This window comes from Macrotis lagotis, chromosome 3 (assembly GCF_037893015.1).
Source record: "Macrotis lagotis isolate mMagLag1 chromosome 3, bilby.v1.9.chrom.fasta, whole genome shotgun sequence".
In the NCBI taxonomy this organism is placed as follows: domain Eukaryota; kingdom Metazoa; phylum Chordata; class Mammalia; order Peramelemorphia; family Peramelidae; genus Macrotis; species Macrotis lagotis.
Genome location: NC_133660.1, coordinates 231,904,910 through 231,976,998, shown reverse-complemented (window position 1 = coordinate 231,976,998; position 72,089 = coordinate 231,904,910). Strand labels below are relative to the sequence as shown.

The following is a 72,089-nucleotide window of genomic DNA, read 5'->3' as shown; positions in this document are numbered from 1 at the left end:
ATTTTTAGGGAAAGAGAAGAGATATGATGAAAGCATGATACCTGAAAGGAATAGCAATGCCAAGGGAACTGTTTTAAGGCAGTCTACAAATTTTTTTCTTTTGTTTTGGAATCAGAGACACCTGGACTATAGACATATAAATTAGTCAGATACTTTCTCACCAGAGTAGTATCTCAGTATTTCATATTCTTTCTTTTTGGCCTTAAGAGAGAAGAAATATGAGTTTATTGTTGGGAGAAATATGATTATTCCAGGAAAAACAAATATATAAGATAATTTCTTTTATATAAACTTACTATTCAACAAGTGTAAATATTATCAAGATAGTCTGACCTTTAAAAGCAATATTATATATATATATTTATATATATTTAATTATATGTATGCCTTAAAAGTATTTATGCAAGCTTTCCTTTGTTAGAGATATACATAGCCAAGGAACACAAATACGCAGAATAGCTATATCTGAGGATGCATGTCTCCTGCTATTTTTCTAGTCTCTTTCATTTGGATTTGAAAAAAGAAAGGTAGAACTGAGGAAAATTTCTGAATAAGAAAAATTTTGTTAGAAGGGACATGCTCTCTATAAATAAATTGATGAATGGGTTGTCTACATGTAAAGAATCCTGATTGATAGGAATGTTCTAAATTTCTAGATTTGGGGATCCCGGAACAAAGAACAGAACAGAGAAAATGATGTCAGGGGGTTAAGGGTAATATGACTGACTATAGAACTGAGGTACAGGGTACAACATTATTGGTTGAAAGTTGGTAATAGGGATTAGCAATGAGTCTCTTCTTCATGAGAATAATAATTGATCATTATTTTGGTTATAGGTACAAGATGGTCCCCCAGAATTTTAGACAGGAAACCAAACATCTTTTAAAGGTACCTTGTTTGCAGACAAACATTGCTTTTCCACACATTCCCAAAGGGTAGATAATTCTTTGAGACAAAAATATATCATTGATTATCAAGGGCACACCCGGTTTTCTAAAATTAACCCATGATAGGCCAGCTGTATTCTGAAATAGTTTCTGAGAAAAAAAAAACATGACTTAAGCAATTAAAAGACAAAATGAATTAATTGTAAATAAGATAGATAAGAGAAACAAGATAAATCTTAATCTTCACAAGTACCAATTCTGCCAAGAAGTGGTAGGTAATATTTCCTTATCAGTCTTTTGAAGACATGATTTATCATTGTTTGCTCCAAGTTCTTAGACCTTTCAAAGTTGTTTCCCCTCTCATGATTACTGTGACAGTCACATAAACTGTCCTAATTCTACTGAGTTCACTCTGCTTCAGGTCATGGAAGTACTTCCAATATTACTTCAATGTAGTCATATTCATTCACTACTTATAGTCAATAATTTGAAATTCCTTTTCTATACCGTAATTTGCTCAACCACTTTGCAATTGAAAGATGCAATAGATAATCAGATTATGGTTAAAACAAGTTGATTAAGCACTTTCCATTATTTTCTCTAGGAAAGAACAGAAATTCCCATGTGAAATTTCATATACACCTTCAGGATAGCAATATTTAACCTAATGTCAGCTCTTTATAGTGTTGTCTATTTTTAGGAGTAAAATAAAATGAGATAATTGAGCATCTACATTCCTCATTCATTGTCTTTTGTGGAAACCAAGACTATCCTCATAATCAATTCACATAAGGTCGATAACATCATCGGATGTAGAAAATGGTCCTGTGACAGTTGAGGGATCACAAAGCAGACTATTTCTTTGGAAGGGATTTAGAATGAGCAGGGCAACATTTACACATTAGGATATAGTCTCTTCTTATATTTATCAAAGATTCTTTAAGTGGTAATTAGGCTATCCTCTTCATTCTTACAGAATTTTTCACACTGTAAAAAGAAGAAAATTGGTAAATCATAAAATATTGCTGTTTCAAGGAGAAAAATTTAGAAGAAAGAAATTTATTAATCTCTGCTTTGATTATGGGCAACTGGCCATGATGCATAGGAACCAATTATGGGAGTGATTTCATAGGATGTGCATGCAAGAAGTGGTCGCTGAATGTTTTGTGAATACAACAATAGCCATATCCTGGTTTTAGTTCTGTATTCTATTTTTAATCTCCTTTTTTTCTGTTTAATGTGCACTCTTCCCAAGACAGATGTCTGGCAATAACTGCACTTCTGTGACTGAATTCATTCTTTTGGGGTTAACAGATGATCTAACCATTCGTTTCATCCTCTTGGTGATATTTTTGGGTGTCTATACTATCAACTTGAGTGGTAATATTAGCATAATCACATTGATCAGAAATAGCTCTCAACTTCACACTCCAATATACCTTTTCCTCAGTCATTTGGCTTTTGTAGACACTGCATATTCCTCATCTGTCACACCTGTTATGCTCAAGAACTTTCTTGTGGAGAAAACTAAAATCCCTTTTGAAGTCTGTGTAGTCCAAATGATCTGTGGAACAATCTTTGGGACAGCTGAGTGCTTCCTGTTGGCTGTGATGGCCTATGATCTGTATATGGCTATCTGTAACCCTTTACTCTACTCTACCAACATGTCTCCTAGGGTTTGCACTCTGCTACTCATCTCATCCTACCTGGGTAGTTGTATACATGCTTGGATCTTCACTGGTTGCTTATTAAATCGGTCCTTCTGTGGATCAAATGAAATCAATCATTTTTTTCTGTGACTATGCACCACTTTTGAAGCTTTCCTCTTCCCAAGATGATCTGGGTGAAATTCTTCCTGCTTCCACTAGTGCATTAGTGATCATGATTACAGTGTCAATTATCATAATCTCTTATGTCTACATCCTCTTTTCTGTGCTGAAGATAAAATCCACTGAGGGGAGATCCAACTTGCACCTCCCACCTCACAGCAGTCACTCTCTTCTATGGTACCCTTACATTCATATATGTAATACCCAAGTCCAGCTACTCCATAGATGTGAATAAAGTCATGTCTGTTTTCTACATTGTAATGATTCTCATGTTGATTCCTTTGATCTACAGTCTAAGGAACAATGAAGTAAAGGGGGCCCTGAGAAAACTAATCAATAAAAACACCTTTTTTTCATGAATTTAACTTAACTAGGCACAAGATTTGGGTCATGCATAAACAGAATTAAAACTCTCTTTTTCCAAAAGGATCTAATATTATCCTGATACAATGACTTTGATTAAATAATAACAACAAATTGGTTTTTAAAGTATAATTTTAGTTTGAAAGGTTAAATTTGTGAATTTAAAGGTTGATTGCAAATGTCTGAGAATCCATCTAATGTTTTTCAAAGATGGACCTCTCACCTTTGCAAAGGAGTAGCTAGATACCCCTGCTGTTCTTTGGGTGTTTTGGGGAATCTTTTTTTTTTTTTTTTGCAAGGCAATGGGGTTAAGTGGCTTGCCCAGGGTCATATGGCTAGGTAATTCTTAAGTGTCTGAGACTGGATTTGAACTCAGGTACTCCTGACTCCAGGGCTGGTGCTCTATCCATTGCACCATCTAGCCGCCCCTGCTGTGGGGAATCTTGCAACACTAACTTTCTACTGATTCATGGCGCTTGTTTGTTATGTCATGTTTCTTGTGTGTGATGTGTTCTTATTTCTATCATCACTCTGTAACAGATCATTTAACTCTTTTCTCAATTGCCATATTAAACATTTATTGATTTTCCTGGACAGTCATATTTCATTATGTTCATGTGTAGCATTTTGTTCCTCAGTCACTAGCCATTCTGTAATAAATGAAAACTCAGAGAAATATAGTTTCTGGGTATTTAGTAATCAATTTATTTATTACGGTTGATGAATAATTAATAAAATGAGATCATTGGCACTCTTGGAAACCAAAGGTGACCCAGGAGAACATTGAATCTCAAAAATTTGGAAAAGGGTATATAGCTGAAGATAGAAATCATTTCAGGTTGGTTAATGGTCAATAAGAGCACAGATATTTTTTTTTTTTAGTTTTTGCAAGGCAATGGGGTTAAGTGGCTTGCCCAAGGTCCCACAACTCGGTAATTTATTAAATGTCTGAGGCCATATTTGAACTCAGGTATTCCTGACTCCAGGGCTGGTGCTCTATCTACTGCACCATCTAGCTGCCCCAAGTATGGACATATTAATGAAGAGTTGGACAAAAGCCTTCATTTCCTTCTTTTGAGAACATGATCTGATCATGGACTCAGTCACCTCCTACAATCTAGATAGAAGAATTCATCTCTACCTAAATCACTTTGACTGATTTTCTCCTTCATAAGCTGGGCTACACTAAGTTCTATTGGAAGGAAGGAAGAGCTTTCATTTCCTATGGGAAAGATCTCAACTTATCTGGATTCTGTTTGTAAGGTCTTCTACTTGGCGGGGTTACATCCACGGGCTAAAAGCATTTGCTATAATTTGAGCAATTTCATCTATCAGTAATGTCCTTCAGAGCCTGGCTGAATTGCCTACCATACTTGGCTTCTGAATGAGAAAATGGAAAGGGGAAAACTTCAATCTTAAGTAAAAATTGTTTATTAATATAAGAAAATGCAATTTCTCTTACTCTTTATGTTTCTGGTTCTTTGCTACTACAAAAGTGGTTCTATAAATGTTTTACTTTAAGAAGGAACTTTCTCTTTTTCAATGACTAACTTTGTGGCATAATTGTAAAAATGTAGTCTTTTTTCCTACATGATAGCTCTTTTTGAGGGGTGAAGAGAAATGTTAGAAGAAATTTAGATCACGGAAAAATAAAGGATGTTAATAAAGAGTCATTCAAAAGACAAAAATCTTCAAACACATGGCTACTTTCTACTGTTTTGTCTTCCATTTTATTCCTATCAATGCAATGTTCAAACTAGTTACACTGGACTTCTGGACTTTCCGCACACATCACAGTCCATCTTCTATATCTTTACACTGGCCGTTTCATGGACCTGAAATGCCTTGTTCCCTCACCTCTGCCACTTTGTTTCTTGTGCTTTCCTCAAGATAATTCAAATTCCAAATTTTTTTTTTTAGGTTTTTGCGAGGCAATGGGGTTAAGTGGCTTGCCCAAGGTCACACAGCTAGGTAATTAATAAGTGTCTGAGGCCGGATTTGAACTCATGTACTCCTGACTCCAGGGCTGGTGCTCTATCCACTGTGCCACCTAGCCGCCCCTCAAATTCCAAATTTTAAAGAACCCTTTTCTGGTCTCTCAAGTCTCCTCTCTAAGATGTTCTTCCATTTACTCTGCTTTTAATTTGTATGGGACTCATTTTTTACAGGATGCCTCTCCCAATAGAATGTGAGCTACTGTAATACAGGAACTGTTTATTGTTTTCCTTTGTATTCCAAGTTAGAGCATAGAACCTGATGTGCAGTAACTGCTTGGTGTATAGTTGACCAACCACCATCTTGATTTTCCACCTCTAGATACTATGGTTTTTAATATTTTCCTAAAACAAGTTGGCCAGGCCTGAATTTGTTATTCCACATCTGGTCTTATCAAGGTGGAATTCAGTTAAGTTAATAACTTCTTATTTGCTATTGCTATGCTTCTATTAATTTTTCTGACTGACATCATACACTATTAAAAACAAGTACCTTTCTCATTGGTTTGCAATTTTGTCCCCAAGTACTAGTTAATTCTATATTTCTCATTCTGGTCTATTGTTTTGCCTTCCTCCCTGCCAAAATAACATCATTTGTGAAATAATCACTTGTTAATAGTAATATGATCCTAATGATTCCATAGAATAATATAAAATCTGAAAGTGCTGGTCTCTTTTTTTTTACCTCATGATTTCCCTTTCTATTTTGCAGTAAATATAGGCAATTTGGGTATTTACCCCAATGCATAAAGACAGAGACATACACACATACAGTTTCACATGTATTAATGAGTTAGGACCCACAGAATGACACTGACTTTATCAGTCCTCAAGGATATATGGGTAATTTCAAGGAATTATAATGTTTCTCTTATATATTGGCTTGATCACTTCTCCTTCCTCTGGTATTCTCCCCAATATCAATCTATGGTTCTAAATATCTTTCCAATATCATCACTTGAAATAGTTTTTAGTTATGCAATGTAATTTAAATAATTATTATCAGTTAGCTTTACAAAGGGATATTTGATGAAATGATATAGCAAAAGTAGTTATAAACTCATTCTTATGGATCATTAGTATACTCTCCTGTATATCAATTCAGACCCTGGGAGAGTAGGCTCAAACTTACAGCAGTTGCTACAGAGAATTGGCTCTACCAAATCCTTTTGCAAATGGAGACTAGCTAATGGATAATTTCTCCTTTGTTGATAGGGGAATAGCATCTTGTCTGTAAAACTGATATGTTCTGATATGGGTTCTTTTAGTGCTCTGCTGGTCATCTTGAATTACCTGCAGAATTCAGTAGAGACTCCAGTATTCAAACCTCTTAGTATTTTGCTCTTCTGAGTTTTTGAGACTCACATGGTCTTATTCTTAAGTCCTTTATCCAGGGTGGCTAGGTGGCACAGTGGACAGAGCCTCGGCCCTGGAGTCAGGAGTACCTGAGTTCAAATCTGGCCTCAGACACTTAATAATTACCTAGCTGTGTGGCTTTGGGTTAGCCACATAACCCCATTTGCCTTGCAAAAACCTAAAAAACAAAAAAACCCCCCAAAAACCCAGTCCTTTACCAAAGAATGGATCATACTGCCACAACAATGGCAGAAGCAACCACAGGACTGGGTAAATAGATTTGTCTACCTGGTGGGAGAGGTGAAGGCACTGAAACTATATTTGCTATGTTAGGAATTTTCCTCATTATACACTTGGAGATACAGTGAACTTAGACATTTTTATGTAAAAAAAAACTCCATTAAGGTGAAAAGGAGGAAACCATATAAACATTTGGGGACAAAAAATCATACCATAGGCTTGTGTTGAGATAAATTCTTGATACATATGATACATAGAAATGGTGAATGGAACTTTAGGAGAGTTAATTGACATATGAAGGAGATGGAGTAGGGTGTGATGGAGGCATAAATGGTGGCAAGGTGGCTATTAGAGAGATGACCACGTTGCAATCTGGAGCTGGCACAAGGTACTAATTTTTTGTTTACTGAAATGGAAATTATCTAAGTAGAAGGAATAATGAATTGAGTTCATTGTACTCTTTGTTACCTGAACATTGATTGCAATTTTCTTTGAATGTTTTTGTAAGTATATATAATAAATGTTAAAACTTGAGTAGCTTTATCTCTATAACTTGTGAAAAACCTGAATGGGTTTTGTTGCTACCCCTGAAGTCAAACAATATCATTTAAGATAGGTGAAACTTCTTTCCAGGTCATTTTCAGAATAATTTTTACAGATTCTTTTGTGGATGCTGCTATCAGGATATAACATTTGTATCCTATGATCATTAAATATATTTCATACTTAGGCTAATTTTGAAAAGATGCTCATTACAAGTTTCTCCTCCAGTTAATATATTTCTAAAGCAGCAAAGTTAGTTGCCAAGGATGAGTTGGCAAGAAGACCAATCACGAATTCATGCAGACTGTTCATAATCTCACCCATTGTATTCTGTAACCCATTAGCACTGCTACTCCTTTGAGGCCTTTTGTGAAGGAAAATTTTGATGATAAATAATGAAATTAAATGAGAATAATTCAGTCCCAATTGCAATGAAGATAAAGATTTGTCCTGTGATCAATTTTGTTCTTTTATTAACATGCCAGTATCAGGTGGAAGACCAAAAGCATTTAAGATCTAAAGAAGTATGAGGCTCATAAGGATTCACTTTTTTTATCTTTTTTTGCAAGGTAAATGGAGTTAAGAGGCTTGCCCAAGGCCACACAGCTAGGTAATTATTAAGTGTCTGAGGCCTGATTCGAACTCTGGTACTCCTGACTCCAGGGCTCTATCCACTGCCACTAGCATAGCAGCCCCAGGAATGACTTTGAGGAAATTTTGATTGCTTTCTCATTGTCTATAGTCACTGCCCCCCCCCCCCCCAGGCTAACTGTACCATATCATTCAATAGACTTCTGATCTATATGTAAATTGAATGTTTGCTCTCAGTTTTACCTTTAAAGAATACAAGGAGAATTAGAGAAGCATTTATTAATCACCTATTATTTAATATTGCCAAGGATTGTGCAAAGCAGATAGTAAGGCTTTTACAAATGGTAGAGCAATATAGCTACTGTTATTGGGTCCATTTACAAATTAGGAAATTGAGTCAGACAGAAGTTAAGTAACTTTTCCAAGAATTCAAAGCTAAGAAATATTTGAGCCTGGATTTCAACTCATCTTCCAGACTGTATCCCCAGCACTCTATCCATTCTCCCAGATGGCTACCTGGACTATGAAGACAAGGCTGTAACATTTACCCTGGGACTTTTACATGTTACTAAAATTTTGGAAATGAGTATGATAGACTTATCACCTATCCACTGCTTGCAATTATATCCTGAACTAAGGACCTAATAGAACACCTAACAGAACCAAAACATAGAGAAGGAATGATAAGTACCATATTTCTCCATGTATTAGACACTCCCATGTATAAAATGCAACTTAATTTGGAGGGGCCAAAATTTGAAAAAAATGTATTATATAAAGTTATTAGACTTAAGTTTTATTCATCATGGAATTCAAGGACCTTCTGCTCATGGCTTTCAGGCATCTTTTGGGCAAGTCTGTGGCATGGACACATGCTTAGTCCATTCCATTTCATGAACCTGGATCATCAATTATGTCCTCCTTTGAAATCAGTCACTACTTTTTCATCAGCAATTCTTCTTGCCTCATGTTGAACCATCTTTGTGGACAAAGGAATTCCCATTGCCCTCTGCTCTTCATTCCACATTTTCTATTCACTCTCTAAATCAGGCCATTTTTCTGACTTGCCTTCTTCTGTTGTAGTGTTTTTAGTAAGGTTTTGTCTTCCTATAGCTAGTCATGGATTATTTTCTCAGTTAGAGGGGGATCAAACTACATCCAGGAGCATGATTTCCATACACTTTTGCAAACTGGATCACTTTGAACTTGAATTCCGCATTGTACAAAAATCTTTTCTGAACCATTTCTGGGTAGAACGTGGAAAAATGTAACCTAATACACTGATAACAAAAGTGAAACGAATGCAAAGATAAGCATGGAAAAAGTGGGAAATGGAAATAAAAAAATATACAACCACTGTATAAGACACTACCAGTTTTTAGACCTCAAATTTTTTGAAAAAGGGTGTCTTATACATGGGAAAATATAGTATTCTACCACTAGTCTTCTGAAAGATTGGAATTTTAAAAACATTATTTGTTAAATGAAAATGGTAGAAACAACAAAGATACATGTAATAGTTTTAGCTTCATGTAAATCTTAATTTTTGACCTTATAAAAATAGTAACATCTGAAAATTATTTGATAGCTTATAATTAAAAGTTTTTCTTAAAAGACAACAAGTTAAAGGAATATTTCTCACTACTTGTAGTCCTCCAATCATGGGAAAATCACTGCCTTTCAAGGAAGAATCATTCCTCTTCTAGAGAGATCTGATTATAAGGTTATTTTTTTCTAATACTAAGCTCAAATCTTTATCTGAAATTTCTACTTATTGCTCCTGGTTGTATTCTCTGGGACCAAGCAGAAGAAGCCTTCTACATGAAAACTATTTAACTACTTTGAAGAATGTTGACCTCATCCTTGTCACTACCTCTTCCTGAACCATCTACATCCTGTGCTCCTCTCTACTGTGTACCATTCCCAATAATGAAACCAGAAATTGTTGTGATCATCAATACTTTTATCTGGTGCCATATTGTAATACTAATTCAACAGCAATATAAATAAACTCAATACAACAAAAAAACTTTTGAGTTAACATAGACTTTCCCAAACTGGGAGAGACAAGTAAAGAACTCACAAATCATTGATATCAATTATGATGTAAAAGAGAAGCAATGACTTGTGTTCCCAGACAAGATTCTTGGGCTGCTTCCTTGACCAAAATGAATGGAGCTCTAGTTACTGTTCAAATGCTTCCAAATTTACCACTGTAACAGCTCTTAGCCTCTCTTGAAATTCTTGTGCACTCCCCCTCACTGTGCACTTGTGCACATCACAAAATTTTTCTAGAGGAAGAAGAAAGAGAAAATTGAAGACGACCCAGTCTTTCTAAAGCAAAGTTCCTCTTTCATCAGTAATTCAAAATCAAATTGAGGATTCTTTGATAAGGTCACAGCTACAAATGTAAAATATTCCTAAATTCTTTTCTGTCCTTTCTGATTCTTCTCCTGTGATAGCAAGGAAACATGAAAGGGAGTGAAGGGTTATAAGAATGATAGTGCCTTTAGATTGCAATATATGTAATAGAGTGAGGATGCAGTCTTCTATATTGAAGAGATTGCTTCCTGAACAGTATGCTGATTTGTGATGAAAAAAATTTAGAGTAAGATATTCTAAAAATAATTCTAATATTCACATAATAAGAAGGAGCCTCTTTGATTGGCTAAGACATTAGAACTGACATGTCTTTTAAAAGGGCATTAATCAGCTAGAAACAATATAATTGGAAAGGTTACTAATTAAAGTGGTACATGGATAGAGCACTGGACCTGGAGTTAGGAGGACCTGAATAAAAATTTGGTCTCAGAGACTTATCACTAACTCTGGCACCTTGGAAAAGACTTATATCTGATCAACAGTTAATTGGAGCAAAAACTTTTGAGAAATCAACAAGATTGGATGATTATTTATGTAACTGAAATGTTTTCAGGGTTCTGACTTCTATGATACTTAAAAAAATCTTAGTTTTGGAAATCTCACATGTTCTTGGCATTTCTTAAGTATATCCAAAAGGTAATTCATAACATATTATATTGGAAGTTAGTATGGAAGAAACTTAGATTAGACCAACACCTCACACCCTCTACCAAGATAAGATCCAAATGGATACAGGATTTAGACATAAAAAACAATTCTATAAGCAAACTAGAAGATCAAGGACTACTTTACCTGTCAGATCTATGGAAAGGGGAGCAGTTTATGACTAAGGAAGAGATGGAGAACATCTCCAAGAACACACTAGATGATTTTGATTACATTAAATTAAAAAGCTTTTGCACAGACAAAACCACTGTAACCAAGATCAAAAGAAATGTAGCAAACTGAGAAACAATCTTTACAACTAATGTTTCTGACAAAGGACTCATTTCTAAAATATACAGAGAACTGAGTTAAATTTTTTAAAAAAGCCATTTCCCATTTGACAAATGATCAAAGGATATGCAAAGGAAATTTACAGATGAGATCAAAGAGATCTATAGTCATATGAAAAATTGCTCTAAATCATTACTTAATAGAGAAATGCAAATTAAAGCTTCTCTGAGGTACCACCTCACACCTCTCAGACTGGCCAATATGACCAGAAAGGACAATGATCATTGTTGGAGGGGTTGTGGGAACTCTGGGACACTAATACATTGTTGGTGGAGCTGTGAACTCATCCACCCTTTCTGGAGAGCAATTTGGAACTATGTCCAAAGGGCAACAAAAATGTGCATACCCTTTGATCCAGCAATACCACTACTGGGTTTATACCCTGAAGAGATGATGAAAAAGGATAAAAACATCACTCGGACATAACTTACATTATAGAAAATTAAATGATATTGGAACCAAAATGAATTAGGTGATGTGATAAGGACCAATTATGATAGATAGCAAATATTACCACAATGACAATTGTCACATACTGATCCCAGAATAATTTCTGAAAGCTTCCACAGCAGGTCATAGTTTCTGGTTTGGCTGTCCTGCAATCCAGTCTTGTTTTTCCATTTTAAAAAATTCTAGATAAACATAGACAAAGAAAAATTAAATGAGCCTCATGAGAATTTTGAGAACTTCTCAAACAACTCACTTTTGTGTTAGTAATTTTCTTAATCTCAGGAGATTTCAAAAGGCAATTTAATGATGTTGGCTTTATTTGGTATTAAGATAATCAGAGGTCTATATCCCAAATGCTACAAAACTCAGCATAAATATTTCCTCACTATGCAAAGACTGATCTTTGGATTCTAAAGTTATCTTCTTGTAACAATAGGTACTACTGTTATGCTTGGTTTTGCTCAAAAAATATTTAGAGCTGATTTTTGATTTGTAGGTCATTTCAGGGAAAAGGGATTATTTATTCCTCTTAATGTAACAAACTTTATATTGATTTTAGTTTTGCATAGGCCCTTAAACCCCATCCCAACCCTGTCATAATGAGTAAATTTTATTCCTAATTAGAGTCTTCATGTACCCGGTCCCTTATAGGGTCATATAAAGTCAAAGGTTTGCAAGTGAGGAATATATATGGAACATTATTTTAGTAAGTAAATTCTGATCTTCCATAGGTTATTTGAAAAACATCACTAAAAACAGTAAATATATGATAGAATATGGTTAGATAAGAGCCCCTAAGGTAAAAATCTCTTTGTATATGTAGGTGCATTTGTTTCATATATTACTTTCCCCCCCACTTCTCAGATTGAAGCTTTGGCTGGAGGGATTTCACTGATATAACCATTGGTTGTGTAGTGGAAAGAGAACTGGACTTGAAGTCAGCAGAGCTTGGTTTGAATTCTTTATGTAAGTCTACTGGCTATGACTCATTGTGGGTAAGTGTACCTCTCTGATACTCATTTACTACAAAATGAGAATAACAATAATTCCCCAAAATATTATATAGAAAAGTAATTTTGGAAATTTAAATTGAGGTATTGATCTATTAGAATTCCTGTTGTTTGTTTATTGTGATTCTATTACCAAGAAAAATTACACTCAAGGTTTTCAAAAGTGAATTCATGCCATCCATTCAGCAAATATATTTCTGTGACCATTATGCACAGGGACTAGTTCAAGGCACTGAGGATAGAAAGAAAAAAAGCAAAACAGTCAGTAATTTCTGGGAGCTTATATCATTTTGGGAAATATTTAAGCAAATAGATAAATACAAGAAAAACTGAGGAAGGACAGAGTTTTAGAAACTAGGCTTCCTATAAATGGTGATCCACTATCTGAGACATGGAGGAAGCATAAGATTCTAAGAAGCAGAGATGAGGGAGGGCAATTAGAGAATGGAGGATGACCTGTGCAGAGTGATAGAAATGGGGGATAGATAGAATTCTGAGGAACAGGTCTGTTGGGTTAGAATACAGAGTACATGTCTGAGAGAGGAATGAAATAAATATGAAGAGGGAGGATGGATTCAAACTCTAATATCAAGGTGAAGAATTGTTTTATCCTTAAGGCAGTGAAGGATCTGTCCAAGTCTTGAATAAACAAATGACATGATTAGTCAATTGCTTTAGGAAGATAATTTCTGTAGGTTTTTAGAGGATGATTTAGAAGGAGAGACTGAACTTCTAATTAAAAGACTTTTGTAATAATCCAAGTGAAAATAGATGAAAGCTTGAGTTAGATGGTTATTTAAATTGCCTTTAGAGGATTTGAGATATATGTTGGAGATTTAGAAGTGGCAAAGTTTGGTAACTGACTGGTTGGAGAAAGCAAGATATATAGGAGAGTAGAGATTATTTCTAGAATTGCAAACCAGGGAAGATAAAGGATGGTGTAATAATCAAAAGAAAGAATAAATAATGTAAATAAGGGCTTTTGGATTGAAAGTTGGGGTTAAGGTGATTTCTCGTTTGAAATGCTTTTGAGTTTGAAATGTTTTTGGAACATCAAGTCACAAATGTCACTACTAGTGATGTGTGATTTGAGGTTCAGGTGTTTACCTATTTAGAATTCATTTTAATAGAGATATTAATGGAAGTGGAAGCTATGAGTTTGTCAAAAAGATATAGGAAAAGAGGAAAGGATCTAAGGTAGAGCTTTGTGACACATTTATGATTAGGAGGTAGCACAGGGTTAACAATCTGCCAAATGAGCCTGGGAAGGAAAGGTTAGATGGGAAGGATGAATCTTAGTGCCAGGATATTTAGTGTCATGACAAAAAAATTATCCAACAAGAGTAGGTTCTCTATATCCCTGCTGTAAGAGGTAATTAATCGATTAACTGATACTTAAGAAGTATCTCTTATTTTTTTGGACAGGTGTTAATTCTATAAATACATTGTCTCTAGCAATCCCTGCCAGCTATGAATTTAAATGAAGATTATAAAAGCATTAAGATTTAAAAAATATTGGTAAATTTTCAGAGAAGAGTTCTTGTGGAGTGATGTTAGAAACCAGATTAGAATGCTTTAGTGCATAGGAGGAGACAAGTGAACTCGACAAAGGTAGATTTTCCCCTGAGAGTTGATTGGGAAAGAGAACAGATATAGTATGATAAATTTAAAGAAAGTCAGGGTCAAATGAATGGCTTTAAAGGATTAGACAGATCTGAATTCATTTATAGAAAGAAAGAAAGAATTCCAGATAAAGATTAAAGATTATAGGGAAGTTTCTCAATGGGAGTAGCTTAATTTTTGAAATAAGGATAGGACCAATGGAAAAATTAGAGGAATTTTCCCTGGAGAAAAGAGGACTATTTCTTTTTTCAGATTGCTGAAAAGACAATAGGGGATGATATTGAGGAATATTGAATTGGAGAAGAATAGTGAAAAGGAATCCCAGGGCAGTCTTTTTATATCATAAAACTATGAAGTAGAAGATGTTGAAAAATTGCCTCATCACTATACACATTTTTTGCTTACTTAAAGCTTTCTTTTTTTGAGGTTATAAAGAAAAAGTTGAACTTTGGAGTCACAAATGAGTGTTATGATTATAGTCTTCTCTGAGATAAAAAGTATCTTAATATTTTATATCATTATTACTGGACTGAGGAGAGAAGAAAAATGTGTTGGGAGCTGTGAGAAATAAAACCATTTTAGGACAAAATTATATTTAAGATAATTTTTTTCATTTTGAACTTAAAAAGCATTAACAAATGCAAACATTTCAAGATAGTTTGGTCTTTAAAAGAAAAAAATATATATATGCACACACATACACATATGTACATGTAAAGTTGTATTTTTTTCTCTTGAATCTTTTGAAAATGTTTAGATTTTGTTCATCACATGTTTCGTCATGTTTCATCACATATCACTACTCAGCTAGCTACTTCTCTTGCCACTCACTGTGGAAGTCTTGGGCATGGGCCAGGTGTATAAGCTCAACCCTTCACAATCAGAGGTGAGGCTCAACTCTGCCTCAGCTGTTGTCCCCTCACCAAATGTCCCTGCCTCTTTTATAAGACATTTACATTGCCAAGGAAACTAAATCAACAGATTCACCATATCTAGGAATCTCTGCCTCCTTCTGTACCTCTGGTTATCACTTTCCTGCCAAGAAGTGGTAGATAAAATTTCCTCATCAATCTTATGATCCATGATTTGTCACTATTTTGTTTCAAGTTCTGAAGTCTTTCTTTGTTTTGACATTTTTATATTTTATTTTATTTTTAGGTTTTTTGCAAGGCAATGGGGTTAAGTGGCTTGCCCAAGGCCACACAGCTAGGTAATTATTAAGTGTCTGAGGTTGGATTTGAACTCAGGTACTCCTGACTCCAGGGCTGGTGCTCTATCCACTATGCCACCTAGCTGCCCCTCTGAAGTCTTTCAAAGTGGTTTCCGCTCTGTTATTATTGTGGTTATCATATAAATTGTTTTTCTAGTTCTCCTGTGTTAATTCTGCATCAGTAATAAATAAATATTGCACCAAAGTAGTGCTGTTCATCACTTCTTGTGGCACATACAATTGAGACTACTTTACTGTTCCACAATTTTCTGAGTTATTCTTCATTTGAAGGATGCAATAGATTAACAGGATGTTGTTATAATGGTTAAGCAAGTGTTTTCCATTGTTTTTGCTTAGAACCAACAGCATTTCCATGAGCAAATTTTCATAGTCCTTCAAGCTAGCTCTTTGCAGAAATATCAAGTTCTATTTGCAACGTACAATGAGAAGACTCAGAAATTCTCAATTCCTCTTCTCTTGTGATTTTTTTAGAACACAAAGTTCTTATTGGAAACCAGAATTTTCCTTGTAGTCAATTAGCATGAAATGGATAACATCTTAAGATGTGGAAAGTAAAGGAATTTCCTGTGGGAGGTAAAGGAACATAGAACAGATTTATTTTGGAAGGAATTAACTGGTTTTAGTTGACAGAACAGCATTTATACATTTCAATGTGTATTTCTAGAAAAATTTCTGCATATTTCTAGAAAGATTCAGATCAGGTGATTAGACAATATTCTTTACTCTTAAAGACTTTTTCACTTCTCATTGTTTTTCCGTGTTGCATAGGAGCAAAGTTACATATAGGAGTTAGCAGTGAATATTTCCTGAACATCTATAGACATTTTCAAATCTGATTTCTATATTCTATTATAATCTCTTTTTTTCTGTCTAATAGGCATTTTTTCTGAGACAGATGTCTGGCAATAACTGCTCTGATGTGACTGAATTTATAATTTTGGGGTTAACAAATGATCCAACCCTTTGTGTCATCCTTTTTGTGATATTTCTAGGTGTCTATACTGTCACCTTAGTCGGTAACCTTAGCATAATTACATTGATCAGAAATAGCTCCCAACTTCACACTCCAATGTACCTTTTCCTCAGCCACTTGGCACTTGTGGATATTGGATATTCCTCTTCTGTCACGCCTATTATGCTCAAGAACTTCCTTGTGGACAAAACCATAATCCCTCTTGGTGGCTGTGTGACCCAACTGTTCTTTGGAGTCACCTTTGGGACATCTGAGTGCTTCCTATTGGCTGTGATGGCCTATGATAGGTACATGGCCATCTGTAACCCTCTACTCTACTCCACCAATATGTCTCCTAGGGTCTGCACTTTATTACTTATTGCATCCTACCTGGGTGGTTGTGTTAATGCTTGCATCTTCACTGGTTGCTTATTGAACCTATCCTTCTGTGGATCCAATAAGATCAATCACTTTTTCTGTGATTATTCACCACTTTTGAAACTTTCTAACTACAAAGCTGACCTTGCAGAAATTCTTCCTTCTTCCTCTTCTGGGTTAATAATTTTGATCACAATATTAATTATCATAATCTCTTATATATTTATCCTTGTCTCTGTCTTGAAAATAAGCTCCAGTGAGGGACAGTCCAAAGCATTCTCAACTTGCACTTCCCACCTCACAGCAGTCACTCTGTTTTATGGTACTATTACATTCATTTATGCAACACCCAAATCCAGCTACTCAACAGATGAGAATAAAGTTGTGTCTGTTTTCTATATGGTAATCATCCCCCTACTGAACCCTCTGATCTATAGTCTAAGGAACAATGAAGTAAAAGGGGCCCTGAGAAAACTGATGAGGAGGAAACATTCTTTTTCATGACTTCTGCTCAATAGAGCAAGTATTTATTAAGTAAATACTGTTTCCTAGGCATTGTGAGATAATTCATAGATATAATGAAAATAAATGAAACATTCCCTTCCTTTAAGGATCTAATAGCCTACTGATATGGTGCTTAGGAATATGCGATAACAACAATTTGATTTTCAAAAAGAAACATTTTCATTTTGATAACTTTTTGTGAATTTAAATGTTGATTGCCAAGATTTAAAAATGCATGCAATGTTTCACAAAACACATTTCCCACCTCTGCAAAGGTGTATGTAAAACTGTCTTATTGCTCGTCTTTGGGTCCATGAATTTTTCTGGAGTCTTTCTAAAGTCATTTTCTATTGATTGTGGTGTTATTCTTTTTCATTTATATTGTTATAGTCATTGTGTGTGTTGTGTTGTTCTCTGCTAGCATCACTGTGTAACAAATCATGCAAAATTTTTTGATCCTATATTAAACATATTTATTGCTTTTCACAGAACAGTCATATTCTATTATGCCCATGTACCACAATTTGTTTAGCTATTCCTCAATCACGGGTCATCAATTTTGTTTCCAATTACTTGATATCACAAAAGTGCTGCAGCTATTTTGGTGTTTACAGGGATTTTCCTTTTATAAATGACTATCTTTATGGCATAATACACCTGAAAATATGTATTCTTTTTTCCCTATGGGATAGCTCTTTGTGAGGAGTAAAAAGGAAGAGATTCTAAAAGAAATTTAGGTCATAAAAACAAAAAGAAATCAATAAAGAATCATTAAAAAATAAAAATTTCCTCAATCTGATCCCTTCTTACCCTTTTCATTTTGCACTTTACTCCCATCTAATGGCATGTCCAATCTAGATCACTGAAGTACTTACCTTTCCCCTAAGTGACAGTCCATCTTCTGTGTCTTTACACTGACAGTTTCACAGGGCTAAAATACTTTGCTCCTCCACATCTGATACTTAGATTTGAGATAATTCCAATCCCACTTTGTGAAAGGTCTTTCTCGGCCTCTCAAGGTAATAATAGCCTCGACTTGAAGATGCTTCCTATCTCCTCTGCCTATAATTTGTATCTACCTATTTACATGATATCTTTCCCAATATAATGTGTGCTACTGACAGGCTGGGACTATTTTTTGTTTTCTTTTATATTCTACATTATAGCATAGAGCCTGACCTATAATAAGCTGTGAAAATCCTTGTTGATTGGTCACCATCTCAGCAAACCTCCTCTTGATGTGATTCCCTAATTTCAATATTTTCTTAAAATAAGGAGACCATACCCGAACATATTTTTAATTAAAAATTTCATTTATTTTGAGTTTTACAATTTTCCCCCAATCTTTATTCCCTCCCCCCACCCCCAGAAAACAATTTGTCAGTCTTTACATTGTTTCCATGTTGTACATTGACCCAAATTGAGTGTGATGAGAGAGAAATCATATCCTTAAGGAAGAAGCATAAAGTATAAGAGAAAACAAGATCAGACAATAAGATTTTTTTCCCTAAATAAAAGGGAATAGTCCTTGAACTTTGTTCAAACTCCACGGTTCTTTATCTGTATACAGATGGTATTCTCCATTGCAGATAGCCCAAAATTGTCCTTGATTGTTGCACTGATGGAATGAGTGAGTCCATCCAGGTTGATCCTCGCCCCCATGTTGCTGTTAGGGTGTACAGTGTGTTTCTGGTTCTGCTCATCTCACTCAGCATTAGTTCATGCAAATCACTTCAGGCTTTCCTGAATTCCCATCCCTCCTGGTTCCTAATAGAACAATAGCATTCCATGACATACATATACCACAGTTTGCTAAGCCATTCCCCATTTGAAGGACATTTACTTGATTTCCAATTCTTTGCCACCACAAACAGGGCTGCTATGAATATTTTTTTACAAGTGATATTTTTACCCTTTTTCATCATCTCTTCAGGGTATAGACCCAGTAGTGATATTGCTGGATCAAAGGGTATGCACATTTTTGTTGCCCTTTGGGCAAATGAACATGATATTTTATGTCTGTTCTTCTCAAGGCAGAAATAAGCAAAATGATCAGCTTCCTAATTTTGGCTCCTGTGTTTCTCTTAATTCATCTTATATTTCCATTAGTCTTTCTGGTTGAAATGATGCTTTGCTCCAAAATGATTAGTTTTCCTCTTTTTTGTAATCTTTACTTTTTTCATCCATCAGGCTAATTTTTATCTTTGATTATAATTATGCATTATCTATTCTGTGGTATAGTTCTATATTTTGCCCAACATGGCATCATTTGGGAAATAATAATGTTGTAGTAAAACCTAATCTTAATCAGTTTCATAAAATAATTTGAAATCTGACATTGCTGGTCCCTCTTCCTCTCTTTTCTTCATAATTTTCCTTATATTATTGTGCAGGACATATATTTCTTATGGTACTTATCCCAACTTACAGTCATAAGCTAATGACTCAAATCTGTGGAGTAAAATTTTCTATCTGACCTCAGGATTCTAGGGATGCTGAAAAAGCCTTTGAAAAAATACAGCACACATTCCTACTAAAAACATTAGAGAGCATAGGAATAAATGTATTGTTCCTTTGAATGAGAAGCAGTATCTATCTGAAACTTTCAATAAGCATTATATGCAATGGGGATAGGCTAGAGGCATTCCCAATAAGATCAGGGGTGAAACAAGGATGCCCATTATCACCACCACTATTCAGTATTATATTAGAAATGTTAACTTCCGCGATCAGAGGAGAAAAAGAAATTGAAGGAATTTGAATTGTGAAGGAAGAAACAAAGCTCACTCATTGCCAATGACATGTTGAGAACCTAAAAAATATCTAAAAAACTACTAGAAACAATTAGCAACTTTAAAAATGTTGCAGGATATAAAACTTCCACATTTCTATATATGACTAGCAAGATACAGCAGGAAGAGCTAGAAAGAGAAATCCCATTTAAAATATCTTCAGACAATATAAAATACTTGAGAGTCTACCTGCCAAGACAGACTCATAAACTCTATGAAAACAACTATAAAATACTTTTCACACAAATCAAATCAGATTTAAATAACTGGGCAAATATCAACTGCTCATGGATAGGCCAAGGTAATATAATAAAAATTCTACCTAAATTAAACTACTTATTTAGTGCCTTACCAATCAAACTTCCAAAAAATGAGCCAGGAAAAAAATAAATAAATTTATAAAAATTCAAGAATATTGAGGGATTTATTGAAAAAAATACAAAACTGGTGGCTTAGCCTTACCAGATCTAAAATTATATTATAAATCATCAGTCAACAAAACTGTCTTGTACTGGGTAAGAAATAGAGTGGATTAGTGGAATAGACTGAGTGCAAAAGAGATAGCAGGGAATGATTATAGTAATCTGCTGTTTGATAAACCCAGAGAGCCCAGCTTCTGAATAAGAACTTTCTCTTCAAGAAAAGCTGTGGGGAAAATTGGAAGTTAGTATGGCAGAAACTTGGATTAGACCAACATCTCATACCCTATACCAAGATAAGATCAAAATGGAGGCAGGATTTAGACATAAAAGGCAATAATATAAGCAGGAGAAGAAGAAATAATTGGATCTATAGACAGAGAAGCAGTTTATGACCAAGGAAGAGATGGTGAACATCATTAAAATTAAACTGGATAATTTTAATTACATTAAATTAAAAAGGTTTTGCACGAACAAAATCACTGCAACCAAAATCAAAAGAAATGTCTTGAAATGGGAAACAATTTTTACAACCAGTGTTTCTGATAAAGGATTCATCTCTAAAATATAGAGAAGTGATTCAAATTTATAAGAAAAAAAGCAATTCCTCAATTGACAAATGGTCAGAGGATATGCAAAAGCAATTTTCAGATGAGGAAATCAAAGCAATCCATATGAAAAATTTCTCTAAATTATTTCTGGCCAATGTGACCAGAAAGGACAATGATTAATGTTGAAAGGGATGTGGAAAATCTGAGACACTACTGCATTGTTGGTGGAGATGTGAACTGATCTAACTTTTCTGGAGAATAATTTGGAATTATGTCCAAAGGGCAATAAAAATATGCATATCCATTGATCCAGCAATGCCACTACTGGGTCTTTACTCTGAAGAGATCATGGAAAAGGGCAAAAAAAAATAACTCATAAAAATTATTCATAGCAGTCCTGTTTGTGGTGGCAAAGATTGGAAATCAAGGGGATTTCCATTAGTTGGGGAATGGATGAACAATTTGTGTTATATGTATGATAATGGAACACTATTGTTCCATTAGAAATCAGGAGGGATGGTATTTCAGAGAAGCCCAGAAAGACTTGCATGAATTGATGCTGAGTGAGATGAGCAGAACCCGAAGACCTTTGTACATGCTAACTGCAACCTATATGTGATGATCGACCTTAATGAATTTGCTCATTCCACCAGTGCAATAATCAGGGACAATTATGGGGACTCTGTGACAGAGAAAACCATCTGTATCCAGAGAAAAAACTGTGAAGTTTAAACAAAGACGAAAGATTATTACCTTCAATTTTAAAAAAGTTGTCATATGTACTACATAATTTTGCTATCTCTAATATTTTATTTTTCCTCAAAGATATATTTTTTTTATCTCAACACATTCAATTTTGATCAATACACAGCATGGAAAAAAATTTAAAGATTGTCAGATTGCCTTCTGAGGGGTGGGAGGGAAGAAAAGATGGGGGCAAACTTGTAAAATTCAAAGCTTTGCAAAAAAATAATAGGTAGAAACCATTATTGAATATAATTGGAAAACAAATACAATATTTATATACTGAAAAGGTCACTAGTTATCCCAGCCTATGTCTTGCCACTTTTGTCTGATGGTTCTGGAGGAGATAGTCAGGCTGATAACTTTATACAGCCCTACCTCATTTAAATCCAGTTCACTTGTAAGTGAAGGCATCACTTTCCTGAGGTCCTTGGTTATTCATACTTATATTTCACATTGGGAAGTTCAAGAATAAAAATCAAACTGATTATCTCTAAGTTCAGAATTCCTAGGAAAAAGATCCTAAAATTTTTCAACAATCTATTTTTCTCTATAATATTTTTAGGTAACCTGCCACTGTCCTTCTGTCTGACAGTTGATTTCCAATAATGAAATTTCTTTGCTTTTTTAAGTTTTTTTTTGCAAGGCAATGGGGTTAAGTGGCTTGACCAAGGCCACACAGCTAGGTAATTATTGTCTGAGGCCAGATTTGAACTCAGGTACTCCTGACTCCAGGGCCAGTGCTCTATCCACTGTGCCATCTAGCCACCATAATGAAATTTCCAATTGAACAGAAATGCACACAAACTTGATAAAACAAGACACTCTTGTAATTTTGTTCTAACCCTTTTTTGACCTCCTCATTGTCTGTGAGCTGAGATCATTGTTGCTGCTGATTCAGTCACTCCCACAGTCTACTGCTGGTTTACTATGGCCCAGGTTGTATTGACTTGGACTGCATTGAATTGTGCTCTACTCTCATCTCAATGCAAAATACTTTTCCTGCCAACCTTCTAGGTTGTCTTGGTCTGTAAAATTGTTTCAGATCATTTTTTGTGGGTTCTGTCCCCTCAATAATTTGTTTTAGGACATTATTTAAAGATATTCAGAGGACTTTGGGTGGGAAGGGGAAGACCTGATAGGCTCCTGTCTTTTTGGTACCATCTTGGCTCCACCCTTGCATTCTACTTTTTTCTTTTTTTGCAAGGGTTAAGTGACTTGCTCAAGGTCACACAGATAAGTATTAAGTTTCTGAGGTTGGATTTGAATTCAGGTCTTCCTGACTTTAGGGTCAGTGCTCTATCCACTGTGCCATCTAGATGCCCTCACATTTTACTTTTAATGGATTTAAACACCACCTTCTTAGAGATGGACAAATTATCTTGCTGATGAATGCTTTAGAGTTCTCTTTTGTTTAACAGTTTCTAAATTTCTCCAACATTTTTATCAAACCAATCTTGATATTTGTGGACAAACTGGCCTGTATGAGTAAATGCAGTGCTATATACCAAATATCTGAAAATTGCCCTTTCCTTTCCTGCTCCACTGTTGCTGTGTGGCTCAGCTTTCCTCCAAATTAACAACAAACTGCTCACTCATAGAGAAGTGCTCTAATCTGTTGACAATAAAATAGATGGCCTAAAGACAAGACAACTACTAGAAGAAATTAAGTTTTCTAATAGTTGTCTTGCCTTAGGGCCATCTATTTTATTGAGGTGAATACTTAGCTTGTAGAGGATAAGTCTATGTTTGGTTCAGCAATGTGCTCCACACATTGGCATTTTCACTCTCACATACTGTTTTTCTTCCTTGCAATGACTGTAATAGTGTAATGTTTGCTGCAAGAGTGCATTCACAAAGTATTATTGCATTTAGGTAAATAGAAGACAGTGTTGGTGATAAGAAGGTCATGAGACACGAGTTTTCAGTAGTAAGTTACCATTACTGTTGTTGTGTCCATCTCTATAACTCCCAAGGACTTCTTGCTGTGTCTGTAAGTCTATGTCCATTCTGGAGTTAAAGACACCCAGAATTATAAGCTTGTCCCCTTTCCACATATCGATGATATGGACCTCCAGGTCTTCATAAAATTTTTCTTTGATTTCATTAGGTTTAATCATGGTGGGAACGTATGCTGATGATGGTACAGAGCTTTCCTGCAAAGGACAATCACAATTTATGAGTCTATCATTAAGTCCTTTTGGCAGACAGAAAAGCTTGTAGATTATATTAGTTTTGATTTCAAGTCCTAAGCCAGTTTGACAGCATTTTTCATCACTGTGACAATGCCACAAAAACATGTATTCTGTAAACAGGCCTTAATTTACCAGTCATTTCATTCATGATTGCTAATTGGATATGATACCTGCTCAGTTCTTGCACAACAAAAGTTATTTGTCTTTCAGGTCTACTGGATTTCAGTTGCCATAATAGAACATATTCCATGTACCAAGAGTGAGTGGAATTGACTTCACAAAGTTTTTGCACATTTCTGTGTTTATTTTGACCCCAGGCTGGTCGGATAAAGCAGAAAAAGGTTAAGAGATTATTTTTCGACCTTCCTCACAACAGAAGGGGAGTAGTGTGGTCCTTAAAAACAAAATAAAATAAAAACTACTCAGATACTGAAGGGGTACTGAATCCCACCACTGCTTAAGTCTAGTGAGAAGATGACCCCATGATTTGGGCCACCTTTATGCAGGGTTGTGACTTTAGCTTCCAGTGTATTCATATCTGTTGTTTCATCACTTGTCTGTGTTGCCAGAGGACTGAGATGGGTAAAAATGATAAAATGATATAGGTGATGTATTTTGACCTTTATATAAGCTGCATAGAAGTGAAACAGAATTGGCAAAGTCAGCAACCTCATTCCAGAGTCACCTGAGTTCAATAGCAAGACAAAGTCTAAACAATTTTCAGGATGCAAGGATGATCTTGGCATCTTTGATGTCTAACCAAGCTTAAAGCACTCCTGCTTCAGTTACATTAATGGTCTTTGAAACAAATTGTTTTCATCAGACAATAACACTAAGGGAAGTCTTCACATACTTGGGGATAGACACCTCTCTACCTCACCATCAAGTATGAGACCTCTAAATTATTTCAAAATGATCTGCTGAAATGATTTAATGACGTGTGGCAGCTAACTATGAAACAACTCTTTGGAGCTTCAGGGGAGAGTTTGTTGAATCAGGTGGACACTGAAGGTGAAAACAGCCCCCAAAAGACCTCAGTAGCCCTCACATCACAGGTTCTAGTCTTCCCTGAACATCCTATATTCCATTCAAATTATAACTGCTGTAAGGTAATAAAAGCTTCTTCACCAATCACTTTCAAAATAATTATTAGTGACTACACTGTAGATGCTACCCTCTAAGAGATATCAGGTATATCTCATGGGTTCTAAATATAATAATTATGACAAAAGGTTCTTTGTAGGCTTTCTCTCCAGCTAACATTAACATGTTTTCAATCCTGCAGAGATAATTGCATGTATGTTAAGAATCAGTTACCATTCTTGGTCAATATGGAATTCATATAGACTCTTCACAATCTCAGCTATACTCAACTTTTGCCTAAGGAAAAACTTGATTCATGTTTTTACCTTACTTTGCAAAGTTATAGAAAAAAAATCAATATGATCCTCTTTAACTTCAGAGTTCCCTAGCAAGAAAAGCCTGACTTTTCCAACAATTTACTTTTTCTGTAATATTTTTATTTAGATTGTGTCTGCCCCTCTCTCTTGCATCCCATTCCCAACAATAAAACATATATGAACCAGAAATTACTTTGAGCAATCACACCTTTAGATAATGTGATATTATAATGCTGATTGAACATAAATAGAATCAAGCTGGATAAACTGAGTTAATATAGGCTTTTCCTTTATGGGAGAGAAAATTAAATTGGAAAATCATCAATATTGATTGTGTTGAGTGGAAGGGTAGCAATGACTATTCTCCCAAGACAAAGATTCTGAGACTCCTCTGCTGACCAAAAAAAATGAAGCTTGAGTGATGTTCAAATACTGCCCCCATTCCACCACCACATCTGCTCCAGTTTCTCTTGAAATTCTGAAGCAGTGGAGACAAATTTACCCTCTTACCTGAGTAAGTATAGCTTATTCCTCACAAATTTTTTTCCAGGGAAAGAAGAAACAGAAAAGAGAAAAGGACCCAGACTCTTTAAAGAACAGCCTCTCTTTAGTCAGTGGAACAAAATCAAACTGAGGTTCCTTTTGTAAGGTTGTTATTACAAAGGTGAAATGTCCAATATGTTTTATCTGGTGCTTTCTGATTCTGCAGTGATGGTAGCAAGGGGTCATGAAAAGGAGTAAAGGTTACAAGGATTATGGAGTTTTCAGATTGTATTGAGGTAAAATACAACAGTCCCCCATTTTGGAGAAGCTTCTTCCTGATAGACACATTGACATGTCTGCTTTGAAGAAATTTAGAGCAAGTATTTTATGATATATCCATGGTAAAAAGGAGCCTCTTTGATTGGTTATTCAGTTAGAATTGGGTTACCTTCTAAAAGGGCATTAATCATTCATGGTCATTCTCCTGATTTGGCATTTTTTGGACTTGCTGACATTGTAGATGTAGACTTCACTGGTTAATGAAGACTGGTGAATGGAGGTAGTAACAGACCCTCCATTTCTCAGAACCAGCATAAACCAAAAGTTCATAGTCTATCTTACTGTTTCCTATTTGTAGGTGAATGTGTTAAAACTGTGTTAAGTCTTAGTCCTCTTTTCCCCAGGAACAAGGTAATAAGAAGACATTGTGTTTCTCTTTCAGGAGTGGGGAGTGGGAAATATTGGTATTTCTGTGTTACATCTTCTAAGTCCTTTTATAAAATCTCATTGATATTAATTGGACAAATGGAACCGGAGCAGTAATCACTGTCAGCTAACAGTAGAGGTATATATAACAATGGAGGCTTAAGCCCATAGAATTAGATTAAAACATCTCCACAACTGAGAAGTTGGACCCTAGAAAAATAAAAGGAAGATGTAGTTGGCATAGGTCTGGAACAAAAGGCTAGGCCATGTTTTTGTGGATCCAATGGATCAAATGCTGGAATAGGTGAATTATCTCATGCATTTTTGCTATCAGAGCAGAATACAAAAGGGAAGTATATCTAAGTGGAAAGATGATTTTGAAGCTGCTTTTGGAGTGGCTTGGAAGGGAGTTGGTGTAACAGATATTATCTTATGCCTTTTTGATTTTATGTTGCAAAGCTTGTAAACATAATTTTGCACAAAGACCACCATAAAATAATTATAATTTAGATGTCAACATCTTTTAGACAGAGATCATCAGCATTGCTATGTTTTACAAAGACTAGTAGAAATAGATTGGAAGGGAAATTCCAATTAAAATAACTGCAGATAATATAAATACTTGAAAGTCTACTAGGAAAGACGAACCTTGAAACTCTATGAACACAATCACAAAAAAACATTTTACACAAATTGTCAGATCTAAACAAATGGAGAAATATTAATTGCTCATGAGGAGGCAGAGCCAATATTGTAAAAATTACAATTCAACCTAAATTAATTGACTATTAAAAAGTATATTATGGAACCAGAGGGGAAAAAACCCAAAATTCTTCGGAAAGTACAAAAGTTCAAGAATTTCAAGGGAATTAAAGAAAAATGCAAAGGAAAATGGCCTAGCTGTACCAGATCTAAAATTATATTCTAAAGCAGCAATCATCAAAACTTTCTGGTTCTGGCTAAGAGATCGAGAAGTGGACTGATGGACTAGATTAGGTAGAAAAGAAACAGGCATAAATGACTGTAGTAATCTACTGGCTGATAAACCCAAAGATTCTAGTTTCTAGGATGAGGACTCACTATTTGACCAAAAATGGTGGGAAAACTGGAAAATAGGATGACAAAAATAGGCATAGACCAATATCTCACACCCTATACCAAAATGGGTACAGGATTTGGACACAGAGGATGATGTCATAAACCAATTGGTAGAACAAGGAATAATCTATCTGTTAGATCTCCAGAGTGGGAAGAAGGTTAAAGTCAAAAAAGGGATAGAAAACATAAACTGTAAAATGGATAATTACAACTACATTAAATTAAAAAGGTTTTGTATAAACAAAACCAAGGCAACTAAGATTAGAATGAATGTAGAAAAGTGGGAAACAATTTTCTCAGTATTTCTGATAAAGGACTCTTTCTAAAATGTATAGTGAATTGAGTAGAATTTATGACTACAAGTCATTCTCTAATTGATAAATGGTCAAAGAATATGAGCAGGCAGTTTTCAGATGAAGAAATTAAAGCTATCTATAGTCATAAGCAAAAATGCTCCAAATCATTATTGATTAGAGAAATGAAAATTAAAACAATTCTAAGGTACCATGTCAAACCTATCATATCAGAAAATGACCAATGCTGGAAAGGATGTGGGAAAACTGGGATACTAATGCATTGTTGGTGGAGAAGTGAACTGATCCAGCCATTCTGGGGAGCAATTTGGAACAAGACCCAAAGGGCAATAAAACTGTTCATACTCTTCGATCCAGCAATGTCACTACTAGATATATATTCCAAAGAGATCATAAAAATGAATAAAAGACCCAGAAACACAAAGATATTTATTTCAGCTCTTTTTGTAGTGGCAAAGAATTAAAAATGAGGGGATGCCATTAAATTGAGGAATGGCTAAAACAGTTATGGTTATATAAATATTATGGAGGGTTAATCATGAGTACAGACTTTAGAAAAGTCTAGAGAAACTTGCATGTATTGATGCTGAGTAAAGTGAACAGAATCAAGAGAACCTCATACACATTAATGGCAGCACTGGTGATTACAACATTTGGTAAATAATACACTATAGTAAGTGACCATAGTAATCTAGTGTTTGATATACCAAAGATATAAGCTTATGGGACACAAAATCACTATTTGACTAAAATTGATGAGAAAACTGAAAAGCAGTTTGGTAGAAACTAGATATAGACCAACATCTCACAACTGGATACTGAAATAAGGTGAAAATGGGTACATAATTTAGACATAAATGGAGATATCATGATTGAATTATGGGGGGGGCATGTAATAATTTGCTTCTCAAAGACATGGATAAGGGAAGAATTTATGACCAAACAAGATATAGAGAACATTATGGGATTACCTGGCCCTCGGTTGTTCACAGCCTAAATCAAGTGTCCTATGGAAAAATCTCTGTAGGATATATCATAAATGCTCTTATATGTGACTGAAATTTTATCAGGAGCCTTGAATTGTCTTCACTGCCTTCACGCATGGATAATTGTCCTCACTATAAATAAATACTATCTTTGTTCCAGGATCTGTGTTCCTTACTAAGCTGAGTTTCATAGTTGGGCATTCAGCTTCAATTTTGTATGTGTGTGACTATATGGGTTATGACGTGACCAAAATGAATCTGGTGAGGGTATGAGGACCAATTTACATACTCAGTGAACATTGTCACAACCACAAGTATCATATGTTGATCCCAGAACAATTTCTGAGAGCTTCCATGGCTGATCATACTACTTTGGCTATGTTTCTAGCCAATGTTTTTTTAAAAACTTTAAAAAAAACCCCAGGACAAACATAGATGAAGAAAAAATAATAAAGCCCCCCTGAGAATTTAGAGAACTTCCCACATTGGCATGTTTGTAATTTTATCAATACCAATGAATTTCAAAAGACATTTTAATAATGTTAGATAAATTTGGTTCTAAGATGCTCAAGGGATTAAATCCCAAATGTTATGAAACCCTATTTAAATATGATACTGCTAGGCAAAGATATTAACTGGAGTCTAAAGTAATCATCTACTCATATCAATTGGTACCACTGTTCTTGGTTTTACTATTAAAATTCCTAAATCTTATAATTGATTTGTAGCTCATTTCAGTGAAGCCTGTCTATTTCTCTTGACAAGTCAAACTTTATATTGGTTTTAGTTTTATATAGGGTTTTAATGAATTTCTCTCTCTCTCTCTCTCTCTCTCTCTCTCTCTCTCTCTCTCTCTCTCCTTCTCCTTCTTTCTCTCTCTGAGATTCATTCTTTATTTTAGTCTTCATGTTTCTGGTCCTTTATACTACCATGCAATGTAAAAGATTTAGAAGTAAAGTCTATGTATTGAGTATTGTTATAGTATGTTAGCAAGTAAAATTCTGTACTCCCACAGGTCATATCATGTACCCTGAAACATCACAACCAATAGTAAGTATGTGATCAAAGATAGTTGGGTAAGGAAAACCCAGATAAAAATATTTTGTCTAAATAGCAATATTTATTTTATTTATTTTGTTGGGTTTTGGGAGTAAAATTTACCTGATATATTTGTAGTTTGATGTAATGGAAAGAAAATTGGACTTGAAGTCAAGAGAACTGGGTTTGAATCCCATGTCTGAGTCTTACTGGTTCTGACCATGATTGTGGGTGACTGTACCTCTATGATCCTTGGTTACCTTCTGTAAAATTATTAAAACAATACCTTCTTCTAAAAATTATGTGAGGAAAATAATTTATGAAATTTAAATTGTCATATTGAGTTAATATTTCTGTTATGTGATTATTTTAATTATGATACCAAATGAATGAGACTTGAGGCTTTCAGAAATGCATTTTACCCTCCATTCAACTATATTTTGATGCACACATTATGCAGGATGTCCTGAACTAGCCACTAGGGATAGAAGGAATAAAATGTAAATTAGTTCTTAAACTAAGGGAACTTATATTCCATTGGAGAGGAAGGGCTAAAATATTTATGAAGATAACTGAACACAAGACAATTTATGGAAGAAACTGTGCTTCTTGTAAGTGGTGACCCACTAGCTGGAACACAAATGAAGTAGAAATTCTAAAAAAGCAGAGATGAATTAGGGCATTTCAAGCATGAAGGATGGACTGTGCAGAGGGGGAGAGATGGGGGTAAAATTCTGAATCTGGAGTAAGATAATAAACAAAGTGGGCTGCAATATATATATGTGTATATATATATATATATATATATATGTATATATATATGCATTAAAGTGAAATACGTCTGAAGAGGGACACAATTCACATGCCATTGGAGAATAAATATCAAGGTGAGGAACTGTTATTTTGCCTTCAATTCATTAAGATATCTGTGCAAGGTTTGAATAAGGAAGTGATACGGTCAAATAGGTGCTTTAGGAAGATCATTTTCCCAGGTTTTTTAGGGGATAGTTTAAAGGACATAGTGACTGGGCATTAAATTAAGCGGCTGTTATAATTGTCAAAGTGAGAAGAGGTGCAAATCAAAGTTAGTGAGGTCTGTGTGAGTAATCATAAGAGTAGAAGTGACATAGTTTGTGGATATAAAAGTGGCAAGATTTGGCAAGTGACTAGTTGGGGAAAGGAAGACAGAAAAGAGAGTAGAGATTAATTCCATGATTGCTAACTAGAAAAATTATGGGACCCTGAACAGAAATAAGAAATTATGGAGATAAATTTTTGAAAACTGAAGGTTGAGGATAAGATGTGTTGTTCTCTTTTAAATCTGTTAATTTGAAATGCTTTGGGATATTTAGTTACAAGTGCCCAACTTTTGGTGATCCATGGATTGGAGTCCAGAGGTCATATATAGATTTGGGATTCATCTGAATAGGGAAGTTAATGGCATTGGAATTTAAGGAGTTCATTGAAAAGGAATAGAAAAGAGGAGGGAGCTTAGGGAAGAGGCAGAGGCACATGTAGGATTAGGAGATTGCATAGAGATCATGGTCTGGCCAAAGAGACTGAGAAAGAAAGAGCAAACAGGTAGAATAAAGCTGGCATCAAAGTGTCATGAAAATTCACACAGAGTTGGGGGTCCACCTTGTTTTGTGTTTGGTAGAGGTCAAGAATAAATCAATATACCAGTATTTATTTAGCACCTAATATTTTTCAGCTGCTTTCACTAGGTGCCAATGACACAAATAGAAATTCTGTTACAATCTCTATCCCCAATGATTTTAAATGAAAATTACAAAAATATTATCATTACAAATCAAAAAGTTTCAAGTTTATGGTAACTTTGTACAAAATATTTCCTGTGGTATAATGGGGTCTAAAGCAAGACTGTAATGTGTGTGGCTAGGAGGAGAGGAAATGGATCAAACAAGAGTAGATTTTTTTTCCCCCTGAGAGGTGTTTGGGAAAGGGAAGAGAAATAGTATGATAGCTTGAAGGGATTTCAGGGTCAAATGAAAATTTTTATAGAATTGGACATATCTTAGCCTATTTTAGGAAAAGGGGGAAAACCTATAGATAAGAGATTAAAAATTAAAGGGAATTTTGTTCTATGCAGAAAGTTTAGGACTTGAAATAGGAGGGGTGGAATCAATAGAACAATTAAAGCAATTGGTCCTGAAGAAAAGGACTATTTCTTTTTCAGAGGTTGTTGCAAAAATGATAGGAGATGGATGATATTGAGGAGTTTTGAACTGTAGAAGAGAAAAGGAAAGGGAGCCCACAGCACTGTCCTTTGGTCAGGAAAGTAAGATGCAAAGTCCTCTCTTGAGAAGGAAGGGTGAAGTAGGAGGTGTTAGAAAATTGAATCTGATTTCTACAAATTTTTGTTTAATTATGACTATTTTTCTTGTGTTCATAAAGAAAATGTTGAACAATGGACCCATAAATGAGGGTTATATATAAGTTCTTCAGCTGAACAATAGCTCAATATTTTCTATCCTTTCTTACTAGACTGAGAAGAATTTTACTAGGCAAGAGAAGAAAAGAAAAAATAAGTTTAGAGTTAGAAATAACATTTTAGGGAAAAAGCAATATATAAGATAATTTCTTTTCAAAATCAACAGACATCTACGAATACAAACATTTCAAGATAACTTGGTCTTGAAAAGAAATAAAAACATATTTATAAGTAAAGTTATACTTCCCTCTTGTCCTTGTTTTTTGCATTTTGAAAATGGTTTGTTGTTTCTCTTTCTCTTCCTTATCACTACTCACTTAGTTACCTTTCCCCACTCAGAGTGGAGTAATATAAATCAACAGTTCATCCAAGTCAGAGAATTCTTGTGTCATTCTGTATATCTAATCCACCATGTTTGAAACTGAACAAAAAAGTAAACTGAACCAATTCTCTGAGCATGATATCATTTATTAGTAGGGGTTTACAGCCTGTCAATAAATTAATCAATGAATTACTTCCATCAATATCAAAGTTCCCAAGTGAGAGGATAGTTCCTCTTTAATAAATCTTGGGGTATATGAAACAAAAAAAGAATAGGGTAGATGGCATCTTGGGATTATGGACAGCATGACTTGTAATAGAACTGAAATGCAGGGAACAACACAATTGGTTGGTAGTTTTATTAAGACCAGCAATGCTACCCTTACCCTCTATTGAGAAGAAGAAATGTCAATTATCTGGGCACAGGTGAGAGATAGAGGCCCAGACTTTTGGGCAGTAAACCAGACATACTTGACAGATATCATGCTGGTGTAGAGAGCTCAGGCCACTTCCCTTGATTTTTCACACATTCTCCAAAGCAGCTAACTTCTCTGAGGTAAGAATATATTTGTGATTAACAAAGGAGCTGAATTTCTAAAATTAATCTATTACAGGTCAGCTGAATTCTGACATGATTTCAGAGATCAATGACCATGATTTAAATAATTATAGGCCAAAAGCAATTACAGGACAAAATGGTATAGGATCAATATTAATCTTTTCAAGTTCATCACCTTTCTGCCAAGAAGAGGTATGTAATATTTCCTTAATCATCTTTTGAATACATTTTATGTCACTATTTTGGTATAACTTGTGAGGTTTACAAAATTGTTTCCTGTATCATGATTAATGTTATCAACACATTAAGTGTTCTCTTGAGTTCACTCTGAATCAGCTAACAAAAGTGTTTTCATACTTCAAAACAATCATATCATTACTTCTTATGGCACAATAATTTGCCACTACTTTTCTATACCCAGAGTATACTCAGTTATTTTGCAATTGAAGCAAAAAATAGGATATGGTTACAGCAGGTTGAGCTATGATTTCCATTGTTTAACCTAGAAACAATGAAGGCTATCAATATTTAAGGAATGATAGCCTTTTGAAGTAATACCAAGTTCTAAGAGCAAAAATAAAATGAAATTTATTAGAATCCAGATTCCACATCCCTCTTCTGTTGTGATTCGAGAGCACAAGGGTCATCTTGGAAACCAGAACTTTCTTCATAATCACTTAAGGTGTGGTATATAGCACCTCCAGGTGTAGAAGGTGGTTTTTGAGAATTCAAGAATCACAAATAAGACTCTTTCTTTGAAGGGATTAACAGTAGTTAGCAGAGCAGCATTTACACATTTGGATATTATCTCTTCATATATTTAAGAAAGGTCTCTATGTTGGGAATTCAACTGTCCTATTCGCTCTTACAAAAATTCCTTATGTTGTCATAATGGAAAAATTGGAAAATTACATAATACTGTTGGTTCATAGGGAAGAATATTAAGGAAAGTAATTGGTTCCTCTTTCTTTGCTTACTGGTACTCTTCCATAGTGTATAGGACCAAAGCAGAAGAGTAGGAGTGGTCAGTAAATGTTTCTTGTTTTAGGGTTTGTTTTTTGGGGGGGAGTGTTTGCAAGGCAATGGGGTTAAGTGATTTGCCCAATGTCACACAGCTAGGTAAATATTAAGTGTCTGAGGTTGGATTTGAATTCAGATACTCCTGATTCCAGGGTTGGTGCTCTATCCACTGTGCTACCTAGCCACCCCCCTCAGTAAATTTTTTTTGACTACATCAACAAACATATCCAAATATTGGTTCTGTATTCTATTTTAATATTATTGTCTTCTGTCTAATAGGCATTCTCCAAGACAGATGTCTGGCAATAACTGCACTGCTGTGACTGAATTCTTTTTTTTGAGGTTAACAGATGATCCAGCCCTTCGTGTTATCCTCTTTGTGATATTTGTATGTGTCTATGCTGTTACCTTAGTTGGTAATCTAAGCATAATCATATTGATCAGAAATAGCTCCCAACTTCAGACTCCAATGTATCTTTTCCTTAGTCACTTGGCTTTTGTAGACTCTGCATATTCCTCATCTGTCACACCAGTTATGCTCAAGAACTTCCTTGTGGACAAAACCATGATACCTTTGGAAGGCTGTGTTGCCCAGATATTCTGTGGAGTCACCCTTGGGACAGCTGAGTGCTTCCTGCTAGCTGTGATGGCCTATGATCGGTATATGGCCATCTGTAACCCCCTACTGTACTCCATCAAGATGTCTCCTATTGTCTGCACTTTGTTACTCATCACATCCTACCTGGGTAGTTGTGTAAATGCTTGGACTTTCACTGGTTCCATATTGAATCGAGTCTTCTGTGGACCCAATGAAATCAATCATTTTTTCTGTGATTATCCACTGCTTCTGAAACTTTCCTACTCCTAAAATAATCTAGCAGAAATTCTTGCTTCTGTCTATGCTGGATTAGTAATTATGATCACAGTGCCAATTATCATAATATCTTATATCTACATCCTCTTCTCTGTCCTGAAGATTAGCTCCACTGAAGGGAGATCCAAAGCTTTCTCAACTTGCACCTCTCATCTAACAGCAGTCAGTTTATTATGGAACCACCACATTTATTTATGTGATGCCCAAGTCAAGTTACTCAACAGATGAGAATAAAGTGTTGTCTGTTTTCTACATGGTAATTATCCCTTTGTTGAACTCTCTGATCTATAGTTTTAGAAACAATGAAGTAAAAGGGGCCCTGAGAAAACTCATGAGTAGGAAGTATCCTTTTTCTTGAATTCAATACAAAAAGTATTTATTAAGTACATACTATATCTCAGGCATTGAAAAAGTTTCAGGGATGTAAGGAGAAAAATAAAACTGCCTTTGGCCATAAGGAATAAATATTCTATTGCTAAAATTGTTAGGATAAAATGATATAGATAAATGTGCTTTAGAAAAAGTATATTTTTATTTTGATGGATTAAAGGGAATTTATATGTTGATTGGAAAGGTCTGAAAATACATGTATAGTTCTACAAATGTAGACCTCCCACCTCTGCAAAAGGTCACCTCAGAGACCTTTCTTAAATATATGCAGAGATAATATCCAAATGTGTAAATGCTGCTCTGCTAACTAACCACTGAAATAATCTATCCTTATTGCTTTCTTTGAGTACATGATTCTTCTTCAGAATCTAGTAAACACACATTTTTTTTATTGCTAAATGGTGATTGGCCTTTTACATTTACATTCTTATAGTCATTGAGAGTGTTGTTTTATTGATTGCAATCATTATTGAATCTGTGTCAGATCATGTAAATCTCTTCTTTTTTTTGTATCAATCAAATGTTTTACAGCACAGTATTATGTTCATGTGCCACAATTTGTTTAGCCATTAATCAGTCAATGTGTTTCTGCTTTGTTTTCAATTTTTGCTACACCAAAATTGGTGGTATAAATATTTTGGTGTATTCCCTTTATCATTGACCACCCTTATGTCATAATATATCCAAAAAAAAGTATCCTTTTTTTCTTATAGAATACCTTTTCATGGGATGTGAGGAAGGTGTGGTACTAAAAGAAATTTAGGGCATGTAAAACAAAGAATCAATAGAAAAAATCATTAAAAAATTAAAATTTTCACAACCTGGCCTCTTCTTACTTCTCCTGTCTTACATTTTCCTCCTTTCTATGCAGTGTCCAATCTAGTTACACCAAATTGTTTGCCTTTTCCCACATATCTTCTGTGTCTTTAAACTGGTTGTCTCACTGACCTGAAATGCTGTACTCCCTTTCCTCTACCACTTAATTTTTCACATTTTTCTTAAGATAGTTCAAATCCCACCTTCTGCAAGGAGTCTTTCTCCTCTAGCTAATAGGAGTTTCCATTCTAAGATGACCTTCCATCTATTTTGTCTGTAATTTGTAAGTGCCTGGTTATTAAATGATGTCTTCCAATAGAATGTGATTTTGTGAATGACAGGGACTGTTTTGGTTATTTTGTTTTTGCTTTTCTTTGTATACTTAAGTTGTAGTTTAGTGCCCAATACATAGGACTGAGCATGTTATTCTATATTTCGTCTTATTAAGGCAGAATTCAGCAGAAGTAGCATCTTCCCAATTTTAAAAAATATTTTATTTCTTCTAATAATATACAAAGAATTTTTTTTCATTTCTTTTTTAAAATTTTGATTTCCAAATTCTCTTCCTCCTTCCCTCTTCTTTCCCTTTATTGAGAATGCAAGCAATTTGATATAGGTCATATATGTTCAGTCATGAAAACACATTTCTGTATTAGTCATGTTGTGAAAAAATGCAAAAAAAATTGGAAGAAAAATACATTTTTAAAAAGTCATTCTGCATCCAGCTTTCATTATCTCTTGTTTCTTTCTTTGTAGGGTTATAGACTCTTTTCATCATAATTCCTTGTTTTTTAATAATATTTAATTTTTCCAATTACATGAAAAAACAATTTTTAACATTCAAAAAATGTATGAATTCAAATTTCCTCTCTCCTTTTCCTAACCCCTCCCTAAGACAGTAAGTAATTTGATATAGGTTATATATATATATATATATATATATATATATATATATATATGTAATATGTGTGTGATCAGGGAAAGCATATTTCCATATTAGCCATATCAAGAAAGAAGAAACAGAAGGAAAAAAATTCACAAAAAAAATAAAGGAAAAATTGTCTTCTTTGATCTGCATTCAAACTCCTTTAGTTTTTTTTTCCTTTGGATGTGAATAGCAATTTTCATTGCAAGTCCTTCAGAATAGTGTTAGATCACTGTATTTTCAAGAATAAATAAGTCATTCACAGTTGAAAATCATAGAATATTGTTTTCACAATGTACCATTTTCTCCTGTTTTTGGTTACTTCACTTTGCATCAATTAATTTATATTTTCAGGTGTTTCTGAATCCATCCCATTTGTCATTTCTTAGTACACATTAATATTCCATCACAATCATATACCACAATTTTCTTAGCATTCTTTGCCACCACAAATAGAGCTGCTAGAAATATTTTTGTACATATAGATGCTTTTTTTCTTTTTCTTTTATCTATTTGGTTACAGATCTAGTAATAGTAGTTATGAAGTCAAAGGATATGCATGGCTTGATAGACAGTGAGCATAGTTTAAAACTGTTCTCCTGATTGGTTAAGTAAGTTCACAACTCCACCAACAGCAGCATATTAATGTCCCAATTTTCTTGTATCCCCTTGAACATTTGTAATTTTTCTATTCTGTCATATTAGCCAATTTGATTGTTAAGTGATAATGTCAGAATTGGTTTAATTAGCATTCTTAGCATTAGCATTAAACAGCATTCTTTCATATGACTTTCTGGAGCTTTGGTTTCTTGTCTGAATATTGCCTGTTTGTATTATCTGACAATTTATCAATCAAGGTATGACTTATAATCTTATAAATTTGACTCAGTTCTCTACATATTTGAGAAATTAGGCCTTCATCAGAGAAAATTGCTGTAAAAATTTTTGCCCAGTTTTCTGCTTTTCTTCTAATTTTGGTTGCATTGGTTTTGTGTGTGCAAAACCTTTTAAATTTATTGTAATGAAAACTCTTCATTTTAAGTCCAGCAATTTTCTCTATTCCTTGTTGATTCATAAATTCTTCCCTTATACTTAGATCTGATCATGCTACCCTAATTTTCTTATGAAATCATTTTTATGTCTAAATCATGTACCCATTTTGACCTTATCTCAGTATATCATGTGAGATGTTGTTCCATATCTAGTTTCTATCAGGCTACTTTTCAGTTTTACAAGTAATTTTTTGTCAAATAGTTATTTCAAGGCCCCCAAAACTTGGATCTTTGGGTTTGTCAAACACTATTATTACTAAGGTCATTGACTATCATATATTGTATAGCTAGTCTAATATCCTGATCCACCACACTACTTTTTTTTTTTTTTGGTTTTTAGGTGACTTGACCAAGGTTACACAGCTAAGTAATTATTAAGTATCTGAGATTGAATTTGAACTCAGGTCCTCCTGACTTCAGGGCTGCTGTTCTATCCATTGCATCATCTACTTGCTCCCACCACACTCCTTCTTGGTGAAATCTAGACTGGTTTGATGATTACCACTTAGAGATCTAATATGACTAAACTGTCTTCCTTCACTTTTTCAAAAAGTTCCTTCCCTTGATATTCTTGACTTTTTGTTTTTCCAGATGAATTTTTAATTTTTTTCCAGCTCTCTAATATATATTTTGGTAAGCTTACTGGTATGTCACTGAATAAATATATTAACTTATCTAGAATTGTCATTTTCTATAGTCGACTGACCTACCAATGAGAAAGGAACATTTTCCCAATTGTTTTGATTTGACTTTATTTGTATGAAAACTGTTTTATAATTGTGATCATGGAGTTCCATTTATACTCTCAAATATCTAAATTGTCTATGTTTATTTTTAAATGGAATTAGTTCCTTTTTCTATTTTTTGTTGCTAGATTCAGCTGATGATTTATATTGGTTTGTTTGATATCCTGCCATCCTACTAAATTTTGAACTGGTTCTTAATTCATTCTCTAGGATTCTCCAAGTATGCCATCATAAAATGTGAAAAGAATTTTAGCTTTGTTTTCTCATTGCCTATTCAAATTCATATTTTCTTCTAGTTTTCATTTTTATTGTGTTGTATTATTTCTTACTGTTTAATGAAGTCATTAGCTTCCTCTTGCCCATTTCAGATTTTTAAGGAATTCCTTATTTATGAGTGTTTGTACCTCTTTTTTCATTTGATGAGTTCTACATTTTTAAAATTTTTATTTATTTAAGGCAATGGGTTTAAGTGGCTTGCCCAAGATCACATAGCTAGGCAATTATCTAGTGTCTGAGGCCAGATTTGTACTCAGGTCTTTCTGATTCCAGGGCCTGATTTCTCTATCCACTGTTCCACCTAGCTGTCTCCCAGTTCTTCATTTTTAAGACTTTTTCTCTTCAGTGACTTTTTTGTACATCTTTTCCCATTTCTTCAATTGTACTTTTCAAAGCTATCTTCAGTACATTTTTGTTCCTGTTTTACTATTTGGCCTATTCTGTTTTTTAAAGTATTATTTTCTTCAGTAATGTATTTGTACTTCCTTTACCAAGTTTTTGAATCGATTTTTCATAATTTTCTTACATCATTCTCATATCTTTTCCAATTTTTTTTCCTCTACTGCTTTTATTTGTTTTAAATCCTTTTTAAGCTCTTCTAGGAGTTCATTTTAGTCCTGAGACTTATCCACATTTTTATTTGCAGTTTTACATGTAGCTGCTTTGATTTCTTTCTCTTCTTCTGAGTTTGTGTTTTGATCTTTTATGCCTCCATTTCTATGGCCAAATTTCTTTTTTGCTCTTAGTTCATTTTCCCAACCCATTTCTTCCTTTTAAACTTTTTTAAAAGTTGGGTTTGCCTCCCTGGGTGGAGGCGGGGGGCACTGTTTGTTTTCTTTTTCTGTGCTGCTATTTTTAGAGCTTGTTCTAAGGGTCTGAATTCGTGATTGTATGTTGTGAGTTTTTACAAGGTTGTTAGATCTAAAGAGATCACTAATTTCCTCACCTGTGCTCAGATCTATGAGTGAAGACAAGCACTCTTTTCCATCTTAGAACTATGACCAGAGTGTCCTTTCTTGTTAATGCCCTGGGACTGGGACTTGGAACTGCAAATGGAAAATGCAATAGAGTCTTTCTATCAGTGCCAGGAAAAGGTCCTGTGTAATTTCCTTCTGCTCAGTAGAATTCCTTTTCATCTGTGGGTTGAGAGGTCTGGAAACCACTGCTTCTGAAGCAATCAACACCAAAAATTTCTGTTTGCTTGCTAGGATAATACTTATTCTGACATGGGCTGAGCTGACCTGTGTTCCACAATACTCTCAGTGATACAAACTGTTCCTACTAAATTTTTAAGTTGTCTTGGGCTAGAAAATTATTTTAGCTTGACCTTTTGTTGATTCTGCCTTTGTCGGATTCATTTTTGAGGCTTTACTTTAAAGTTGTTTGGGAGGGGATTTGGGAGAGCTCAGGCAAGACCTTGTCTTTACTCTATCATCTTTGATTTGCCTCTGACATTTTTCTAATTTCTAATTCTATATTTCTTTTAATTCAGCCCAAATTTCTAACAATTCTGAAAGATATGATTAAAAAGATGCTATCCATTTCTGGAGAAAGAATTGATAAATTCTGAATGAAAATTAAAGCATACTTTTTTCTTTTTTCCTTTTTTCTTACTTTTATTGGTTTGCTGTAACCCAGCCTACATTGGTCTGTAACATGGTTAATATAGAAATATTTTGTAAGACTGAATTTGTCTAATCTGTACTAAATTGCTTGTATTCTCAATGAGGATAAAGGGAAACGGGGGAAAGGGAAAATATGGAACTCAAAATAAAAAATATTAAAATTTTTGTTTACATGACATTGAGAAAAAATTAAATGTAAACAAATCTTTTACCAAAAATTTGGCAATATAGAAATACAAATTATTCAATAAAATTAAGCTACTTTACTGTAAAGATGAGAAAAGGTGAGGAGGATAATTAAAAATATGTTCTTAAATATGGTTTGGGTTGAGAAAAGAAAAATTCCAAAGACTTATGATATAATTGCTTGGTTAATAGAACAGTATCTCAACGAAAAATGACATCTTTGGATAATATACCTACATTAGCCACAAGGTGGCAATCTGAACAAGAGTAAATGTCCCTGGAGACTTCTTAAAACTACCTTATTCTCTTCAAAAATAGGCAGATTAGTCTTAGAGCTGCTCAAATTTTATATTTCTTCAGTGTCTTCCTGGACTTCTGTCTGATTTGGATATTCCAGTAACTCATAACTTACCTAATGAGTCACTGACCCATTGGATCCTCTTTCTTAACTTGATCTTGCCTCCAAAAATCCATTCAATTAAATTCTATTAATATACTGAAAAGAAAATACAAATATAACAGTGAGCTCTAAAGTAGTTAATTACACAAATTCCAACTGGTCCTTCAGTGGTCTTGGACATGATAAGCTAACATACCTGAAAGTCTTTTTAAAGGAAGTTCTTTCATAGCTTCTCTGTTTCAAAGACAAAAAGGACAAAGAGCAAACACTCTTTCCAGGCTCCATAAGTTTATTTCCCCTTGCATGACTAGGGAGTATATCCTTATCTCCTGGCTCTCAGATTTCTCACATTATCTGTCAATTGTCCTTTGGGTCATATGTTGAATTCCTTATATTCCCAGGAAAGTTTATCAGGAACCTTGAAAAGATTACCAATACTTCCTTTACCTATAAATAATTTTCTTCACAGTATGTAGTAGCTCTCTGTTCCAGAATCTGCAGTTTCTAATAAGCTGGGTTGCATACATTATCTTTACAACCTCCTTTGTGTATATGTGTAATCACTATGAGTTGTGATCTGACCAAAATGAATTTTTGACATGATGAGGACCAATTTTCATACTAAGTGAACAACATCACATTCACAATTATCATATATTGATCCTAGAACAATGGCTAATAGTTTCCAAGGAAGATCATACTTACAAGTTTGGCTATAAAGTTACCCAATCTTCTTTTCCACTTAAAAAAATTCTCCATAAACATTATATGAAGAAAAAAAATAAATGAAGACCCCTGAGAATTTAGAGAACTTCTCAGACAACTCATCTCTGTATCAGTAATCTTCTGCATCCCAGGAGATTTCAAATGGCATTTTAATCACATAGGTTTTATTTGTTGTTAGGGCACACAAGAGGTTATATCCCAAATGCTACAAAAACCAATATCTTGGACAATAGGTATCATTGCTTTTCTTAGTTTTATATAAAAATGCTTAAATCTAATTTTTGATTTGTCCCTCATTTCAAGGAGTTATGCCTTTTCCTCTTGCTATGACATACTTTATGTGAATTTCAATTTTACATCCTCTTTGTCTCTTTGTCTGTCTTTCTGTCTCTGACTGTCTCTCTGTATGTCTCTGCCTCTATCTCTCTCTGTCTCTCTACCTCTCTCTGTCTCTGTCTCCATGTCTCTCTGTGTCTGTGTCTGCCTGTCTGTCTGTTTTTTTCTTCTCTCAGATTCATTCCTAACTTAGGTTTTCAGATTTTTGGTCCCTGGTAGTGTCATGTAAAATCGAACTTTTGGAAGTGAGCTACATTTGTGTTGTATTTTTACATGGTAGTAAATTCTGATCTACCACAGGTCATAACATATCCTAAATCATCATTTCAAACAGTAACTATGCAATGGAACATGATTAAGTAAGGACATCTTAGGTAAAAAGATCTATTTGTATAGATTGCTACATTTGTTTCATGTATTACTTTTTTCCTCACATCTCATATTGAAGCTTTGAGGGAAAGCATTTCAGTGATATATTTGTTGGCTTATATATTGGAAGAAGTGAAAGTGAAATCAGGAGAACTAGATTTGACTTCAAGATCTGATCTATGATTTCTGTTTGAAGTTAAGTGACTGAACCATTGTGGTTTTTAGTTTTGTCATTTATAAAATGAGAATGACAAAATTTTCCTCTAAAAACTGTTGTAATTTATAAAATTGAAATTGCTGTATTTTGTTATTAGTATTCTTGTTATCTGTTAATTATGATTATGTCATCAATATAAATGAGACTTGAGATTTTCACAAATGAATTGATGCCTTTCATTCAATTAATATTTTTCTGTGGATACTATGCACAGAGTCTTGTCCCAGTTTCTTGTAGTAGAGAGAAAACTGCAAAAATAGTTCTCAATCTTAGGGAACTTACAGTAAAACATATACACAGACAAGAGAATACAAGATACATTGAAAAGGGTCAGTTTTAGAAACTAGGCTTCCTGTAAGTGGTGACCCACTAGCTGAGACATGAAGGAAGCTTGACATTTTAAGAAGCAGAGATGAGGTAGGGTCTTTGGAGCATGGAGGATAACCTGTGCAGAGATGAGGATAGAATTCTGAGTTTGGGAACAGAAGTAGACTAGTTTGGATGAAATAGGGAATATGTGTAAGATAGTAAAGTGAAATAAATCTGAAGAGGTAGATTGGATTCAGATTCTACTCTAAATATTAAACTACAGAAGTCTTATTTTATCCTCAAGACAATAAGGGATCTCTTCAAGTCTTGAACAACAAGTGATTTGGTTATCGATGTGCTTTAGGGAAATCATTTTTGTGGGTTTTTAGAAAGTCATTTAGAGTAATGAGAGACTAAACTTCTAAGTAAGAGGATTTTGAAATAATCCAAGTGATTAATTCCAGGATTATAAATCACAGTACATGGGAGGAGGGGACCTTAACAGAAATAGGAAATTATGGAAATAAGTGGTTTTAGGTTGAAGATTGAGAATTAGTTCCTTTTTGGACTTGTGAAATTTGAAATGCCTTTGGAGCATCTAGGTAAAAAATTTACTACTGGTGATGTGGAGAATTTAGGAGTTTAGGACTGGATCTATAAGTTTTGTGATTCAATGAAAGGAGGAATAAATGGCAGTGGAAAGTAATGATATCATTGAGAATGCACAGAAAAAGAGGAGAAGTCTAGACTGGGGTCACATTGACAGTTTAGGAGTCTTTATGGAGATCATGAACTGGTAAAGGAGCCTGAGATGTAAAGGTTGGGTGGGAAGGAGGAATACTAGTACCAGGAGAGCCAGTGTCATGAAAACTCATGAGGAGAAGTTGGTTCCATGAAGAGTAGTTGGTTCATTTTGTCCTGTGTTTGGTAGAAGCCAATAATCAATCAATCTACAAATACTTTAAAGCACCCCGTTATATTTAAGCACCTTTATTAGGTGCTATTGCTATTTATTCTTTATTTTAAAAGTAGTGATAACTTGATTTGTTTGTGAACTGGATTTAAGTGAGACAGAGTTGCACAAAGTCATCAGCCTCACTCTGTCTTCCAGAGTTATTAAAGTCCAATGGCAAGAAAAAAGTCAGGACAACTACTGATGGTCTTGGATTCAGTGGATGACCCTGACCAGGCCCTACCTCTTAACAACTCTGTGTACATAGCAGTTGCGACAAATTGTTGTCATCCATCCATTCTGCCAGGGGAAGTCTCTACAAGCTTCAGGTAGACACTCCCCATTCCCTGATCCCCTATATTCTTCACATTTAAATGAAGATTTTGAAAATATTATGATTTAGAAATTATTGGTAAGTTTGTAGGGAATAGGTTCAGTGAAGTGATGGGATAAATCTATATTATTATGGCTTAAAAAGTGAATGGAAGTTAAGAAAGGATACACAACAAGGTTAGATTCCCCCCACCCAAGAATTGATTGAGAAAGAGGAGAGATATAGTATGATAACTTAAAAGGTTGTAAAGGTCAGATGAAAGTTTTTTTTTTTTTTGCAAGGCAATGGGGTTAAGTGGCATGCCCAAGGCCACACAGCTAGATACTTATTAAGTGCCTGAGGTCAGATTTGAACTCAGGTACTCCTGACTCCAGGACCGATGCTCTATCCACTGAGCCACCTAGCCGCCGCCTCACTGTGCCACTTAGCTGCTCCCAAGATGAAAGTTTTTTAAGAACAATTCTGAGCCCATGTGTAGGAAGAAAGAAAGAAGCCCATAGATAAAATTAAAGAGGTGTTTTTCAATGAGGGAAGCTCGGGTTTGAAAAAGGAGAGAAGTCAATGGAAGAAGTAGAAGTATTAGAGAAAAGAAGGACCAACTCTTTTTTCAGGAATTGTTGCAAAGTCAATAAGGGGTGATTCTAAGAAATTTTGAACTGTAGAAGTGGAAATAAAAGGGAGTCTCAGCATAATCATTTCTTTTGTCATAAAGGTAGTATGCGAAGTCCTACATTTTTGAGAGGATAGGGTGAAGTAGGAGTATTGAAAATTTTACTTAGCACTCTTCAAATTTCTTTGAATTTAAGTGTGCTTTTTCCCCTTGGGGGCACAAAGATCTGGATCATAGACTCATAAATGAACATTATGGTAAGATACATTCTCAGCTAAACATTATCTCAATATTTCATATTCTTTCTTATTGGACTTAAGAGAGAAGAAATATGAGTTTACTGTTGGTAGTAATAAGATAATTCCAGGAAAAAGGAATATTTAGGATAATTCTTTTATTTTAAATGTAGCAAGAATCAACAAATGAAAAATATCACAAATATAGTTAGGTTGTTGAAGGCAATATTATAAACACATACACGATATAACTCTATCTCTATCATCTATATCTATATCTATATCTATATCTATATCTATATCTATATCTATATCTATCTCTATCTCTATCTCTATCTCTATCTCTATCTCTATATCTATATCTATCTATATCTATATCTATATCTATATCTATATCTATATCTATATCTATATCTATATCTATATCTATATCTATATCTATATCTATATCTATATCTATATCTATCTCTATCTCTATCTCTATCTCTATCTCTATCTCTATCTATCTATATATGTAAGTTCTCCTTTGTAAGAGATATTTGTAAGTCAAGGAACACAAATTCAACAGATTGATCATTTTGAGAATATATATATTTATATATATTTCTAGTCTGCTGCATTTGAAATTGATCAGAAAAGATAAACTGAGAAAACTCTCTGAGCAAGAGAATATTTGTTAGCAAGGACATGCTGCCTTGTCAATAAATTGTTCAATGGGTTCTATATATTAATGCCAAGGAACCTGAACAAGAGGATAGTTCTATTATTTTATATTTGGGAGAGTACAGAACAAAGAACAAAATAGAGTAGATGACATCAAAGAATTAAGGGCAACATGATTGATTAGAGAGTTGAGGTCCAAGGAACAATATGATTGATTGGTAATTTAGTAATAGAGGCTAGCAATCACTCTCCTTTTCTCATGAGAATAAGAATTGCTTATTGGACAAGGAACCAGACTTCCATAAAAGGTAGCTTGGAAGTAGAGAGACATTAGATGAAATCCCCTCCCCCCATTTATCTCATTCTATTTTTTTGCAGGGCAATGTGGTTAAGTGACTTACCCAAGGCCAGACAGCTAGGTAATTATTAAGTGTCTGAGGTCAGATTTGAACCCAGGTACTGCTGACTCCCAGACTAGTGCTCTATTCACTGCACCACCTAGCTACTCCATCCCAGTTTATCTCCAAAGCCTAGTTAAATTCCTTAAGGCAAAAATAGATCAGTGATTCGCAAAGAAGCTGGCTTTCTACAATTAACCCATTATAGACCAGTTGTATCTGAAATAATTTCAGAGACAAAGAACTATGACTTAAGTAATTATAGAACAAAATCAATTAATTGTAAATACCATCAATAAATAAATGACAAAGGGTGAATCTCAATCTTTGCAATTCCATCAACTATCTGTCAAGCAATATTAAGTAGCATTTCCTTCTGAAGACATGATTTGTCATTATTTTGATTGAGGTTGTCCTCTTATGATAAATTGTTCTACTGGGTTCAATCTGTATCAGTCAATGAAAGTGTTTTCATATTACTCCAAAGCACTCATATTCATCACTTCTTATATATCAATAATTTGTTACTCCTTTCCTATACCAGAATTTGTTCAGTTATTAGGTTGAGCAAGAGTTTTCCATTTTTTTTATTTAGAAACATCAGAGGTCCTCCATAAGAAATTTCCCATGCTTGTTTAGGCTGGCGTTATCTAGTTTAATGTTAGCCCTTTATAATAATACCAAGTTCCAGGAGCAAAATAAATTGAGAAGACTTTAAATTCAGACTGCAAGAGTCATTTTTTTTGCAAGGCAATGGGGTTAAGTGGCTTGCCCAAGGCCACACAGCTAGGTACTTATTAAATGTCTGAGACTGGATTTGAACTCAGGTACTCCTGACTCCAGGGCCAGTGCTCTGTCCACTGTGCCACCTAGCTGCCCATCTGAGAGTCATTTTGGAAACCAAGATTTTCCTCCTAATCATTTAATATGAGATGGATTACATCTTCAAATGTGGAAAATTGTCCTTTGAGGGGTGAAGGATCACCATGAAGACTATATGGAAGTATTAACAATGGTGATTAGTTGGAAGGACAGATTTTACACTTGGATAGAGTCTCTGAAAATATTTGAGATAGGTTTCCATGGTGGAAATTGAATTATACTCTTCACTCTTACAGACTCTTTCACACACAATGAAAAATCTGCCAAATCACACAATATTGTTGATTCATGGGGAAAAATTTGGAAGAAAGAAATGTGTTCATTTATGCTTTCTTTATGCCATCCTGTCATGATGCATAGGACTCAGGTGTGGAAATAGGCTGTAGGTGATCAGTGAAGGTTTCTTGAATATATATCAATAGAAATCTATAAATTTTAGTTCTATATTCAATTAAACTTCTTTTTCTTCTAATAGGTTCTCTTTCCAAGACAGATGTCTGCCAATAGCTGCAGTGCTGTAAGTGAATTCATTCTTTTAGGGTTAACAGAGGATCCAATCCTTCGTGTCATTCTCTTTGTGATATTTCTGGGCGTTTATGCTGTCACCTTAATTAGTAACCTTAGCATCATCACATTGATCAGAAAAAGCTCCCAACTTCACACTCCAATGTACCTTTTCCTCAGCCACTTGGCTTTTGTAGACTCTGCATACTCCTCAATTGTCACACCTGTTATGCTCAAGAATTTTCTTGAGACTAAAAGCACAATATCTCTTGGAGGCTGTGCGGCCCAAATTTTCTGTGGGGCCACTTTTGGGACAGCTGAATGATTCCTGCTGGCTGTGATGGCCTATGATCGATATGTAGCCATCTGTAGTCCCCTACTCTACTCTACCAACATGTCTGCTAGGGTCTGTACTCTATTATTCATCTCATCCTACCTGGGTGGTTGTGCAAATGCTTGGATCTTCATAAGTTGCTTAATGAACTGGTCCTTCTGTGGGCCCAACCAAATCAATCATTTTTTTCTGTGATTATACACCATTTTTGAAGCTTTCCTACTCCCAACATGACCTTGATGAAATTCTTCCTGCTGCCTCCAGTGGGTCAGTAATTGTGATCACAGTGCTAATTATCATAATATCATATATCTACATCCTCTTCTCTGTCCTGAAGATAAGCTCTACTGAAGGGAGATCCAAAGCTTTCTCAACTTGTACCTCCCACCTCACAGCAGTCACTTTGTTCTATGGTACCATTACATTCATTTATGTGATGCCTAAGTCCAACTATTCTATGGATATAGATAAAGTCACGTCTGTTTTCTACATTGTAGTGATTCCAATGTTGAACCCCTTGATCTACAGCCTCAGAAACAAAGAAGTAAAAGGGGCCTTGAAAAAAGTGATGAGTAAAAAACACCTTTTATCATGAATTTAATTCAATAGAACACGTATATATTAAATTATACCATATTCCAGGCACTTTGTAAGGTGCAAAAACAAAAATTAAACTGCCTTTTCCCAAAAAGGATCTAATATTTTACTGATATAATTCTTTTTAAGTAATACCGGTAAATAGGTTTTAGAATAGGTGTTTTTAATTATGATAGGTTAAATTTATGAATTTAAAAGTTGATTGCAAAGATCTGTTCCACAAACACAAAGCTCCCACATATACAAAGGTGTAATGAGAAATCTCTTTTTGCTTTTCTTTGGGCTCATGACTGTCATGGGAAATTTTGCAATACTAATTTTCTATTAATTTGTGGGGGTTGATCTTTATATTCACATTATTATAGTCATTGTGTGAATATATTATGTTCTTGGCTCTGCTGCCATCACTTTATGACAGCTAGGTGGCACAGTGGACAGAACACCGGCACTGGAGTAAGGAAGATCTGAGTTCTAATTTGACCTCAGACTCCTGACACTTACAGTGTGACCTCTTATCTGGGACCATCTCTAGTCAACTTGATTCATTTCTGGCTACTGGACCCAGAAGATTCCAGAGGAGAAAGTGAGGTTGGTGATTTAGCACAGCATCCCCTCAGTCAAAGCTAATGCACTTGCTTCTTATGGCAACCCCTCCCTGATGTCAAGGTTCTTCAACAGGTCATTTACATCTCTTCTATGTTTTTATATTAATCATACTTACTGCTTCTAAAAGCATCATTATATTCCATTATAGTCATGTGTCACAATTTGTTTAATCATTCATCAATTACTGGCTATCCATTATGTTAAATGAAAATTCAGAGACAGTTTCTGGGAATTTAATAATCAGTTTATTTATTGTGACTAATAAATCATTAATAAAATGATTTCATTGATATGCTTGGAAACCAAATATACTCACTGATCTTTGAATGTTCCATAAACCTTTGGAAAAAAGGATATACCCAACAGAGGATATCAGTTCTGTTTGGTTAACAATCAATGATAGTGTGTTAATGAGGAACAGGGCAAAAAGTCTTCAGTTCCTCCTGTGGAGAATATGATCTTATAATGAGACTCAGTCACATTCAGCAATCTAGATTTAAAAGAACTCATCTCTACTCACGCTGCTCTAGCTGTTGTTACCCTTTATAAACTGGGTCACCCTAAATTCTAATGGAAAGTTGGAAAGAAAGGGATTTATTTTCTAAGAGCAATATCTCACTTAAACTGAATTCTATCTATAGGACTTCTAGTTGGGTGGGGTTCCATACAAGATAAAAAAAAATGTACTCCAAGGATATGGACAATCTCAACTATCAGCAATGTCCTTTACAAACTGGATGAACAACCTCCAGGGGTAAGTTTCTGAATAAGGAAATAAAAAGGAAGCTTAATCTTAAGTAATAATTGGTTTTTAATACAAGAGAAAAGTAATCATTTCTCTCACTGCTTTGTTTCCAATTCTTTGCTACCACAAAAGTGATGTTCTAACTATTTTGGCATGTGGGCACTTTATTTTATCAGTGACTACATTTGTGGCATAATACAGCTATCAAAATATATTTTTCTACATCATTACTCTTTGTGAGGGGTGAAGAGAAGCTAGAAGAAATTAGAACATTTTAAAACAAAAGTTATCAATAAAAAACAATTTAAAAGATAAAACTCTTCAAAACCTAGTTGGCTACTTCCTTTTTTTCAGATTTACAATTTACTTCCATCCAGGCAATGTCCATTCCAATCTAGCTACAATGGACTATTTGTCCTTCCCCCACCTTCTGTGTCTTTACACTGCCTGTCTCATAGGCCTGATATACTTTGCTCCCCAACATCTGCTGCTGTACAAGTCTGTGCTTGCATTCTGTAAGAAACCTTTTCTGGCTTCTCATGCTAATAGTAGCCTCTTCTCATGCTAATAGCAGCTTCTTCTCTAAGATGATCTTCCATTTACTCTGCCAATAATTACATTCTAGCATGGAGGGCTTTGTGGACACTCAAGGGATGAACTGTTCGAATGCATACTTTCCGAAGTTCTCCTCTATTATAAAGTCTTAAAATAAGGTGCTGACAAAAGACCATATGTGCATTTTGAGAACCTGCCTATCCAAGTATGATGGAGTTCCTCATTATTAGAATACTGGTCTCCTGGGATGAAAACATTGACTCTCCAAACTCATGAAACAAACTAAGCTATATGTCTAAGAAGGGTTGTGAGCATCAGGTAAAATGTTTCACCTAGGTTAAAGTAGGAGTGAAAAGATTCTTTATCTATTCCTATCTGCCCCTCACTTTTCTACTGTGGACACTGAGAGTCTTTTCCAGTTACTCATCCTCCTCCTACTAAATGTGACTTTCTTCTTAGTCTTCAACCTTGGCTTCATCATTTTAGAAGGGTCTTAATAAGCATGGAAGAATGTTGAAGGCCATATGCCCTAATTGGATGAGTTTGTCAAATCCTGTTGGGCTCATATTTGTCAAGTTTCATACCTTTGTTTCACTTTGGGAAGTAAGAGAATAAAAATAAACATGTTCTGAGACAGGATTCTCAGGTTGCTCCCTTAACCAAAATGGATGGAGTTACTGTTCAAATGCTGCACCATAACAGTTTCTCTTGAAACTGTTGTGCATTGTGGCCAGACTCACTCTCACCTTGTGCATATCTAGCTTTTCATTAAGTTTTTTTCTATGGGAAAGAAGAAAAAGAAAAAAAAAAGAGAGCCCTGCCTCTTGAGGATCCTTTGGTAAGGTAACTACTACAAATGCAAAATATTCCTGAGTTCTCTTTGTTCCTTTGATTTTGCAGTGATGACGGCAGGGAACATGAAAGGGGGTGAAGGGTTACAAGAATTGCAGAGTTTTAGGCTGTAATATATGCAGTGGAGTGAGGATACAATCTCCCCTTAAAGATGCTGCTTTCTGAATGACTTGTAATGAATTTGCCTTGAAGAAATTTAGAATGAGTAGAGATATTCTATAAATAATTTTGATATCCAGAGAAGTTTCTTAGAACTCTTACAATTAGGGTACATTTTAAAAGAGGATTAAGCACTAGAGATAATTGAACTGAAAAGATTATTAATTGAAGTAGAAAGTAAAAAAGATTAGATGATTATTTTTATAATTGAAATGTTTTTCAGAGTTCTGACTACTGTAATACTATAATTTTTTTAGTATTCTTGGAATTTCTTAAGTATTTCCAAAACATAATTGCTCACTCACAAGCAAAATAAAAATGAATCCAATGAAGTGATAAGGACCAATTTTCATACGTAGTGAACATTGTCACAGGGATAGATGCCAAATATTAATTCTTTAGAACTTTAGAACTTCCATAGCAGATTTTACCTGGTTTGGCTAACTCTATTGTTATCCAATTTTGTTTTTCCATTAAAAAAAATCCTAGGTAAAGATATACAAAGTAAAAAATAAGTGAAACCTCCTGAGACTTTAGAGAACTTCTTAAATACCTCACCTCTGTGTGAGTAATTTTCTCAATCCCAGTGGATTTTATTTGGCATTTAGATGATATCAACTATATTTTGTATTAGGATGCTCAAGGGTTTAGATCCCAAATGCTACAAAAGGGAATATAAATATTTCCTCACAGTGCAAACATTGGTCCTTGGAGTTTAAAGTGATCATCTTAATATACCTGGTCTCTTATAGGGTTCCATGAAGTTAGAGATTTGCAAGTGAGGTATATGCATGAAATAGTATTACAGCTTGTAAGTAAGGTAATTCTGAAATACCTCCTGAGACAACATTACAACTGGTAAGTAACTGATAGAACATAGATAACAACACCATGCTTAAGATCTATGTGTACATATATACATTTGTTTAAAGTTATTACTTTTTCCCCAAAATTCAGACAAGCTTTAGTTGGAGGAATTTCAGTGATATATTCATTGGTTGATGTAGTGGAAAGAGAATTGGACTTGAAGTCAGCAGAGCTGTGTTTGAATCCCTTGTCTAAGTCTATTGACTGTGACTGTGATAGTGGGTAAGTGACTTTATCTCTGTGACACTAAGTTATCTCATCTGTAAAATGAGAATAAAAATATTTTCCCCTAAGTATTGTAGGGAGAAAGTAATATATATGAAATTTAAATTGTGGTATTGAATTATTAGAATTCCTGTCATCTGCTTATTATGATTATGTTAAATGAGACTTAAGATTTTCAAAAGTGAGTTGGTGACCTCCATTCAACTAATATTTTTCTTTGCCCAAGATACAAATAGCTTTGTCCAAGTCACTGGGGATTGAAAGAAAATAGAAAACAGTCCTTAATCTCAGGGATCTTAAATTCTATTTGAGAGAAAGGATAAAATATTTACTTAAGTCAAAAAAAGTTGAGACGGGTCAGAGATTTCGAAAGTAGGCTTTCTGTAACTGGTAAAATGAAGGAAGATTCTCAGAAGCAGAGATAAAGTAGGGCATTTGGAGCATAGAGGATGACCTATGCAGAGAGACAGAGAAGAGGATAGAATTAGAGATTGATTTCAGGATTGTAAACTAGCCTTCCTGGAAGGATGATGGGACCTTCTGCAGTAGATAAATCGTTTTCGATCGCAGGTTGGAGGTAAAATGATTTCTCTTTTGAAGTGCTTTTGGAACATTTACTGAGAAATATCCAACTATGCGGGATGTGTGGATTGGAGTTCAGGGCTGAATTTACTGATTTAGGATTCATTTGGAGATGTTATGACCATGGAAGCTAATGAGTTCATTTAGAAGGTATTGAAAAAGAAGAGAGGATATAAGACAGGACCTGGAAAACATTTGTGATTACGATTTAGCACAGGGATAATAATCTGTCAAAGGAGCCTAGGAAGGAAAGGTCAGACAGGTATGTGGAATAATTATTTTTAGAAGAGGAAAGAAAAGGGATCTCACAGAAGCAGTCTTTCTTTTGTTATAAAAGTAGTTTATAATGTCTTCTCTTGAGAGGGAAGTATAAATTACCTCTTAACTCTAAAAATTTTTATTTAGTTAAGGCATTCATTTTTGCTGTGATCCAAAAAAGAGGGAGAGAGAGTTAACCATAGAACCATCAATAAGTATTATAATTATATAACATGATATAACATGATACAAAATGATAAAAATGATATATAAAATATTGTGGTACTGTTTATCTCAGAGAAAGATAGAGATAAACTGAGATAAACAGTACCACAATATTTTATATATCATTTTTAATGAATTGAGAAGAGAAGAAAAATGAGTTTAGAATTGAGATTAATAAGACCATTTCAGGAAAAAGTATCATTTAAAATAATTTCTTCCACATTTGAATGTAGCAAGCTTTAACAAATACACATTTCAAGATAGTTAAACTATCTTAAAATAAATGTATCATATAAATACATATATAAAAGTATTTATATACATATAAATTTATACCACTATTTTCTCTTGTGCATTTTGAAAATGTTTTGTTCTTGTTCTTTTCATCACTCATGCCTTTTACAATCCAGCTAAACTAAGCCCTCCCTTATAAGAGACACATATTGTCATGGAAACCAAATCAACAGATTCACCATATCTGAGAATCCACATCTCATTCTGTACCTCTAGGCCATCACGTTTCTAACAAAAAATGATGGATAATATTTCTTCATCATTCTTATGATGTCATAACTTGTCAATATTTTTAGTCTAAGTTTTGAGATTTTTCGAAGAAGTTAACCCTCTCATGCTTATTACCCATCATATAAATTGCTGTTCTAGGTCTACTGAACTCATTCTGCATCAATTAATGAAAGTGTTTCCATATTACTCCAAAGTAGTGTTATTCATCACTACTTAAGGTCCTTAAAGTTGTCACCACTTTATGATACCACAATTTGCTCAGTTCATCTGCAATTGAAGAATACAGTAGGTAAACAAGATATTATTGCAGCATTAAGAACAGATATATTCAATTGTTTTTACCTAGAAACAGCAACATTTCCTTAGGAAATTTTCACTAATCCTTCCGCCTATCAATAATTAGCTTAATGGTGGGTCTTTGAAGAAATGTCAAGTTCTGGGAATAAAATTCAATGAGGAGACTCAGGATTTAGATTATTTATTCCTGCTCTCTAATCATTTATAACCCAAGGACCATCATGGAAATCAGGACTTTCTTTATAGTCAATTGGTGGATAATACCACATGTGGAAAATGATTCAGTGAAAGGTGAAGGAACACTGAGAAGACTTTATTTCTTTTGAAGGGATTAACAATGGTGGTTAGTTGGCATAGGAGTATTTACTAATTTGGTTATAGTCTCTGAATATACTTAAAATTAAGGTTCTAATGAGGTGAATAAATGATCTTCATTCTTACAGACTTCATCATACATGGCAAAATTGGTAAATCATACAATATGGTTGATCCAGAGAAAAAATACATTCAATTTTCCTTTGCTTATGGGCACCCTGTCATGATATATAGGAACTAAGAAAATGAGTAAGATAGTAGATTTTGTCAGTAGGTGGCCAGTGAATGTTTCTTGAATACAACAGAGGACATATCCAAATCTTAATTCTGTACTTTATTTTAATCTCTTTTTCTTCTATTAGGCTATCTTCCAAGACAGATGTCTGGCAATAACTGCACTTCTGTGGCTGAATTCATTATTTTGGGGTTAACAGATGATCCAATCCTTCGTGTCATCTTCTTTGTGATATTCCTAGGTTTCTATGCTGTCACCTTATTTAGTAACCTTAGTATAATCACACTAATCAGAAAAAGTTCCCAACTTCACACTCCAATGTACCTTTTCCTCAGTCACTTGGCATTTGTGGATATTGGATATTCCTCTTCTGTCACACCTGTTATGCTCAAGAACTTCCTTGTGGACAAAACCATAATCCCCTTTGAAGGCTGTGTGACCCAACTATTCTTTGTAGTCATCTTTGGGTCATCTGAATGTTTCCTGCTGGCTGTGATGGCCTATGATCGGTATATGGCCATTTGTAACCCTCTACTCTATTCTACCAAAATGCCTCCTAGAGTCTGTACTATATTACTTATGACATCCTATTTTGGGGGTTATGTAAATGCTTGGTGCTTCACTGCTTGCTTATTGAGCTTGTCCTTCTGTAGTCACAATAAGATAAATCACTTTTTCTGTGATTTGGCACCACTTTTGAAACTTTCTACCTACCAAGATGATTTTGCTGAAATTCTTCCTTCTGCCTCTGCTGGGTCAGTAATTGTGATCACAATTCTAATTATCATAATCTCTTATGTATATATTCTCTTCTCTGTTCTGAAGATAAGCTCCACTGAGGGAAGATCCAAAGCTTTCTCAACTTGTACCTCCCACCTCACAGCAGTCACTCTCTTTTATAGCACCCTTACATTCATTTATGTGATGCCCAAGTCTAGCTACTCAACAGATGAGAATAAAGTGGTGTCAGTTTTCTATATGGTAATCATCCCCATGTTGAACCCTCTGATCTACAGTCTAAGGAACAATGAAGTAAAGGGGGCCCTGAGAAAACTAATGAGTAAGAAACATTATTTTTCATGAATTCAGCTCAAGTAAACACTACAACACTGATTTTGGGGATGCAAGGAAAAGAAATGAAACATTCCCTTCCTTTAAGGATCTTATGTTTTTCTGATATAATGCTTAGAAATAAATGATGCCAACAATTAGACTTTAGAAAAAAATATACAATATTTTGATTTTGATGGGTTAAATTTTTAAAATTAAATATTGATTACAAAGGTCAGAATACATGCAAAATTCAGCAAACAAAACTAAAAATGTGTATTCAACTGTCTTGTCATTGTTCTTTGGGTTCAAGATTTATTTTAAATTTTGTAACACTGATTTTATATTGGTTTGTGGGAATCTTTCTGTTTACATTGTTATTGTTGTTATGTGTGTTTTTTTTCTTTGAAAGGGACTGTTGTGTGTGGGAGTACTGGCCTGAGGTAGTAAAGCTTTATCACCTGGTGTCCTGGAGCACCAGAGTGTTGTTTTGCTGGTTGATTGGAGAGTACTAGGGGAGTGGGAGTGGACCAGGGACTGGGAAGGATATTTAAGCACTTGTATTTGGTTTAATAAATGGAGAACTTGTCATTTTTGTCTCCCACCTCTTCAATGTTCACCTGAGAACTTAACTACAGCTGGACTAAGTCAAGTCATAGCTTATGAATAAAGGATAAGCTGGCCATTAGGCACTCAAAATATGATGCTAAAGTGTGGGGCATGAAGGAAAGAAAAAAAGCTGATTTCAAGGCACAGCCCATGGATGGTGTGAGGCTGGTAGCAGCCCCCAGCATGCCAGGATGTGGGGGCCCAAGTCCTTCTGATTGCAGTCCGGGATAAGGACCAAGTAGAACCATGCATCAAAAGACTGAGACTTTTGCTTTGTTATACAAGCAAGGGAACAAAAAGCTTCCAGGTGACATCCCAGAGCAAAAGACTTTGGAGAAGTAACAAGGTAGTTGTTACCATGGGGCAGATATTAAGGGTATTTGAAAGGGTATTTATAGGTATTTGTTGGAACAAGGAGGTGTGGTGGAAATCCAAGGTAAAGGGAAAGTGTATTCACCTCCATGGCCTGAGGCAGAAGAAACAAATAAGTATTATCAAGAAAAGCCTAGGATTAGTCCTACAGCACTTCATGAAGAAACTTCAGCATTACAAAAGGCCATTGAAAGGGCAAAAGAGAAGTGAGAAAGTTTGGGGGATTTAGGAGCTGAGTTTCAGTCATATCCTCTTATTGAGGAGCCAGATCCTTTTAATCCAGGAAACTTTAGGCAAAGACATGAGTCAGTAAATATAAAACCAGTCAGAGATTTAAAGAAGGTAATGGAGGAATATGGGCCAAGATCACTTTTTGTCTGACTACCAGGATACTCTTGCATACTTCATATTAACATCTAAAGATTGGAAGCAGATAGGGCATGTTTGTCACTCAGACAATCTGTCTTTTGGATGACAGAGTTTATAGAACTATGTAGACAGATAGCTTTGAGGCATGCACAAGGTCCCAATGCCGCCACATATTATGAACAGTTAAGTGGCACAGGTCAATTTTTCAACAAAGCCAGCCAAATATATTATGGGCTAGAGACATATGAAAGAATTGCTACCCGTGTAAAGAATGCTTGGTGATGTATTCCAACACAAAATGAAAAGAAAGAACCATTTGCACTTCTCAGACAAATGCTGAGGCTTTTGTAGATTTCTTTGTCCGATTGCAGGAGACAGTGGGAAGAACTTTAGGAGATATAGCAGGAATAGATCTATTAGCTTGGGCTAATGTGAATGCTGATTGTCAGAAAGCAATGATTGGCTTAAGAAAGGATGTCACCATTGAGGAAATGATTCAAAGATGTGACAGAGTAGGGTCTCAGGTGTATCATACAGAATTAATGGCAGAGGCATTTGCTAATATGCATATGGGAAATAAAGAGAAATGGACTTGTTTGTGGAAAGTCTGGACATTTAAAGAATGATTGTTGGAGTGCCCAAGGAGCTAAACCCAGAAAGGTTAGGGTGCACCTTCCTAAAACTCCATGTCCGAAGTGTAAGAAGTTAGCACACTGGGCATCAGAATGTAGACAAGGAAATTTAATCAGGGAAAAGGCCCTTTCCCAGGTCCCCCCTCAAAAAAAAACAATTGTGGGGTATGACAGTTCAGGACCAGCAGGGGATGGAATGAAAAACCAGTATGCCAGCTTTGGCAGCAAACCAAACCATACCAAACTTTTGATGATCAAAAGTGCTGGGAAATTTAGGGTACGTCCATATGCTTCTACTGAAGTGTCTATTCACTCTTTATGATTAATGCATAAGGAATTTGCAATCATTTTCACTCCACCAAATCTAGATTATACTAGCATTATACCTTTAGTAAAACACGTGAGTGGGGAAATTTTCTCTATTGCAATAGTGAATGCTAATGATGATGATAGTTACATAAATGAGAACCAGTGCATAACTCAGTTATGTGTTTTCTCAGGATTTTTTATAAATTGGAAGGAAAAGGAGCTAATAAAGGGGCCAAAACAGAGAAATAACAATGAAACTATGTTTACTATGATGATTTCTTCAGAAAAAGTCTCTTTGTGTTATTGAAGTAGAAGGAATTGTTTTCCTAGGCTTGGTTGACACTGGGACAGATTGGACTTTGTTCCCTATACAGAACTGTCCACAAGCTTGGCCTAAACAAGCTGCCTATACTTATCTAGTAGGCATTGGGGGTCGACAGGAAACAGAAATTTCTTGTCAGCCCTTGGAATAGAGAAAAGAAGATAAAGCAGGGACTGTCACTCCTTTCGTAGTTGAAGGACTCCCTACAATATTATGGGGAAGAGATATATTGCATCAATTAGTGGCAAAAATTAGCACAGATTTTTTTTTTGATTGGGGCTGCTGTTGAGTTGGGAAGTGAAGTCTCCTAGGTGGTACCACAGGGGGATGGAGCTTCTTCCTCAGTGGCAGTCCATTGCCTGAGCACCAGTGCCATGAACAGGATGGGGGGACCTGCTGGCCACTCCTTCTGGCCGCTGGTGCCTGCCTGGCCACATTACGCGTGCTAAGCATGACCCAAATCCCTAAACCTATGGCCAACTTCAGAGACTCCTCATTGGTGATGCCAACCCTGATGTACACTCTAGCACCCATGATGAAGTCCATTCCCAAAGCCAAGCATGCCATTACCTTTGGTCCAGCACCAGAAAGTTGTGAAGTACACTTTAACTGCACTTCCTGTGTTGAGAGCAAAAACATCACATGCTATTGGACAGATTGTAATGATACTGGCTACTGTTCAGAAAATGCAGCAACTCCAAATTGTACTGTTGCTAACAACTCAAGTAATTGTTTAGTGGAACCTACTACTAGTTCATCTCCAACTAATTCTACAGCTAATCCTTCACTTTCAGTCTCAACCAACCCAGCTGTCACCACAGTTGTCACAACAGGTGTACCAAACACTGCTGTGATTCCCACCCCCTCTACAAGAAAATCTTTTGATGCAGCTAGTTTCATTGAAGGAATTGTTCTCATGAAAACCTTTGGGGGGAACGTTTTTCTCTCTTACTCTTTTAAATGCTCTCTTTCATTCTCTGGCATTCCCACCCTCTGCAGAGAGAGGGCGGAAGGAGACAGGAAATCTTCCTTTTTAGAACTTTGAAACTCAAACCTATATCTCAGAAGTGATGCATGCTTTGCTGCAGGAAGGGTAAGACACCCCCCCCAAAAAACTGGTTTTAGAAATTAAGGGACCCCCCATACCTTCTTCCTGGTTTGGGGAGGGTGGGGGATTGGGCAGTGACCATATTTTTCTTAGGTCATTGATTGGGAAGTTTTCTGGTCAATTACTTAAGAAATAAGGGGAAGAAGACTTGTTCTGGGACTGGGAAATTCATATTTCATCGTTTGAATGAAGCCTGTGCTTATGATTAATATTTCTGTAATAGAGTAGCTAACTTTGAATTTTGTGAAGTTGCTTAAGAATGTATTCTTTTTTTTTTGTTTGGTTATTTCAGGATTTTCATGAGTATATATGAGATTCCTTAAGAAATTCTGATTGATTCTAAAAGTTATTTTTCTTATCTGGTCAAAATATAAATATATATGTGTGTATATGTATATTTAAACATCAATAGGACATTTTACATCTCTCTACTGTCCTGGAGAGGTGGGAAAATGTTTCTATATTCTAAATGTAATACATGAGAGTTGTTTCTGTGTTTGTGTTAGTGTCTAAACTCCTGTATGTGTGTGTGTGTGTGTGTGTGTGTGTGTGTGTGTGTGTGTGTAAGTAATTCAGATCTGAAATAATTACAGTTACCCGAGTTAAATGTTAATTCTTTTAGTTTGGGTTTTGAATTTGATTGCTTTGAAAGGTCTTTTGTTTGACAAAAGAAAAAGTTTGTAATCTTTGTCTCATCTATCATCACATGTTTATGGAAGGGAATATATTTATCAGTTATGTGAAATATTATTTGTAAAATTTAATAACTCATGTTAATAGACTTGGATGCTTAGTTGTTTTTATTATTGTTTAATTGACATTTGTTTATACTATTTTTGAACTTTTGTTTACAACTTATGTGGCATCCATCATGTAATTGAATTAAGAAAATTTGCCTCAAAAACAAAAAGGGGGATTTGTAAGGGACTGTTGTATGTGGGAGTACTGGCCTGAGGAAGTAAAGCTTTTTTACCTGGAGTCCTTAAGCACAAGAGCATTGATTGGGGAGTGCCACAGGAGTAGGAATAGACCAGGGACTAGAGAGGATATTTAATCACTTGTATTTGGTTTAATAAATGGAGAACTTGTCATCTTTGTCTCCCAGTGTTTGCCTGAGAACTTGACTACAGCTGAACAGAGTGAAGTCATAGCTTATGAATAAAGGATAAGCTAGCTGGTAGGCACTCAACAGTTCTTGGCTCTACTATCAGTACTGTGAAACAAATCATGTAATTTTTTTTATTCTTGTCTTAATTGTTTTTTACAGCACAATCATTTTCTATTATGTTCCTGTACTATAATTTGTTTAGCCATTCTTCAGTAATTGGCCATCAAGCTTTCCTTGCTACCACAAATATTCTGTAATTATTTCTGTGTTTTATCAATAGACTCCTTTTTATTATGAAATATAATATATTTTCTGTGGGATGGTTCTTCATGAAGAGTAAAAAGGGAGAGATACGAGAAGAAATTTAGATCATAAAAAAGAAAAGAAATCAATAATCATATAAAAATACCTCCTCAACCTGACTTATTCTTACCTGTAAGTCCTACAATTTTCTTCTATTCAGGCTGTGTCCAATCTATGTATACTGTACTATTTGCCTTTCCCCACATGTGACAGTCTATCTTCTGTGTCTTTACACTGGCTGTCTCACGGGTCTGACATGCTTTGCTTTCCATCTTTGCCACTTAGTTTCCTGGCATTTCCCTTGTGCAAGTTCAACAATTTTTTCTCTTTGTAACATAGCCCATTCAGGTTTCTAAAGGGTTGTAGTTTCAAAAATACCAGCCTTTAAGAAATGAAAAATGACATACACAATAGACTTCTGTGTGATAATTGCAGTTTGATATTCAGTTCCCAATTGTGAGCTCTTTTGGTTTATAGAAAAAATAATTTTAATGATTTTCTAGTTTTCTTAAAAGAATGAAAATTTTTTTAGTTTTTGCAAGACAATGGGGTTAAATGGCTTGCCCAAGGCCACACAGGTCGGTAATTATTAAGTGACCGAGGCCAGCTTTGAACTCAGGTACTCCTGACTCCAGGGCTGGTGCTCTATCCACTGTGCCACCTAGCCACCCCCAAGAATGACAAATTTAAAGATTATTTTCCCTTACTTGAAGTCATTCAGTGATAGGAAAATCACTACCCTTCAAGGAAAATCATTCCTCTTTTGGAGAAGACTGATAATCAGATACTTTTCTTCATTCAAGCTAAAATCTGTTTTTCTGAAATTTCTCCTTAGTGTTCTTGGTTCTGTTCTCTAAGACCAAGAGGAAGAAGTCTTCCACTGAAAGCTCCTCAACTACTTGAAGAAAGCTCCCATGTCTCTCCTAAATCATTTCTTTTCCAGGGTGCAAATCTCCACTTACTTGACCCAATCTTATGGAATGATTTTCATACTCCACATCAGCCTCACCATTCTTCTCTGGACATACTTCAGCTTGTCAGGATCCTTCCTAAAATATGGAATACAGAACTGAACATAGAACTTCAAATGTGTTCTGATCAGAACAGACTATTAACATGACTATCATCTCCCTCTTTTGTGACTGCATGCCTACTCCTTAATATGTTAACTCAATGATTTAATGTCTGTCTCTTTCTGTCTATTTCTTACACACACTCACACACGCACACACACACACACACAAACACACAAACACACATAACCACATTCGATAGGAGTCCTTACAAAGTTGTATAAAAAAGGATATTTTAGTGATGGCTAGATGGTGCAGTGAATAGAACACTGGCCCAGAGTCAGGAGTACCTGAGTTCCAATCCGGCCTCAGACACTTCATAATAACCTAGCTGTGTGGCCTTGAGCAAGCCACTTAACCCCATTGCTTTGTAAAAACTAAAAAAAAGGATATTTTAGTTTCACTTGACTGTGAAAGCAGAAACAAAAATGTTTCCAGCAGTTAATAAGAATTCCTTAACAGTCTTTCATTGTGAAAGACTGTAAAAAAATAGTCAATGTCCATTTTAAAGTTTTGACAGCATGGAGGCCTGGATTTCCATTGGGAAGGCAGCATGATAAAATGAAAAGAACAGTCTAGAATTTCTAAAATTCAATGATGTAGTAATTCCAGATTTACCAAGAATAGTCAGAAAATTAGTGATTAAGGAGACATACTGCCAGTGTAGCATGTTTAGCAACCCTGGGCCCTGGGCTAAGTTCTTATTTTTCTTTTACTCATTCCTCTGTAGACAAGATTGATAACTGAACGGTTGATCAGAGTTCTGATTACTTTTAAGATATATATATATATATACATATATATATATATATAGTGTATATATATATACATATATATATGTATATTTGTTTTTACCTAGATCAATTTAGTTAACATTTATATAAAGAGTTTTGCAAAACTTATCAAAATATAATAAATTAACTATTGTTATCACGTTTTAGCAAATCACTCAAAAAATCTTTTAATGTCATTCTTGTGGAAAAGATGGCACAGCATGTATTAGATCATAGAAGTTAACTAACTTCAATTTTTTTTGAATGGTTGAAGCTATAACAGATAATTGTGTGACAGTAAATCAGAACATTGTTTGTCTCAGTTCTTACCTAGCATTTAGTCATTGAATTGGTGTTTTCCCCAGATAAAGTGAGGTCTGGGGAAGGCTTTGATTTGTAAGTACCAATGTCTTCCACTGCATCCTGAAACATCACATATGGTCTTGAATTTTGTTTTGCTATTGAACTTTAGTAGATGCTGGAAGAGACAAAGAGGTTGAGAACTTTGTACTGTACTGTTTCACTTAAATCTAAATCAAATGTAGCTTAAGACATCTCTCTTCCCATTTTCTTGGTTCTCTTTATGAATGAAGGATGAACAATAACCACAATGTAGGAATCTAATTCCAAATCATTATTCCAATATGGAGGGAATCCTAGGTGCTCAAAGAATGGACCACTGGAATGCAAGCTTTCCATAATTTTCTTATGTTGTAAAGTCAAGTCTGAAAAGGTAGTGCTGGTATCTTTGCATTTTGCAAACCTTTTTAAATTAAGTACAGTGAAGTTCAGCATGAGTAGAATGACCACCTGCAATGAAAACTATGGCTATTACTAATAATGAAACAAAGAAAAAATGTGAAACAGCATATCTGGGAGGGGTTGTAAGTAGAAGGTGGAAATAATTCAGCTAAAGTAAGCAGAAGACAAAGGATTAAGAGCCATAATCCATCCCTGTCTCACCTTCACCTCTCTAAAGTAGACACTGACAGTCTTAGCACCAAATGAGACTTTCTCTTTAGAGCCCATTCTTGGCTCCAGCCTTGCAGGGGGTCTTTCTGAGTATGGACAGAAAGGGGAAGGAAATAAGCCCTACTATTTAAACTTGCCAATTCCTTCACCAGACAGAAATTGTTATTAGGTTCAACTTTTGTCTAAGGGCAAATAATTTTTGAAGTTATAGAATAAAAATCAACATAATCCTCCTTAACTAAGCTCTGAGTTCTGAGGCATAAATATCCTGACACTTTTCAATAATTTATTTTCTCTGTCATATTTTCTAGGTAATCTGCCTCTGCTTCTCTCTTCCATGCTATTTGCAATAATGAAATATATGAATCAGAAAACTGCTGTGATCAAGTATATGTTTGACTGATCCCATATTAACATGCTAATTGAAGAGAAATGTAAACAAATTGGATAAAACAAGAAGCCTTTGGATTTAACAAAGGCATTCCTACCTAGCATAAGAGAAATAAGGAACTGGCAAATTAAGGTTCTCATTTGTCCTGAGTGGAAGAATAGCAAATGACTAATCTTCCCAGACAGGATGCTCTGGCTGCCCAAATATATATTCAGCTCTAGGTACTGTTCAAATGCTTGTTTTGTTTAGTTTTTGCAAGGCAATGGGGTTAAATGACTTGCCCAAGGTCACACGGCTAGGTCATTATTAAGTGTCTAAGACCACGTTTGAACCCAGGTCCTCTTGACTCTAGGGCCAGTGCTCATCTACTGTGCCACCTAGCTGCCCCCCCCATCTATTATCTTAAGAGATCCAGGCTCTCTTGAAAATTTGGGATATTCTACCCTTATCCATGCAGATCTTGCTACTCACAACATTTTTTCATGGGAAGAGGAAGTGTCAAAAATAAAGTACAGGGAGGTCTGGGAATAGAATCGTAAGTCTGGTATCTAGGTCTTGAGGAAGAATCCATAGCACATAGTCTAGCATTATTCAAGTCTCAGACTCATCCAATTGTTAGGCAACATTTGGATGTGGCCTTGGTAGGGAAAAATGCTTTGTAGAAATTATGGTTAAGTCTGAGCCCATTCTCCTCAGGGCCCAAGGCAGTAGAGAGGGAGGGTTCGGGTTGCACTCTGGTGGGGTTGCCTGATGGGGCCAGGGCAGGATGGAGGCCATGGTGGGGCCAGAGGCCTACCAGAGGAGCCCAAGACCCCCCAGCTACCTTGGAAGGTGCATGGGGTGCTGAAGCTGTACCATGAAGTCACTGAGGTTGATGAGGAAGATGAGTAAATCAAAGTGATCCATAGTCATATGAAAAATTGCTCTAAAACATTACTGATTAGAGAAATGCAAATTAAAGCAGTTCTGAGGTACCATTTCACATCTTTCAGATTGGCCAATATGACCAGAGAGGACAATGTTAAATGTTGGGAAGGGATTTGGAAATTCTGGAATACTGATACATTATTGGTGGAGCTGTGAACCCATTCAACCTTTCTGGAGAGCAATCTGAAATTATGCCCAAAGGGCAATAAAAATGAGCAAACCCTTTGAACTAGCAATACCACTACTGGGTCTAGCCCCTGAAGAGATCATGAAAAAGGATAAAAACATCACTTATACAAAAATACTCATAGCAACCTTGCTTGTGATAACAAAGATTTAGAAATAGAGTGAATGTCCATCAATTGGGGAATGACTGAACAAATTTTGGTGTATGTATGTGATGGAACACTATTGTTCTAATAGAAATGAAGAGGGAAGGAAATTCAGAGAGCTTGGAAAGACTTGCATGAACTGATGTTGAGTGAGATGAGCAGAACCAAAAGAACATTGCACACCTTAACAACAACATGGGGGGTGGGAGATGATCAACCTTAATGGACTTGCTCATTCCATCAATGCAATAATCAGGGACAATTTTAGAGCACTTGCAATGGAGAATACCATCTGTACCCAAAGAAAAAACTGTAGAGTTTAAACAAAGACCAAAGTCTATTACCTTCAATATTTTATTAAAAAGTGTCTTATGTACTACTTAATTTTGCTATTTCTGATATTTTATTTTCTCCTCAAGGATATGATTTCTCTCTGAACACATTAAATTTAGATCAATGTAACATGGAAGCAATATAAAGATTATCAGACTGTCTTCTGTGGGGGAATGGGGGAGGGAAGGGAGGGTGGTGGAAAAATTGCAAAATTTCAAAACCTTACAAAAATGATAGGTAGAAACTACTATCATATATAATTAAAAATAAATATTAATTAAAAAAGAATGAGTCATTTTCCAATCGATAAACAGTCAAATTATATGAGTAGGCAATTTTCAGAAGAAGAAATCCAAGCTATTTGTATTCATCTGAAAAGAAAATGCTTTAGATCACAACTGATTAGAGAAAAGTAAATTAAAACAACTCTAAAACAACCACCTCACAGTTATCAGATTGATTAATATGATGTAAAACAATGTCAAGTGTTTAAAGGATTGTGGAAAAATTGGGATAGAAATGTACTATTGGTGGAGTTGTAAAGTGATCCAACAGTTATGGTTAGCGATATTGAATTAAGTCCAAAGGCTGTGCATATCCTTTTAGTAATACTGTATTAGATCCATACCCCAAACAGATTAAAGATAGGAAAAAGACACATAGATATAAAAATATTTATAGAGAATTGAAAATTGAGCGAATACCCATCGACTGGGATTAACTGAATAAATTGTAGTATATGGTTGTGATGATATTGTTTTTAAAAAAATGAGAATCAGGATGCTTATAGAAAAACCTGAGATTTACATGAACTGCAATATTGTGCAATCATCAACTGCCAATGATTGCTATTCTCAATAATACAGTAATCCAAGACAATTCTGAAGAACTTATTATGAAAAATGCTGTCCACCTCTAGAGAAAGAACTGATAGAGTCTAACTTTTAAAATTTTTCTTTGTCATTCTTGATTTTTTGGTCTGCTAATATGTAAATGAGTTTCATTACTACAAATATACTATTTATATGAAATTACTTGCCTTCTCAATCAAGGAAAAGGGAAAGAAGGGAGAGAGAAAATAAAAAATTGAAAACAAAAATGTTTAAAATTTTTGCTTTCATGAACTTGAGAAAAATAAAATAAACAAATTAGCCAAAATAAAATAATTAATATGATTCTTTTACAAAGAATGAAGGGAATATAGATAACTGAATAAGACCATCTAATTTAAAATTAGGTTATTTCAATGTAAAGGTGAGCATAAGTGAAAAACATGATGGAAAATGTGGCTCAAGGGTAAGAAATGAAAGAGCCCAAAGGCTTGTGAAATAATTGCCAAGTTCAGTGCATAGTGGTTCATATAATTAAAAAAAGATGTTACATTTGAAATAGTGTCTTTATATCTGTGCAAAACACTTAATGACAATTTATGCTTCAGTAACAGTGCATCACCCAACTGAACATGAGAGCTCTAGCCCTAAGAATCCACCTTTTCGCTGAAGATTTGCAAATTTGCATGTCTTGTAACTTCTCAACCTTTATATTTCTTTAGTGACTTACTAAGTTTTTGCCTATTGTTTTTGGAAAATACAGTAACTCATAATTGGTGAGCTTAAAAGACCTCACCAATTAGATCCTATGTCTTGATTTCCTCTTTAGCTTGACCCTGCCTCCAAAAAATTAACTCAAATGAAATACTGTTTAATATACTAAAAACAAATGCAAATATCACACTGAAGACAAAATCAGTTGCATATACGAGCTCCAACTGTTCTTACAGTGTTCTGTGAAGGGATAGGTTAGCACAACCTGAACATTTTTGGAAGGACATCCTTTCAAGCTTCTTTTTTTCAAAGAGAGAGGAGATGGCCATATTATTTTGCCTATCTCCAGAACCTCTTTTCCCTTTCAGGTTCAGGTACTGAGCAAATGCTTTTCTCTCTTATTTCTGATCCTCAGTTGACTCAGCATTTTTCAGTTGTCCTATGGCAAACCTCTGTGTATCATAGTCTTTTATTCCAGGAAAATTTTATCAGGAGGCTTGAAAAGTTGTCAATTCGGACTTTACATATGCATGATTCCTAGGATCTACAGTTTCTACTAAACTGAGTTCATAGATGGTCTTTTTTTTTTAGTTTTTTTGCAAGGCAAATGGGGTTAATTGGCTTGCCCAAGGCCACACAGCTAGGTAATTATTAAGCGTCCGAGACCGGATTTGAACCCAGGTACTCCTGACTCCAGGGCTGGTGCTTTATCCACTGCGCCACCTAGCCACCCCCTCAATAACTTTTTGAACTGTTTTATCCATTTGACTTAAGCTGGTTTTTAGCATGCTATTTTCTTCAGCATCATAGATAGTCTTTGCAAACTAAGTTGGGTAAATTTGCAATCAGTATAGATTATGGCCTACCAAAATGAACCTAATGAGATGATCAGGACCAGTTCTCATATCTAGACAATATTGTCACAATCACAACCGCTTCATGTTTATGCTGGAAATATTTTTGAGAGGTTCTGTGGCAGATCATACTGGTTGGGCCATGTTACTATCCAGTCTTGTTTTTCACTTTTTAAAAATCCTGGGTAAGCATAGACAAAGATAAATAAATAAAGTCCCTTGAGAATTAGAGAACTTCTCACACAATCTATCTGCATATTTGTAATTTTCTCAGTCCCAGTAGATTTCAAATGGCACTTTAATGATGTAGACTACATCTAGAGTCACCGTACCCAAGGGGCTATTTCCCAAATGCTTCTAATTTCAACATAAATATGGTGCTGCCATGCAAAACAATTACTTGAAATCTAAAGTTATCATCTTTTTGCATCACTTGTACCACTCCCATTATTGGCTTGATATAAAAATGGTTAGATATAATTTTTGATTTATAGCTCATTTTCACAGGACCGATTTCAGTTTTACACGAAGCTTTTTTCTCTCTGGTGTTCTCTCTCTCTCTCTCTCTCTCTCTCTCTCTCTCTCTCTCTCTCTCTCTCTCTCTCCCTCTCCTGTGTCTGTGTTGCTCTGTCTTTACTTTCTGTTTCTGTCTGTTCTCTTCTTCTCTGTCCCTCTGTGTCTCTGTCTCTGACTCTCTTTCTTTCTTTCTCTATGTCTGCCTGATTTGGGTCTTCATATTTCTGCCCCCTGTAGGGTCATATAATGTCAAAAATTTGGAAGTTAAGCAATTTGCATAGAGCATTATTACAGCATATTAGTAAGTTCTGATCTATCACAATAAATATCATATATCTATTGAAACTTTACAGCATATATTATATAACTGAAATAACACAGGTAAAGATCTCTGTATACACAGGTATATTTGTTTCATGGAACATTTCACCCTCACTTTTTAGAATGTGTTTTTGGGGGTAGGAATTTCAGGAGTGTTTAACTATTGGTGATGTTTAGATTGGAGTTCAGAGTTGACCATAGAGATTTCACATTTGTTGGTTGATGTAGTTGAAAGAGAATTGGATTTGCCCAAAAAGAGCTGGGTTTGGGGGCAGCTAGGTGGCATAGTGGGTAAAGCACCGGCCCTGGAGTCAGGAGTACCTGGGTTCAAATCCGGTCTCAGACACTTAATAATTACCTAGCTGTGTGGCCTTGGGCAAGCCACTTAACGCCGTTTGCCTTGCAAAAAAAAAAAAAAGAGCTGGGTTTTACTGGCTATGTGTGTGATTGTGGGTAAATCACTGTTCTTCTGTGATCATTAGTTATCTCATCTGTAAAATAAGAATAACAATATTTTCTTCCAAAAATTGTCAGAGGGAAATTATGAAATTTAAATTGTAATATTGAGTTATATTTCTGTTACCTTATTGTGATGCTACCAAAATAACTCAGATTTGAACTTTCCAAAATGAATGGTTGCCTTCTATTCAACCTCCATTTTAATGAGTCCATTATGCTGTACAAAGTCCTATCCTGGGTACTGTGTTACCAAAAAAAAAATACAAAACAGTTTATAATTTCAGAGAGCTTATATTCTATTAGAGAGGAAGGGAGTAAATATTTATATAGATAGGTAACTATAAGATAAGCTGAGGAGGGTCAAGGATTTAGAAACTAGGCTTTTTTGTAAGTGGGGATCCACTAGATGAGATACAAAGGAAGCTTGAGATCCTAAGAAGAAATGAGGTAGTGCTTTTCAAGCTAGGAGGCTGACCTGGCAAGAGGCACAGAGATGTAGATAGAATTCATAGTCTGGGGAACAGATAGTAAGCCCATTGGCCTATAATAAATAATACCTAACATTAATATGAAATAAATATGAAGAGCGAGGCTGGATTCAGATTGCACAGTTCTCTAAATATCAAGCTAAGAATTTTTATTTTGTCAATAAGAAAAGAGGGGATCTAAAATTTAGGTCTTTTATTATGAAATAGAGATGACTTCTACTTCAGAGTCGTTTGCATTAAACAAGAAGAAATGCAAACCTGAGTTAGGGGGATGACCATGTAAGTGTATAAATGAGGAAATGTGATAGATGTTGTAGATGTAGAAGTGGCAAGATTTGGCAGTTAATTTGGTTGAAGAAAGAGAAAAGAATAGAGATTAATTCCAGGTTTGAAACCTAGAATTCTTAGGAGGGGCTCTGAACAGAAACAGAAAATTATGGATATAAATTTTAGGTTTAAGATTGATGTTATCTTTTTGAACTTGTTGAGTTTGAAATTCCTTTTGGGTATCTAGGTAAAAAATGTTCAACTATTAGTGATGTTTAGATTGGAGTTCAGGGCTGAACATATAGGTTTGAGATTCATATGAATGGAGAAGTTAATGGTAGTAGAGGGCAATGAGCCCATTGAGAATGCATAGAAAAACATGAAAAGACAGCATAGAGTTTGGGGTCACATTTATACTTAGGAGAATTTATGGGGATCATGATTGAGCAAAGGATACTGATAAGAAAGGGTTAGACAGGTGGGAGCAATAGTTATACTAGGAGAACCAGTGGCATGAAAACTCATGAGGAAAAAGTGTCTATAAAGAATAGGTAGTCCACCTTTTCCCATGTGAAGTAGAGGCCAGAAATCAATCAATTTATAAGTATTTATTCAGCACCCATTATTTTTCAGTTGCTTTACCAGGTGCTAATGTTCAGTCATCATTTTCTAAGAAGATCAGTAAAATAAAATTGTGATGTCTTGATTTGTGTGTGGACTGTTTTTAAGTGAGACAGAGTTGTGCAAAGTCGGCAGCCTCATGCTGTCTTCCTGAATTACTGATGGCAAGGAAACAAAGTCAGAACAACTATTGATGGTCCTGAATTCAGTGAATATCCTTGGCAGCATCAGTCTGATCAAGCTGTAAGGACTTCATAGCAGTTGCTTCCCCTGCCTACGCAGCCATTGGAACAAACTGTTCTCATTCAGCCAGGGAAGGTCTTCACATGCTTGAAATAAACTTTGCCCCACCCCACCCCTCAAGTGGCTATACTCTTGAAATTTAAATGATTATGAAAATTCTATGATTTAGAAAGTACTGGCAAC

General features: G+C 35.1%; 2 protein-coding genes and 3 pseudogenes across 2 annotated transcripts; all 5 read left to right on the top strand.

The window, feature by feature from the left end:
- The first annotated feature begins 2,147 nt into the window (after positions 1 to 2,147).
- On the top strand, positions 2,148 to 3,076 carry LOC141516477 (olfactory receptor 5p57-like; annotated as a pseudogene).
- A 13,315-nt stretch (positions 3,077 to 16,391) lies between these two features.
- On the top strand, positions 16,392 to 17,330 carry LOC141516476 (olfactory receptor 5p57-like). The gene has a single exon (XM_074227545.1). It carries the CDS (start codon positions 16,392 to 16,394, stop codon positions 17,328 to 17,330), a length of 939 nt encoding a protein of 312 aa, XP_074083646.1.
- A 17,372-nt stretch (positions 17,331 to 34,702) lies between these two features.
- LOC141516475 (olfactory receptor 5p57-like) lies at positions 34,703 to 35,639 on the top strand (annotated as a pseudogene).
- A 12,583-nt stretch (positions 35,640 to 48,222) lies between these two features.
- LOC141516474 (olfactory receptor 5P80-like) lies at positions 48,223 to 49,162 on the top strand (annotated as a pseudogene).
- Positions 49,163 to 55,754: 6,592 nt separating this feature from the next.
- Positions 55,755 to 56,693, top strand: LOC141516472 (olfactory receptor 5P80-like). Its single transcript, XM_074227544.1, has one exon. The coding sequence runs from the start codon at positions 55,755 to 55,757 to the stop codon at positions 56,691 to 56,693; it is 939 nt and encodes a 312-aa protein (XP_074083645.1).
- Positions 56,694 to 72,089: the final 15,396 nt, after the last annotated feature.

Coding starts and splice junctions, on each gene's coding strand:
- LOC141516476 (XM_074227545.1), top strand. CDS start 16,392: ATGTCTGGCAATAACTGCTCTGATGTGACTGAATTTATAATTTTGGGG.
- LOC141516472 (XM_074227544.1), top strand. CDS start 55,755: ATGTCTGGCAATAACTGCACTTCTGTGGCTGAATTCATTATTTTGGGG.